At 38.8% G+C, this 55,947-nt stretch overlaps 3 protein-coding genes across 4 annotated transcripts; 2 read left to right on the top strand and 1 right to left on the bottom strand.

Annotated features, from left to right (window-relative positions):
- Nucleotides 1–2,675: 2,675 nt before the first annotated feature.
- Nucleotides 2,676–31,094, top strand: LOC104602815 (COP1-interacting protein-like protein). Of its 2 annotated transcripts, XM_010266646.3 has the most exons (14): nucleotides 2,676–2,815; nucleotides 2,916–3,227; nucleotides 4,289–4,468; nucleotides 8,789–8,909; nucleotides 8,994–9,033; nucleotides 9,621–9,673; nucleotides 9,753–9,808; nucleotides 15,294–15,446; nucleotides 15,587–15,825; nucleotides 23,876–25,467; nucleotides 26,236–27,195; nucleotides 29,178–29,604; nucleotides 30,602–30,664; nucleotides 30,828–31,094. In XM_010266646.3, exons 2-14 carry the CDS (start codon nucleotides 3,169–3,171, stop codon nucleotides 30,893–30,895), a joined length of 4,011 nt encoding a protein of 1,336 aa, XP_010264948.1. In that variant the 5' UTR covers nucleotides 2,676–2,815; nucleotides 2,916–3,168; the 3' UTR covers nucleotides 30,896–31,094. The 2 variants fall into 2 exon arrangements, with proteins under 2 accessions (XP_010264948.1, XP_088751053.1); XM_088894927.1 differs by lacking the exon at nucleotides 2,676–2,815 and having other exon boundaries at nucleotides 2,908–3,227.
- A 5,866-nt stretch (nucleotides 31,095–36,960) lies between these two features.
- LOC148804041 (uncharacterized) lies at nucleotides 36,961–40,257 on the top strand. The gene is made up of 3 exons (XM_088899108.1): nucleotides 36,961–38,055; nucleotides 39,031–39,328; nucleotides 39,431–40,257. The coding sequence occupies exons 1-3, from the start codon at nucleotides 36,961–36,963 to the stop codon at nucleotides 40,255–40,257; spliced, it is 2,220 nt and encodes a 739-aa protein (XP_088755234.1).
- Nucleotides 40,258–45,068: 4,811 nt separating this feature from the next.
- LOC104602816 (Protein phosphatase 2C family protein) lies at nucleotides 45,069–47,752 on the bottom strand. Its single transcript, XM_010266647.3, has 5 exons — nucleotides 47,532–47,752; nucleotides 46,756–47,025; nucleotides 45,989–46,250; nucleotides 45,723–45,871; nucleotides 45,069–45,583 (listed from the first exon to the last, which is right to left on the bottom strand). Exons 1-5 carry the CDS (start codon nucleotides 47,562–47,564, stop codon nucleotides 45,446–45,448), a joined length of 852 nt encoding a protein of 283 aa, XP_010264949.1. The 5' UTR covers nucleotides 47,565–47,752; the 3' UTR covers nucleotides 45,069–45,445.
- Between the last annotated feature and the right edge of the window lie 8,195 nt (nucleotides 47,753–55,947).

The following is a 55,947-nucleotide window of genomic DNA, read 5'->3' on the forward strand; positions in this document are numbered from 1 at the left end:
AGGAGAATGACTAATCAGCCCAGTTCAGAATTCTTTAGCTCCACTTTATATGGGGATAAATCCTAACTGTGGATTGATGCCAATTCTATAATCAGGATGCCGTTTATAGGTGGGTTGTAATTTAGAATTGTGCAATGAGCTGTAGAGTACTTTTCCCATAAGAGATTAATCAATAATGAACTTTTAATCAAATCGTGCACGTAGGGGGCTTAGCTTTTGTAGTCGTGTTGCGGTGAAAATGAGATTTGCACAGGTGTAAATTAATAAGAGTGCAAGTAGGGTGCCTAAATTGTGATATATGTTTTGTTTCACATTGATTTTGTCTGATTTGTTTGTGATAAATAAGTAGGAAGCCAAATGATGTGGTGTCTACCTTATATGAAAAAGAATGAAGGTAGGAAGAGTATTTGTTTAAGATTCGTTTAGGATTGAGTAGAAGAAAGATGATGCGGCCTTCATTTTACATGAGAGATGAGTGATATAAGAGGAAGGTGGTGCAAATTTTGCACCTCAAATGAGTGCAAATGAGGCAAAAGGTACAAATTTTACACCAAATAAGAGTGCAAATTATAAGTACAAATAAATAGATGCAAGAATTTTATTTGGTTGAACTGTCTTGGTGGAACAACTGGGTTAACCCATTGCAACCTGGGTAAGTTCAAATCTTTGAGCCAGCCTCTTTGTATGTGCATGGGTAAGGTTGTATACATCTATCCCTCTTTAAGCCGAGATCAACTTCAGTGCTTACAAGATCATGCTCACACCGTTTGTATAATAACATTTTACAGCTGTGCATTAGGAATATCTACGTATTTGTATGTTTTTTTTTCATGGGAACATATTCCCAATGCAAGGATGCAAAAGACTGGGAATGGTCTTGTGAGGACCACATCTGATTTTCCTTAAATCTAAGGTGTATAATAAAACCCAAATCAATGAATAATTAATATTTGAATATTGAGTAAATGTCAAGATACTACTAGATAGCTTTCCAAAACTTGACTGAGTAATGTTTGCAATCAAGCACTTTGGCACTTTGGAGTCTAAGATACCGATCTAGATTAATTCTTTTAAGATTAAAATGAAAAAAGTTGATTATAACTGATAAGCCTCGTACAAACTTGTCCAAAGAACCATGCATTTGTTTCACTTTTTTTCTCTTTAATTTCAGACTTTTGTTAAGCAACATGTAGCCTCCTATTCTTTCCTTCTTCCTCTTTCTTCATCGAAGAGTTTTGTTTCTTTTTTTTTTAGGCTCAGTTTGGAAGGAGTACAAATACAAATATGCATGTGTAAAGTGCAAAACCTTGTATTTTGTATATACTTGTATTATACATATTTGTATTTATACTCTATCCAAACCAAGCCTTAGAAATCTTCATAGAAGAGTTTGATGATATACCTACAAGCCTCGTTAAACCAAGGAAACTACACTATAAGATTAAAAAAAAAATCACATATGGGGGCATATTGTATTAAATTGGCCCCACCCATATATGTTAAATATAAAAAGATTTTATATTTTTAATATTTGCATGGATAGGCCTTGTTAAGACCAGGCCTCTAAAGGGGAAGCATGTGGTTCAAAATCAGGGTGTATCAATACTTTGAACCATATTACAATATGCCAAGGCTAAAAATACTGACAAGCACACGATACCAAAAAAAAAAAAAAGTAACATCACATATCTTATGTTTTGGTAAGTGGCTAATAAAGATGATTTTTGACATCTGAAACATTCAAACCCTTAAACTCTTAATATGTCGACCATCAACCACCTTTGACATTGATAAGATACACACGATACAATGTGATATGTATTAATATTTAATAACCATTGTTGAATGTTAACTGAATTGTGGGTCTTTTTTTATGAATCAAACCAATATTTTAGTTTTTGGAAAATAAAAACTAGAATAGAATCGAAAACCAATTGATTAACTGATTGAGTGGTTTGATTTTTGACCAATTTGGTTATTTGTTTTTTTATTTTTTGAATTTATAATATATATTATCAATAGATATATAATTATATAATATAAATACTGAAAATATATAGAATGTTATAAATTATAAATAATATTATATATATATATATATAAAATACACGATCAGTTCTGGCTAACTGTCAATTTTTCATATTTGTTAATCGAAACCGAACAATACCTTCAGTTTTTCCAAAAACGTCGAACTGAAATCAAACCAATCAATTCGGTTAACCAATTTTTTGATTCAATTTGATTTTTCCGTTTTTGATGAACATTGAACACCCCTAAGTAGGCCCTAACTATATATATACTTCAAATGGATGTTGCCATATCCACAGCATCTTATTTATTTATTTATTGGAATATCCGGAGCAGCCAAACACATCTCTACAGGGTAGGCTGGGCTTACATTGGCTCAGACTGTTGCGTCAACAATCCTCACGCGCAAGTTAGCGTGTACCACCACTGAAAACAGATTTGGCCAGTTCGTTATTTCCCAGAAAATAGTCATAAGTGCCACAACTTTTTACTCTCTTCTCTTCTGTGCTACTGTGCTGTCCTCGGGGTCTCAACGCAAAATATTCTTGTTCCAGGGCGTTTTTGGGTAATTCGATGAAAACACTATCCACGTTATTATCGTCCAAGGCCCAAGCTTTCTTAGCATATCCCCCTAACTGACCAAACTACCCTTCTTTCATTTCATATGAGTTCAACGACACGATATTTTTTGCGCCATTCCACGGCCTGGTCGGAAATCGGAATCCAACATATCCTACACCCTCTCTCCTCTCTCCTCTCTCTCATACACGCAGACCGTCAGTCAGAGGTCAGACAAACGATAATTTCCATTTTCTATTATTTTATTTATAGAGCAGCTTTTCCAAGCATTTTCTTCAACCTGGCTGGCTCTCTCTCTCTCTCTGCAGGGAACTCTGTAGGCCACTGGAGTAGCTCTTAACGCTCTTTTTTTTTTTCCCGAAAAATACAAAGAAAATACTTAATGTTTCGATCTGTTGAGTTGAAAAAATTGGGGATACGTTGAAAAATTTGTCAATTTTTTGGTCTGCTTTAGATGTTCTCGGATCTTCTTTTTGAGTTTTGAGGTCTTTTGGCTCGCTGCAAATCAAACCCTAGTGTTGAAGAAAAGTAGTGGGAGTTCTTTCTGTCGGTTTTGGAACAATGAAGTCTGGAACCCGGCTTGATTCTGCAGTTTTTCAGCTCACTCCTACTCGAACCAGGTGATTCCTTCGATCAAAGATTTACGGGACTTGTTTGATCTGTTAGTTCGTTGATCGCTCCCTGTCGTATCATGGAATGTTTAAGGCTTAACAGTCATGAGTTGTTTTGGTTCTGTTCTGTCACTTGCATGGAAAATGCCTTTCTTTTTTCATCTTATCGTTTGGACGGGTGATTTGATGTTTTCTTTAGAAACTTGATGTTTCCTGTGTATTAGAATCGCCAGCTTATAAGAATAGTTCTGCTTTTATTTATTTTATGAATTTAAAATTTTAAGATCTTGGATCTTACCTTTCAATATTCTTCTTCCTTGCTTTGTTGATTTCCACCCCTTCAAATTGCAGCACGTATATTGATATTGTAAAGGATGAATTTTCTCTTTAATCCGTCAGTCATTTTTGAGTTTAATTAGTGAGCGATGTATTTTTTGTAAGCTTGAATGTCTTTGCATTGGATGATTGGGTTCAGGTGGTCAGTATTTTCTATGCTTTTCATTTTTGATGTGATTTGTGTGTTCGCAATGCTTCTTGTTCATAAACGTCCTGATCAGGATTTAATTATTTACTTATTAACTTAAAGATAGAAAAAAATTCATTGGGTGTATTGTATTGTTGTGCCACAATTAGCTAGAGAACCAGTTGTCATTAGCATCAGCTAATGTGGGTTTTCGTGCATTTAGAGATCATGACTAAAGGGTTTAAATCTTATGGAGATTTTCAGTTCTAATTTAAATACTTATTATTTTAGTTTATTGACTGATGCATTCAGGTTTGAGGTCCCATCTGGTTGTTACATATTCAGATTCAGATATTTCTTGCAGAAACATTCATTGATCTTTTTGGCTTTCTCATTCTCCTCTTTAGAACTAATTTTGTAGTTAAATATTTGTGCTTTTTTTGCTTTTCCTCTAACCAATATGTTTTAGGATTAACTTGATTCTGCTTTTGCAATTGATGTTTCTCTGTGATGCCAATCTAATTTGAGGAACCGCTGTCAAATTCTGTTTTATTAACTTTGCAATTAAAATATAATGTTTTTCCCTTTTTTCCCCCTTTTTTACCAGGTGCGATTTGGTTATTACTGCAAATGGAAAGACAGAGAAAATTGCTTCAGGCTTGTTGAACCCTTTTCTTGCACACTTGAAAACAGCCCAAGAGCAGATTGCCAAGGGGGGTTATTCAATTATCCTTGAACCAGATCCAGGCAGTGATTTGACGTGGTTTACAAAGGGCACGGTGGAGAGGTTGTAATTTAATGATGTTCCTTTAGTTATTGCCTTTGGTTATGTTTTCTTCTTCCTACTTTTCCCATGGTGGCTTGTAGTTTCACTTGAGGCTTTGGCTCTACAAATTGGTGTAGCTGAGGACTACTTTCCAAATTCCAAGTACTAGGCCACTTTTCTGGGAAACTTGGCCAAGTTAAAGTCAAAACCTATACCTTTATGAATAACTTACTAATCTGGTTATTCATAAAAAAAAACTTACTAATCTGGTTTTCTAAACTATAAGTTTAGATATCAAACTTTAGGAGTTTGATCTTAGTAACCTAATCCATGTATATGGGCCACCCCTCTAGCTCCAATGTGTATTCCATACTTTCACACAATATCTTCTCTTCATGTTTTGGGTAAAAGATCACATTCTTTTTATCACCATCTTTTCTTTCCCTGCCTCAAAGACTGTATAGATGATGTGCGTCCATGTAACTCCTGCCTTCCCTTTAACAAAATGAAACTATTTTATAAATCTCACTTTAGATAAATAGATACTTTGGCAACGGTAATCGTAAGTTACATCCACCACCCAAGAATCGATGATTTTGTTAACTTCTGTTGTTGTCATATTAAAAGATGTGTCCACAAAATTGCTTGAATTTACTATTCACCAGCAATAAATGTGTATTTCCAAGTTCCAAGTCCTGAACTCTTTATTCTTCAACTTATCAAAAAAAAGGTTCTTTATTCTTCAACTTATTAAAATCTCATTTCATGTTTTTAATGGTTTTAATCTGGAAAAGGTTCAATTCCATCTAGAGAATTCCAGTGCTGTCAATAAGACCTGAAAAAAAACCCATGTTGCCATCATTCTTGTCTGTAAATATGATACTGCAGAATATTCTTACTAGTAGAGCTTGTGTTGGTGTTAGTTTGAGAAGCCTAGCTTTTGGTTTTTATACATCTCCTCAATTCCCCCCTCCTGATGTAGGACCAGCTCAGTTCTAGTCCTTAGAGAATGTTGAATGGTCTTCTTGATCAGAGTTTTATGACTGTCAATGGCTGTAATGGCTTCTTGAAGGAATAAGAGAGAAAATAGGGAGAGAAAGAAGAGAGAAAATACCCGGAATCACTCACAGGGTGCCTAGAATCACTCTAGGGCATGGGAATCACTCACCGTAGCTAGCATAAGCTGAAGAAAACTCAATATGATTAATTGCCTTTGTGTAAAACGTTCATACATTTTTATAGACTCTAATAATCGTAGGAGTCAAACTGTTAAACCATAGTTTTCAAGGCGCCAAGGCGAACCTATGCGACAGGGGAGCGCTTAGTCACCACGCCTAGGTGTCACTTAATGTCTAAAAGAAAAATAAAATAAAAATGGGATAAAACCCAATTTTTGCCTTTGAAATAGAAATACAGAAGGGCAGAGCCCCTATCTTTCTTCCAGAAAAAGAAATAGACCCCTATTTTTTGTTCCAGAGAGGAGGAGGAGGAAAGAAGGAAGGGGCGGAGCCCCTGTTTTTGTTCCAAAAAAAGAAAAAGAAGGGGCGGAACCTTTGTTTTTTGTTTCAGCAGCAGCAACAACAGCAGAAGAAGAAGAAGAGGGGGAGGAGGAGGGGCGGAGCCTCTGTTTTTGTTCCAAAACAAGAAAAAGAAGAAGGGGCAAAGCCCTTATTTTTTGTTCCAGAAGAAGAAGAAGAAGAAGGAGAGGAGAGGAGGAGGAAAAAAGAAGGGGCACAGCCCCTGTTTTTGTTCCAAAACAAGAAAATAAGAAGGGGCAAAACCCCTGTTTTTTGTTCCAAAAGAAGAAGAATGAAAACTCAAAAAGCATACCTCCTGTGATCGATTTGCCTTTCTTCTTCAAAGACATACAGTTTGGAACTTGACAAGGATATCTCTTGAGCTCGTCTTCGAATATCATATCTATATCTCTTAGAACTCACATTCGTATATTTTATCTATTATAAACCTTAAAAAGATAAGAAATTAATAAAAGATTATTATAATATTGAAAGAAATAAAAATAATGATTCGGTGCATCATGTCTATATTTATATTATAGACTTAAAATATAAAAAATATTAAATGTGAAAAAATTACAACATGTTATAGATACATCATATGGCGTTTGGGTGAGGTGAGACCCAAAAAGTGCCTACACGCCTAGGCGTCACCTTGACAACTATGTGTTAGACTCATAATAGTCTTAGGAGTCAAACTGTTAGACTCAATAATCCTATTAGGACTCAAACTAAGTTGTCATATCCTATTTCAATTCAAAGAAGACTCAATAACTCTAATCCTACTTATGCAATGACTCTGAAACTTTAAACATAAACAAACTATAACTAGACAATCAAACCCTATTATTGGACCCTAGTGAAAAATTATAAAATGGCAAAAATACCCTTGGTTTTTAATTCAGTCCAAATCCCAAGTACCACCACTATGCCATATCAGGACCTGTTGTAAGGCCTTCTTTCTAGAATAAGTCTTCAAGGGTGCTGATCGATTCCTATCACCTCCCCCATCAAGTATTGAGCACAATATCTCAGAAATTCTTTTGTAGAAACACTGGGTTTGTAGAATTTTTACTTGCATCTATGATGTTGTACAGTAAGTTTGTAACATTGACAAGAACCAATTGACCATAGATCCCTAATTCCCAAACCTTGTTTGGATCTGGGTAATCAAACTGATTAAATTGGCTTTATACTATTGATAAATAAAAGGGGGTTTAATAGTGAGTCTGGATCTGGGTAATCAAGATTCTAGAGTTTGAATCCTCAGCTCTTCTGGTTCCTTCTCTTGTGTCTCCCTTTTTGCTGGTCTCTCTCTCTCTGGTCTGTCCTTAGACCCTTCCTTTAGCTCTAGTTGTCCCGTTGAAGCCATTTGGCAAGGTTTGACACCACCTAGGATATGAGCTTTTTGTTGGGAGGTTTACCACAACAAAATCAATACTATTGGGACCTTGCAATGGAAAAGGCCTTCTTGGTGTCTATCTCTTCATGTTTTCCTGATGTGGAAAGCTAGTTGTGAGGAATCCTTTCACCTGCTATTCTCGTGCAACTTTGTATCTGCTATTTGGGAGCATTTTTCTCATTTTTGGGTGCAGGTGGTTGCCTCCCGATGATCTTAAACATTTGCTTGATGCTTCATTTTTCTTCCCCTCAAAAAAGAGAGGCAGAGTGTTGTGGAGGTGCCTTAGATTTGCCACATTATGGTGTGTGTGGGAGGGAAGGAATGCCCATACCTTCAACAATAAGGAAAATGATTGAAGTGGTGCATTTGGTTAAAACTCTGGAGCTCTTTGATTCCTTTTCGAATGATGACATTACAAGAAATTGGAAAGAAGTTGCTGAATCTGCCCCAAACAGGTTATTATTAGTACAAGTGCAGTGGAGCCCACCACAACCACTACAGTACAAGCCGGACTTTGATGGTTGCAATTTAGGTAACCCAGGTCCATCAGGTATAGGAGGGGTAATCAGAAACCATCTGGGGGATATTATGATTATGTACTTGGAAGATGTAAGTCTTGTATTTTTTTTTTTGTCATGGGGTGATCCCCCATCACCGACTTTGGATGTAATCTGTTTTTTATTAAATAAAATTTTCCTTTTTATTTATTACAAAAAATGATTATGTATTCGCCTATTTGGGTCCTTTCGGTGTTGGGGATTTAATCAGAGCAGAACTGAAGGCTGCTTTGGTGGGGCTGAAAAAGGCTAAAGTGATGAGGTACACACAATCTAATAGTTGAAGGAGACTCTAAGGTCAAACAGTTTGGTTGAAAAACAACGAGGAGGGACCATGGAGACATAGATATGAAATAAGAGAAGCTAAAGAGAGAATAAGGGAATTAGGAGGTGTCATATAGTGAACACCTGGAATGCTAATGGTCTTGCAGATGGGTGGCTAAACAGGGGTAATGTGAAACTCTATGTACTTGGGGATTATAGAACAGGAGGGGTGTTGTACTTGATAATATGTTCTGCTTGGTTGGTTAGAGGCTGACCATCCTATGTACACTCTCTGTCTTTCTAATCAATAAAATTTGTCATTGTTACTGATAAAAAAATGGAATAGGGAAATGGGATAGGCTTTGTTGAGCTTAGGCTATTGTCAGTGGGTCACTGTTGATCCCACCACATAATCTGATGATGTTGTGTGCTGAAACCAGCATTGAACTACCATTTCATCCAAGTTCAATAATAAAAAAGAATCTGCTTATTTTTTAGTTAAAAAGCATGACTTATTCTTGCTTTTGTACTATTAAATGGTAAAGTGTTAGCTTCTGAGCAAAGTGCATGATGTTTCTGGGTGGTGTGTTTTGTCTCTTAGGTTTGTTCGTTTTGTGAGCACTCCAGAGGTCCTGGAACGGGTTCACACCATAGAATCTGAGATTTCACAAATTGAAGAAGCTATTGCTATACAAAGCAATGACAATCTAGGACTCAGCACTGTAAGTGAATAAAAACATGGTATCATAATTGCTTGATAATTGTGTTTCATATTGGCCATTTTGAACTTTTTACTCCTCTGGCAGGTAGAAGACCATCAGATGAGATCCATGGAAAGCATTGAAGGTACTAAGAAGGGGAGAAGGATTAACGAAAATACTCATAATGGGCCATTTGCTGATTTACATTTTAGTTCTTTGTCATCGGCTTTTTTTTTTTTTTGGGGGGGGGGGGGGGGAGTACATGTGGTGTTCTGGCCCCCTAATGGGCAGGGTGCTACGTGTTAGTGGTGTTAGGGATGCATGTGCGGGCTCACTGGCATGGCATTCACTGTGCTTAGATCCTGCCCTTCCATGGGTTTGAACATGCACCTCTTCAAACAGAGGGATGCCAAATGACCAAATTGACTAGTGGGTCATTGGCTTTGTCATTAGGTTGATCCCTTCCCTAGCTTTCGACTTTTGAAATCTCTGAGAGATCAGTTGAAATTTGTTTGTCATCCTCTTACATTGTTATGTCTATATTGCCATTGTTTTGGTTTTACAATTGGAGGAAATTCTGCACTATTGTGTTATGGACTTCAATGACAAGGTCACTATTAAATTATGTTCTTTGGTTTTGGTTTTCTTTTTATTGACAGCCAAACATAACGTTCTCTGTAAATATTGATCATTACATTGTTGTTACTGGTCATGTATTATGGTTTTGGACAGGTCCCAAGCCTGTAGCTGATGCTGATTCAGAGAAGGCTATTATCCTTTACAAGGTAGTTCCACACTGTTTGATGCCATTGGATAAAAATTTTTGTTAACATTTTCTAAAGTTGAATGGTTTCCTTATGGCAGCCTGGGCAGCATCCACCTGAATCAAATGGATCCACCACACAGGAGGAAAATTCAAAGTAAATGCTGGTTCTACTATGAGTAACAAAATCATTTTTGCAAACTTTGTTTTTACTTGTATGTTTAGGGCTTATATAAGGGTGATTGCAGTCTTTCATCTTCTGATGGCTTCAGACCCTAGCATGATGAAATCTTTCATCTTTTTCCTGTAGCCCTAAACTATGAAAAGTGGAACTTTATTCAGATAATAACATGAAGTCAATAATGCAACTCTCTCTTGCTCTCCCTCCCTCCCCCTCATGTTGGAAAAAATGCCCTTAGTCTATGTCTATTCTCAGTCTTACTTCATATTCCATTCAATTGTAAATATGTGACTATTTATTGGGTTCATCAGGATTCTACCGTGTCTGGAACTGCATATCCATTTCTTTAAGTGGTTATCTCCATGCATTATATGTTTATAATTGTATAGCTAGATCCTGAGGATTTTGCATATAAAAAAGACTTATGTGATCATACTCTGGATTAGAAGAAACAGTACCATAGAAGCTTGGAAGAACACACTGTAAGGGAGATAAACAAGTTTGCATCAAAGTTGGGCACAACTTAGAAATGGATACCATTTTCAGCCAACAATTTAGTTGATGGATTGGCAAAAGCTGGAGAGAATAGAAATCAGTTGTACTGGGGTTTAACCCCTTAAAGGGAACTTGTAATATTGCTGTGGTGGCTAGCTGATGCTAACTGACTAACTGCTTTCTGTTCTTAATGGAGTTTTCTTCCACATGGGGGGCGAGGTAGATAATGTATGCCATCTCAATGGCAAATGATTCTCCGTGGACCATGATGGCCAAAGGGATGGTTATCTTATGCTCATTAACCCCATGTTAATGCACATTTTGTAGAACAGGAAAGAGAAAGCGCAGTCCTTTCTGCACCCTTTGTCAAAATGTGGCTGTCTTACATGAAGTGAGATTGTAGAAAAAATGGATCATTTTGGGGATAAATGGTGTAATTGGATAAGAGGATGCTTAAACTCTTGTCGTTATTCAGTGTTGGTGAATGGGGTGGTTAAGGACTTTTTTTCCAGCCAATAGAGGCTTAAGACAAGGGGATCCACTCTCCCCTTACCTCTTTACACTTGTTTCTGATGTCTTTAGTAGGATGATCTCTAAAGCAAATGAGGAGGGCCAAATAAAGGGATGGAGAATAGGGAGCAGAGGCATTCCAATAACTCACCTTTAGTTTGCCGATGATATTGTTATTTTCTGTGAAGGGAATGAGTTGAGCAAAGTGGAGAACCTTAAGATTTTAACAAGTACTTTTGAGAGGGTCTCCAACTTGAAGGTAAATTTTGATAAAAGTTGTGTGGCTGGAGTAAACATGGAGAATAGGGAGATTGAATCCATTGCAAAATGCTTAGGTTGCAATATTTTTTCTTGGCCTTTGACATACTTAGGGCTACCCTTAGGAGCCAACCCTAAAGAAAGTAGTTTCTGGGCCCCTATTGTGGAGAAATTTGATAAGTGCTTGGCGGCTTGGAAAAAGAATTACATTTCAATAGGGGATAGGCTGACTTTAATTAAGGCTACACTTGCCAACCTTCCAACTTACTTCCTTTCAGTGTTCAGGATTCCTCCAAGGGAGGCTAAGAAACTAGAGAAGAGAATGAGGGACTTTCTATGGGAACCAGGAGAGGTGAAAAAGGATCACTTGATCAGATGGGAGATAGTTAACAAACCAAAGGAAGAAGGGGGTTTAGGGATAGGGAGCATAGTGCTGAAGAATGTAGCCCTTCTAGGGAAGTGGCTATGGAGATGGCCCTGAGAGAGAGAGAGAGATTATGGCATGAGGTGGTGGCAAGCATTCATGGTTGGGATTCTGGGATATCTCACCGAGCTACCCTTACTACACCTTGGAAGGCTATACATGGTATTCTCCCTCGCTTCCTCAGATTCATCAGGTATGATGCTTGTTCTGGTAATGCTATTCTGTTCTGGGAGGATATTTGGGTGGGTACTCAACCCCTCAAAGATTGTTTCCCCTCGCTCTATTCCCTTTCCCTTCACAAACATGAGCCAATTGCAACTTTTCTCCCGAGCCCGTTAAACCCCTTATCTTTAAACTGGGACTTTGGGTTTCGTAGAGTGTCAAGGGATGGTGAGTCAAGTTGTGTTATTGAGCTAATTCATTTACTAGAATTCGTTTGCTTGGACCCATTTCTTCTGATCAAAGGGTTTGGACTCCTCTTCCAAAAGGTACTTTTACTTGCTCTTCTTTTCTAAAATCCTTCAGTTCTAACCCCATTTCCCAAGGATTCCCTGTCAAAGATGTTTGGGCGCGACCTATTCCCCCAAAAATTGTTGTATTCTACTAGGAAGTCTTCTATGGGAAAATCAATACTTTGTAAAACTTACAGAAAAAGAGACCCTCTCTTTGTCTTTCCCCAAATTGGTGTTCCTTGTGTAAGGCCGAGAATGAGGACTGTTTCCATTTGCTGATTTCTTGTTCCTTTGCTACAGTTATATGGAGGTGGAGCCTTTGTTTATTTGGAAGTAGGTAGTCTATGCCTTCTAATTTAAGCTCGTTATTCAACCCATCTGTCTTTGTTTGGCACACTAGAAGAGGTAAGGTCATGTGGAAATGTGTCAGGGCAGTCACTCTGTGGATTCTTTGGGAGGAAAGGAATGCAATAATTTTCTTAGAGAAGGAAAGAGGGTTAGATGAAATGAAGGATTGTATCCTAACAAGAGCAATCCATTGGCTGAAAACTATGGATATTTTTGATGACTTCTCCTTTGATGACTTGTGGAGGAATTGGCTAGTAATAGCTAACACTTCAACAAAGAAGGATAGAATTCTGTCAGAATGGGTTCCGCCTTTGGAAGGTGTCATCAAGCTGAACTTTGATGGAAGCAGCCAAGGCAACCCCGGGCCTTCAGGTATTGGGGGTACCTTGAGAAATAAGGACAGCAACATAATTTCCCTATTCTCAGGACCAGCGGGAGTGGGGGATTCCACAGGGGCAGAAATCCTTGCTGCAGTACAAAGAATTCAGATCGCCAACCAGCTTGGGGTGGAGCATCTCCTAGTTGAAGGGTACTCTCAGGTGGTAACAAGGTGGCTCCTAAACTTGGATACCACCATTTGGGGCTACAAAGATCTCATAAAAAAGGTAAAGTGGTTAACCAACAATATGAGAGTTGAGGTAAAATGGGTTGGTAGGTCTGCTAATTCTTTGACTGATGCTTTAGCCAAACAGGGGGTTTCTAGGGAAGATCTTTTTTGTGCTTCTTTGTAAGTTGTTATTAATTTGGAAATCTATACTTAACTAGCCCGAAGAGGTTGCAACTTGTGCCTTTCCTTGGGGACTTTGTACTATTGTCTATGGCTGATTAATAAAATTATTTCAATTATAAAAAAAAGGATCATTTTGGTCTGCCATTTGTGAGCTGCCATGCCATTACTTGGTAAAATGGTAAAATCTCAGGCTGGCAAGTGTGAAAATGTGGACTTGAGTCTTAGAGTGACCACTTCATGCAAAAAATGCCAAAGGTTAGGACTGTATGCAAGGTCCAAAGTATCAATACGTATTGGCCCATATCGACCGATACGTATTGAATCAGGAGCTTCCCGATACGCTCCTACAGAGGGTGTATCGGGGTTTTGGCCGGTTCAGGGGGTGGATGAACCTTAAATCGGCCCATCAGAACCAGATTTAAAAAAAAAAAAACTACCGATACAGCCCTATACACCTCTACTAGCATATCGGGTGTATCGATATTTTGAACCTTGACTGTATCCAGTTTACCCCTCCCAAGAACCTGGATAACTGGGACCAACATTGGGTTTTTTATCTTAGCTGCCATGCGTAAAATAGGTATAGTAACAACATTTGAATACCTGAGCCACTTTTTTAAGGTACTAGTAAATGACTTGGACAAGTATGTGGCAATTATAATTTATACCTGTGTGTTTTGTTTGGGATCCACTATCCATGTGGTAAGTTCAGAAGCATTTAGGCTGTATTTTTAACTAGTGCTATGCATCTTCATTCTTCTTAATATAAAAGATTTTTATTAAAAATAAAGAAAAATGAGATTCTTCTTAATATAAAAGATTTCGTGTTTGGGAGGCTTACGCCTCTTACTTCTAGGTAGTGGAATGCTTTGTGTCACACCTCTGCGTTTTAAAACATCGGTTTACATAAAAAATTCCATTTTTAGTATTAAATGCTAGTACCATTGTCACTTCTTCATGAAGCGCCAAATTTGATGTTTCTATTATAAATGCATACACCAATCCAATGCATGCATTTTTTAGTGGAAGTAGTTATTTGATGTGATGTTACAAGATAATTTCTCAAAAATTTGTATTGATAAACCCCAAACGTTTCTAGTAGAAACAGAAATGATACCAAAGACAACCTAAATTATCTTTGGTTTGTGTTTAAACAACACATTCTATCTAGAAAAATGGGACCCACACCAAGTTAATTGTATTTTGTTTAGGCTTTTTTTTTAATCTTTTTTGGGTTGGGTTTTTTATTTGAGATAGGAAAGTAAAATAGATTTGATCTATGATTGAATTTTATGAGATTTTTTATTTTTTTGATAAGTAGCTAATTTTTTAATTTGAACTTAGAAACAACACTGTTTGCTAGAGTGGTACCAATGCCAGTCTGTGTATTTTTATTTTGAATTAATTAAAACTTATTTAGCTCCTTTTGTGAGTGGGAGGCATAGCCACGTGTTTGAAGGAGAAGATTCCTGAGGGTTTTGCTTTAAAAATAGGCATAGTTAATGACCCTGCCTACAAGGGGCGATTATATGCTTTGTTGTTTTTTTTTTGGAATCCAGTATCCACATGGTAAGTCTTGATCCAAGACTGGTGCTTTTTTTTTCTTTTATTTAGGAGACTAATTTGGGCTTGATTTGTAATTATAGAACATGCTTTATCTAAAAGAATAGGACCTGCATCAATGTAACCTTTTCAAAGCCTTTGTTTTGGGTTCTTTATCTGAGTTAGGAAACTAAATTAGATTTGATTTGTGATTAAGGGATATGTACTTACTTTCTAATCCAAATTAGGCAATACATGATTCTAAAGTTAGAGTGGAATCATGCTACTCTACATATATTTTTGTTTTGATTGTTCTTTTTTTTTTGTTTTTGATCAGTAAAAGAGAATTTCATTAAGATGAGAAAAGAATACAGGTTATGAATTACAGATTATGAGTAGCCTCGGATACCCCACTAAAACTTAAGATGCCACCTATCACTTTTGTTTTTTCATCCTTCCGGCCGAGCCCAAAAACACTTATCCCTGTTTTCCCCTTGTTTTGAACTGAAATTTATTTAGCCACTTTTTCTGACTGTTTCTGGGTGAGAGGACTAGCCATGTCTTTTCCATCAGGCTTTGATATGCTACTCCTGAACTCTGTCTGCTATGTATATGAATTTGTTTGCTCATTATAATGACTCAACAACATTCAACATTCAACATTCTGAGGAGGTTTATCCTATTTGATTTATATTTCATCAGAGTTCAGCTCCTAAGAGTGCTGGAGACACGCAAATCTGTGCTGCAGAAAGAACAAGGAATGGCCTTTGCTCGAGCTGTTGCTGCAGGTTTTGACATGGATCACATGGCACCTTTGATATCATTTGCTGAACTCTTTGGGGCTTCACGCTTGATGTGAGCATTATTTGATTACATTAGCCCTTTCTTTGGGATATTTGTAATGTAGGCTTCATTTGTTTAGCTGACTGGCAACTGGTGGCAATCTTTTTTTAGGAAATTTGTTATTATTGATATTTTTAATTTTTCTTGTGCAGGGAGGCATGCATAAGGTTTATGGACTTGTGGAAGGCAAAGCATGAAACTGGGCAATGGCTTGAAATTGAAGCAACTGAAGCAATGTCTAGCCGATCAGACCTCTCTTGCATGAATGCTTCAGGCATTATGCTTTCCAGTGAGATTCATAAACAAAAGGAGCCCAAGGATGCATGGTCTGAATCCCATGGTGAAGCAAGCATAGAAAATAATGCAAAAGCAAGTAATGGAAGCACTGCAGGTACAAACTTGGTTAATAACATAGTTAAATTTCAGATAAAGGTAGTAAAAATATTATTTTCTTCCTCCCAAAGGGAAACAAATGCTACACTTCACAGTTGGTATTTGATAAGAAGATCAACAACTTTTCTGAGGTAGTGAACAGTAATTTAGCAACCTTAGTTATCATGTTCAAATTTCAAAAAGGAAACTATCAATCAGAGAAAAAAGGGTGAAGTTGGAACAGTGTGCATAAGGTTTTAACTCACAACTTCATACATGAAGAGTATCTCTATTTCAATAGAGATACTGAAATAGAAATAGATTGAAAAGAGTATCTCTATTTCAATCAATTATAAAAAAAAAAGAGTATCTCTATTTCAATGAGAGTCCATTTGAGTAAAAAAAAATTGTAGCCTTACCCTAAACCAGTTTCTGGAAAAGAATGTTGAAGGAAACTGGGGTTGCTATTTTGTTCTCATTTTCTTGGTAATTATTAACTCTATTGGTGAAAAAGAAGACAATATTGATTACCAGCAGCAGCTTATCTTCTCAAAAATCATAATAGAAGACAAGATTAGATGTAGAATATGCTAAAAGTAGAAGGATAGAACATAAGTACAAGCTACCTAAAAAAGGGAGAAATCCCCTCCCCCTCCCAGAAAAGAACACTCTGATCTCCCAACTCCTCTTGCTAATGAGTTTTCTCATCTATGCATCCAATTGATCAAGAATATCTCTCTGGATGCTGAAGATCTAGCCTCTCTAATGTGATGGTGGATGTGGTATGGCCCCTTGATGCACTCTTCCAACCATCTGACAGCAACAACATTTCAACCACCCTCCACTTCTACACGAGACAAACACAAGGAAGATATTCATCAAAGCCCCTGAAGCAATGGTAATGATTCCATGAATCAAGACTCCATTGCACTGGGTCGAGAAAATATCAATATAATCTCTCTTGCTCACCAAAAGTTCCTCTTATCCTATATGCTTCTGGGTTATTGTTTTGTTTTCTAGAATATATTTGTTTTAATGGTTCAGACCAGTCCTGTTTTGAGAGAGAGAGAGAGAGTACAAGGTCAAATATGCCCCTACTTAAGTATGGGACAAGTGAACTAAAAAAGTTAAAACAGAATTGCCACATAAAAGTCAACTCTAACACTCCCCCTCAAGTTGGAGAATATATGCCATATAATCTCAGCTTGTTACATATATAGTTCACTCTCCCTGAAATCAAACATTTTGTAAACAAATCTGCCCATTGATCACCTAAACTCACGTGTTCTGTGCTTCTCTCCAGTAAGGACTTTCTCCCTCACAAAATGGCAATCAACCTCTATGTGTTTTGTTCTTTCATGGAAAACTGAATTAGATGAGATGTGGATTGCAGCTTGGTTGTCACAGTACAATCTCATAGGTTTGCATTGAGAATCCAACATCTTGTAGAAGATTTTTCAGCCATACTAACTCACATGTAGTGTGTGCCATGGTCTTGTATTCAGCTTCAGCACTGCTCCTTGCCACAATAGTCTGCTTCTTACTCTTCCATGTCACTAGATTTCCTCCAAGAAAAGTGCAATAACCTTTAGTAGATTTCTTGTCAAACACCGAGCCTGTCCAATTTGCATCTGTATACCCAACTATCTCAAATCTTCCTTCTGGTTTCTACAATAACCCACGACCTGGAGCTCCCTTCAGGTACCGTACAATTCTAAGAATTGCATCCCATTGAGGTACTCAGGGATTTTGCATAAATTGGCTCACCACACTAACAACACAGGAGATGTCTGGTCTTGTAATGGTTAAGTAGTTCAACTTCCCCACTAACCGTTTATATCTTCCAGGGTCATCAAATATTTCACTTGCATCACTGTTCAACTTAGCATTTGGTTCCATGGGTGTTTTAGCTGGTTTCGCACCTAACAGTCTCGTTTCATCCAACAGATTAAGAACATATTTTCTTTGGCACAAGTTTACACCTTGTTTTGACCTGACAACTTCTATACCCAAGAAATGCTTCAATCTCCCAAGATCTCTTGTTTGAAAATGGTCTTGCAGAAAAGCCTTTAGTTTGTCAATCCCTAATCTGTCATTGCCAGTTATGACTATATCATCCACATAAACTACTAATAAAATCTTTCTGGCTTTAGAATCATAGCTGAACACCGAGTGGTCAACTTGACATTATTTTATTCGAAATTTTTTCACTACTTCACTAAATTTCCCAAACCAAGCACGAGGAGATTGTTTCAGCCCATAAGTTGCCTTTTTTAGTTTACACACCTTACCTTCCTCTCCTTGAGCAACAAACTCTGGTGGTTGCTCCATATATACCTCCTCCACAAGGTCACCATGGAGGAAGGAATTTTTAATGTCAAGCTGAAGCAAAGCTCCTCCTCCATTGCTTGACGCCACCCGGGTGAAGTAAGGGCCTCCTGGACATCCTTGGGTATAGATATAGAGGACAACAGAGAAACAAACTGGTGATGTGAAGTGGAAAGGTGAGAGGCAGAAATATAATTGGAAATGGGATGTAGGGTACAACTACGTTTACCTTTTCGTAAAACAATGAGAAGATAAAGTTCAGAAGGTTCTGGGACAGAAGCAACAACATGATCCACGGACAAGGTAGAAGCCGGAGGAGGTGTCGATGTCTGTTGATGAGTATTCACGTGCCGGATCGGTGGTCGTTCAGTAGGAACTTGCACTAGAGGAGGTGAAGGTTAAGACATAACAGGGACAACCAGAACGGGATCACCAACTGGAAGAGGAAGAGGGATCAATGGTGGAGAGGACGGTACATAAGGCCCCAAGAAGAACAGTACGCACCCAAAGAAGGTGATATCAGGGCAGACAAATGACTTCCAAGTGATAAGATTGTAAAACTTATACCCTTTTTGGGTCCAAGAATAGCCAAGAAAGACACTTAATAGAGCGTGCATCCAACTTGTCTAAACCGGGACTCAAATTGTGAACAAAGCACACACACCCAAAGACCCAGGGAGTTAATGAGAAGGGAGACAAAGTGGGGAACAAAATAGAAAAGGGAAACCGACCGTGAAAGATGAAGGAGGGCATCCAATTAATAAGGAAACAAGCAGTAAGCACAACGTCACTCCAAAAATGTTTGGGAACATTCATATGATGAAGAATAGATCGAGCAATTTCAAGAAGATGATGATTCTTTCGTTCAGCCACCCCATTTTGTTGAGGGGTGGATGCACACGAAGTCTGATGAATGATGCCATGTTGTTCCAAATATTGTTGAAAGGAAGTAAGAAAGTATTCACGACCATTATCTGAATGAAGAACTTTTATTGGAACACCAAATTTTATACGTATTTCAGCATGAAATTTTTGAAAAATAGAAAATAATTCACTCATTTCTTTCATTAAATAAATCCATGTCATCCTTGAACAATCATCAATAAAAATGACAAAATACTTGTAACCATTATTGGACTCAATTTTAATCGGACCCCAAACATATGAATGGATTAAAGCAAAATGACTCAACATACGACTATCAACCTTAGGACTGAAGGAAACTTGACGATATTTCCCATACTGACACAACTCCCACTATAAAGAAGACAAATGACTCAAAGAAGGAACCAGTAGCTTGAGTGCCTTGAGAGATGGATGTCCCAACTGACAATGCCATTGGAGAGGAGTTAAGGGAGCTTGAAGTGCAACTGAAGTCTGAAGATCCACCACCATCAAGACAATACAATCCACTGGCCTCATGCCCTCCGCCAATCTTCTTCCTCATCTTGAGATCCTGAAAAACACAAGATGAAGGGTAAAATGTAATAGAGTAATTAAGGGCCTTAGTTAATTTACTAACTGACATGAGGTTGAATGGAAGTTTAGGCACATATAGAATAGATGATAAAGAAAGAGATGCAGTGTCAACATTACCAACACCACAAATAGGGGAAGAAGAACCATTGGTCAAGGTAACAGTTTGTGACGTGGAAGTTTCAGAGAGGGAAGAAAATACACCTGGAGTCCCAGTCATGTGATCAGAGGCTCCAGAATCAATAATCCAGTGAGAAGGTTTGGATGCTAGATAGGCCATATCTGAGTGTGCAAGAGTGGCAGTGGTATGTTGTGAAGGGGGCCTAAAGGAACCTCTCATACTCATCTCGTGGTATACTCATCATCTCCTTCCTGGAAGCAGATGTAGACATGGAAGGTGTTTGATCTGTCTGTTGGTTATCACTCACATCACCCCCACTAGCAACCACATGATTAGCCCATGTAGATCATAACAGAAATTAACTGGATGTTCTTCCCTACCACAATGTGTACACTTCCTAGTAGTGTTGCCTCTTCCTTTACCAAGACCTCCCCTTGAGTCACGACCTCCACTTCCACCACCACGACCTCCTCGAAATCCATGCCCTCCCCCTCTATTACCATGTCCACCTCCTCTCGCTACAACGAATACTGATCTGTTAGATGTGGTATTCTTTGTGGGTCCCAATAAAATCCCATGAAGTCGAGCAAATACTTCCTCGAGTGTAAAAAGGGCAAAACTTCCTAATATTTGTGCTCTAACTGGTTCATACTCTGATATCAGCACCTCTAATAACCTAGTTACATCCAGTTGCTCCCTTTGTTGTTGCTGAATTTTAACATCTGGAGTTAGGGGATGATAAACATTGAGTTCATTTCTGAGGTTTCTCATACTGGCATAATACTCTTCTAGGGTTTGATTTCCTTGTTGCAAATTGAAATACTCTTGATAGAGCTGATATACTCTCGTAGTATTATCCTGTCCAGAATAAAGTTTCTTGGCATGTTCCCATATTTCCTTGGTTGTATCTAAGGACATAAAGTTGACACTTATCTTGGGTTCCATACTGTTCCACAACCATGTCATGATTTGGGTATCTTCTTGTTCCTAATCATCAAACCTTGGAGATTCAGCTAATGGTTTATCTTCCTTCACATGTTTCACTTTCCTCTTCGCCTTGAGAAAAACTTCCACTGACTTGGCCCATGGCACATAATTTTCACTATTAAGCTTAATTGATGTCATCTGCACACCTAGATAGTCTGAGGGGATCATCACACCAGATTTCTGATCACTACCACCATCTCCAGTTGCTGCCATCGTGTTCCCCAATACAATTTCTAATTCTGAATCATCAACCACTAAAAGAATTCTGCTGTCAAGTCAACACTACAGCAGTCTCCACATCACTTACAGCAATCTCTCAACCAGTCAACAAAAAAGAGCTTGATGTAAACCACCACACATTCGGCCACTCTTTCAGGCCCTAATTTTTTTTTTCTTCACACCACTACTGATAACCTACCACCATGACTGTTACTCAAACAACCACCAAGAATCCTCTTGAAACTGCTCAACAGAGAGTCTGGAGCACCACAAACACCACCACACAACCACTAGGGCTGTCACTTATGGTGACAGCAGTGTTAGAACTATTAACCTAGGGCTGCTGCACCTTTCTAATACCTGTAATGAAGATTGCGGCAGTCCTGGATTAACAAAAAAAACTTGCTGTAGCCACCTACCTGTACACCTTAGATCGTGCAGCCCAAAAAATAAGAAAAGAAGAACAAGATTAGATCGCAGATCCAGATACTTGAAGCCACGGCCTTCTCCTTTATTTAGTGCTCTGATACCATGTTTTAATGATTCAGACCAGTCCTGTTCTGAGAGAGAGAGAAAGGAGAAGAAGAAGAAGAAGCTGTCGAACTAGAGAGATTAACCCTACTAGTCGACCATAATCTCTATTATAATATAATTAGAGTAAAAGGTCAAGAAGAAGAAGAAGTTGTCGAACTAGAGAGATTATCCCTACTAGTCAACCATAATCTCTTACAATATAATTAGAGTAAAAGGTCAAATATGCCCCTACTTAAGTATGGGACAAGTGAACTAAAAAAGTTAAAACAGAATTGCCACATCATCACATAACTTAAAACATAATGAAAAGACTAATCTACCCTTACTCGACCAACTAACAATGTTAATATGTCCTATGCATTTCTTTGCTTGTTGGAAGGAAAACAAAAAACTGTATTGACCATTTTTACCAAATTAGAAATGATCAAGAAATTCTTCACTGTACTTTGTAGTTTCTCAAGATCTCAGAGCTTTGCTAGTTGCCTACCTGCCTGGTGTAGAGGTCTTGCAGTAGTTCAAAGGGGGGGGGGGGGAGTTTCCAATTAGCATAGGCCAAAAAAACCAGTTTATAATTTCCTTTATGTTAGAGTTCTCAAATATATACAATTTTTTTGCCAGTTTTATCAGTAACAATCATACACAAAGTAATTGTGCCAAACACCAGTTTTGCTAGGCCCACCCTTGCAAATGAACTCATTTCAATAGGCTAGTTCCTGTCGCAGGTCTGTGTATCCAATAGAAGGTTTCTCTTAGTTCCATTGCCAGTTGTGTGACCTCCCTCATGATATAGCTATATGTTCGGGCACCGATTGCTTATTTTTTTATACCAGCCTGCTGCTTGCCACTATCTTTTGAGTCCTAGACTGCTATATTTCTGTAGTTTAGGGATGATTACACAACTTCTGTCCTTGCAATTGACCTAGTTCAACCCATTTAGAGTCACCATGTCATATGGGTCAACAGAATAATGTCATGATTTTTTTTTCTCCTTTTTGGTCAGTAACAAACTAACGGTCAAAACTTTTATTAAGTGTTGTAAAAGAATGATGTGCAAGAGTTGGTTTCATGCTTAATACCCCTTTGATAGGCTAGCCCCTGCTACATATCATCCTTATTCCATTTCAAATGGTGTTTATTACATTCTTCTTTCCTCAGAGGCAATCCCCCAATATAAGCATGGTTCTGTTTACTCCCTCTTTTGCGAAAGTATCAGTGATGCTATTAGTTGGTTTGTGTTTCTACTTACATTGCAGCTCTTATCTCCTCAAAACTCTGATAGATTTTTTGCTTCCCTCAAGATATATCTGTATTTCTTTGTTTTCTTTACAGTGAAATAAAGTATTTAAAGAAAAGAAAAATACAAGCAATGTACAAGGCTTTATGGTTCAAGCATCCAATATAAAACACCATAAAACCCACTAATAATATAAATAAGACACTAAACAGACCTCAAATGCCAATGATCATATCCATCTGGCTTCCACCTAATTACTGGAATTACCACTCCAAGATGCAGTGCTGTTTTTAAGCCATCCCAGTCCAGCATTAAGTTTGTGAAGTTCAGTGATTTAGACAATCTTAAGCGTTGTGATACTGCTAGTAGTTCAGTTCTTGTAGAATCCCCATATCCTACAGCTTAAGAGAATAATCTGTAATTATACCATGACAAATTCCTAAATGCTCCTCTAATTCCTTACATCCTTGGATTCCCTCAACCTAACATCAAAGTTTATGAGATTCTAGGCTAGTCGCTTGGTGGGGACCAACTTGGCAGTATTTGTGTGCTATCCAATGAGGAGGATGCAACAACCTACCATCCTCTTACAATATCATCTGTAGTATAAGGATCAAAGATGGGCATAGATTTCACCCAATGTGCTACCCTTATAAAAATGGCTTCTACGAGGTCCTGGGTCTTATCTTTTAACATTCTTGTATATCTCTCTTCTTAATCTGTCCCCAGAACCAGAATTGCTTCCCTTACTTTTCTCCATAAGATGTTGCCCCTTTTCTTAGGAGGGGAAAAGAAAAGAGGCTTGAAAGAGGTTTCTCATTTCTGATGGAGTTCACCTGCATCCAAATAATGAGAATTAAAAATCCCAAATTCCAAATATGTACAGGAGATTAGCAAATGAAATGCAGTTTCACAACTTACCATGCATAAGAAACACATGAAGCAAGAGGTGCTAAGTTGCCAATATTGCATCATAAGCATTTCTGAAAACTCCTATTCCTGAATTCCTGGGATTGCCCAAACAGTTTTGAGAATAGTATTTTTATCATTCTTAAAATTCCTGTCATATTTATTTTAAAATTTCCTTACACCATAAGTTCATTTTTATTGTATTATTCATCTACTGTCATGTCCTTGACATTTACTTAGTTGAAATTTCATCTTTACCAGATAAGAGGCTCTCCATGGATCCTCAAGTACCACCAGGTCATCATGAATATTTTCAAGGTCAATTTCAGCATCCCATGTTTCCTCAGTGGCCTATTCATTCTCCACCTGGTGCACCACCAGTCTTTCAACCGTATCCTGTGCAAGGTATGCCTTACTATCATCCAGGAAGTGGCCCATTTTTTCAGCCATATCCTCCATTAGAAGATCCTAGATTCAATGCTGCACAAAGGATCCAGAAAAGGCATTCCATGGATAGTAAAGATAGCAACACTGAGTCGGAGAATTTAGAGACGGGTGCCTCCAATACAAGATTACAGGATGATTTGGAGAAAGAAGTTTCACTAGGTCGGGAACCACGGAAAAAGACTGGTCGATCAGGTAAAAAGAAATCGGGCATGGTTGTCATCCGGAACATCAATTATATCACTTCAAAAAGACAAAACACATCAGGCAGCGAATCAGAGTCAGCTTCTGACCCTGAAACTGATGAAGAAGGTGAGGGTTTGAATGCTGATGCTCTAGAAATGAAGCATAAGAACTCTGTAAGATCTTCAACATGTAAAGGAAGCCATGCAAAGTCTGGTGATACCTGGAATTCATATCACAAGGATGACGCAATTTATGGACAGGAGATAGATGGAGGAAACTGGCAAGCATTTCAGAATTGTTTGTTGAGAGAAGATGAAAATGCACATAGGGTTGATAGGGGCATGTTTGCTATGGAAAAAGAAACTCAAGTGAAGAGACGAAAAAGTACAGGAGGTGGAGATCCTATAGTTCCTCATGGACGAGATCTTGGTGAATTACAGGGGCGACTCACTGAATTCGACACAATTAATGGCAAGTTAAGACGCATGTTAAAGGCATCAAATGATGAATCAGTGATTTCTCAAGGAGGTTTTCATTCTGGTGCTGGTAGAGAATCCAGTGAAGGTCAGGCAGACATACAGTTAACGGAAATAGAAGGTGGAAGGGGAAGATATAGAAGGTCCACGAATGATGATTTTATGATTTATGGACGAGAAAATCATTCTGGTGCTGCAAGTTCTCTTTCAGATCCTCTTGTGGGAAATGGGTTTGAGCGTGCTGCCATCAAGAATATGGACAATGGTTCATCACATGATATAACTGATGAATCCTTTATAATTCCTGTGAGGGCAATCTCACAGGAACAGGTCGGAACTGATAGCAGAGAGGCTATTGATATGGATTCTGAGCTCCCATCAGGACTTCAGAAGACAGAAAATACATCCACTAGGACTAGAAGCCAGCTCAGCTATGAGCCAGATGATTTGAGTTTGATGCCAGAGCGTGCAACAGAGAGGCAATCCATTGGTTATGACCCTGCAGTAGACTATGAAATCCAGGCTCGTGCTGAAGATGGTATTACTGTCGAGACTCAGGACAAGGAAGACGTTAAGGGAGGGTTGAAGAAGTCGAAAGTTGTTAAAGATAGTTTGCAGAAGAGAAAGAATGAGACAGCAGTAAGGAAAGGGAAGCCTACGAAATCAAGTCCTTTAACTGAAGCACAAGCACGAGCTGAGAGGCTAAGGGCCTATAAAACCGATCTTCAGAAATTGAAGAAGGAGAAGGTACTTCCTAATTCCTATTAGTTCCCCTAACACTTTGTTCCACCTTGTAAACAACTATTTGTGCAAGAGTACTCAACTAAATCTTGGTATAACATATATATTTTATGACCTGGACTGCCTAAGTTTGATCATAAGTTCATAACAGGAATCCCTCTTGGGTTAGTCTTAGCCTTTGACTTGAGTTGCATAAAAGCCAGCAGAACTATTCCATTCAAGTGATTTGTCATTAAACTGCATCATCTGAGTAGGTGGCTTCATTAACATAACAGCAAGGGATTAGATTGTTAGTTTTCTTAAGAATTTAGTAGAATAGGAGTTTCTGTGTAAAACTAGAAATGGAAAAAAGGAAGATAGCTTATGCATGGTAATATTAGGAGTGCAACTTGGGCAGACATGGGTTTGCATTTGTTAAATTTTGAAAGGGTCTGGCCTGAGCGCCCAGGTCATGCAATGGGATATTTCTCGAATCAGGTACCCAATTTTCACCCTTAAGTAATGTAGTATGCTCAGATGAAAAATCTAGCTGTGAAATTTTAATGCAATATTTATTACCACATTTATTAATATATTTTTATCATGGTTTGTCTCTCTAATGACAAAACAAAGTTGGAGTGGGACAATCTCCTAACTGGGTCAATCTCCAGTTAAGGTTTTAAAAATTTGGATTTACCAGTTTGAATTGCTTGTTTTTTACTTTTTCTCATTCACGGTCATTATTGTCAGCTAGTTTGATTCCATGACTTATATATTCTGCAATTTTGTTGTCAGGAAGAGGAAGAGATAAAGCGACTGGAAGCTTTGAAAAGAGAACGGCAAAAGAGAATTGCAGCAAGAAACAATTCTGGTCCTACACAATCTCCATTGTCCTCCCAGCAAACCAGATCACGGTTGCCAACAAAACTTTCCCCCAGTTCTCGTAAGGGATCAAAGTTCAGTGATTCGGAACCTGGACAATTGTCACCTCTACAAAGGTTTCCTATTAGAACTGCTTCTTTGGGATCCAGTGACTCTCTTAAAACTACTAAAACCAGACTGAGCGGTGGTGGTGGCCATCTAGGGGGAAATGGTTTAAGCCGGTCAGTTTCATCATTACCTGAGTTAAAGAAAGAGAATGGCAGCACACCTGAACCGAAGGCAACCTCAACACGAATCAGAAGATTATCTGAACCCAAAACAAGTAGCAGCGCTCGTGTTTCTTCAGTAAAGTCGCAAAGTGCTGAACCAGTGTTAAAGCGAAAATTATTTGATGAGCCAGAGATTAAAAAGATTTCTGCAATTATGAACCATGACAGAACTAAAGCTGCAACTCTTCCAGGGCTGAAAATAAGAACACCAAGAAGGCCTGCAGCGATGGTACAGAACAAAGCAGTGACAAAAGATATGGAGCAGAAAGCAAATGGAAGCAAGATTATGGGATCTTCGGAAAGTGTCAAACTGAAAAGGAGTAATGATAAAGCTGTAGATAATATCAATGGTGATGACAACCCAATTATTGAGAAAACTGTTGTGATGCTTGAGCCTGAGATGCCCCCAGATCCTACTGGACAGGTACCTGAGGAAAAGATGGAGATGAAAAAGGGATCATATGGTGAAAATATAGCTACAGAGAAGACTGAGGTGGTTTCAGAATATGCAGCTATTCGAGCACCGCCTTCACCGCGTACCATGGATGAAGCTGATTGTAGTTATAGTCAATGCCGATTAAATGAACAACCCAGTTCTGATGAGGTAAGGTCATAAGTTCTTTATTTGTTCATTAAATAAACTTGATTTCTCTAGTGGGAAAAAGTAAACTTTTCTTTATAACTTTGAAGGGCTTTCCTCTTTGGTTCATATCCTAGGATTGAAATCATAACCTTAAAGAATGCTAAGTTCCATTAATTATCAAAAAAAAAAAGAATGTTAAGTTTCATTTATGAGTCTTATTATTATTTCCAAGTTGGAACAAGAATTGTTCTTTCACTGATATTATAATGTTCATAATAGCAAAGGAGATGATTTCCAGCATCCTGGCATTAACTCAACTATTTGGGTTGGCTAAATGAAACCTCATCCAATCTAGAATTCTTTCTGCTTTTATGTGTTTCACATACATAATAAAAAAATATAAGTTGCACTTTTCAAATGTGTATCAAAGCAAAAAAAAAAGTTCCATCTTACAAAAGTTGGTGGAATTTCACATACAGGCTCTGTTGAGTTTTGGCATGCAAGGTAGTAGCAAAGATGTGATTTATGCCCTTTATATCATTATCATCATATGGTAGACACAGTATGGACCACACTTCTAGTTTAGGTTAAAGAAGGTTAGCATTATAGGACTTTCTGCACTTGTTTTCTTGGTTATATTTTGACTTCTTGATGTTATTATAGGCTAGGATTTGATATATTTAATATAGATTTATTGTAGTAATAGGCTGCATAAATTAGGTTTCTGTTTGGAGTAATTGTGAACAAAATAGGCCTAGAGTTGGGGCTCATCTAATTGGTTATGGGTACTGAGAAGTTTGAGCCAGTAAGATGCAAGAGTTGAAGATTGAAACCCAGAATTTTTATCTGGAGAATAGAGAAACTATTAAGAAAAGCTAGAGGTTATAACAAGATATAATAGTTACAGGATCCTTAAGTATTTGCTTCAGCTGGAACTGGAGTCTCAGCAGTCCTTAATTTTCTTTCTGAAGTAGAACTAAGAGTATTACTTCTCTTAAACTTAGGCATGTGGTCCCACCACATATGAAAGCCTTGGGAGGTTTTTTCTTTCATTCATAGTGTGCCGACTGTCAGCTGCAAGAGATCAGAAACTACAGTTATAAAAAGGACATAGCCCAATGTGGGTCCCAGTATTTGGGATCTTGGGAGGGGTGGACCGAAATTGGAACTAACCTTTGGCATTTTTTATCACAAAGTGGCCGCTCTTAGACTCAAACCTACATGCTACATCCTCATGCTTGTCAACCTGAGAATTTACCATTATACTAAGCAATTGATATTAGGTCCCAAATAGCCCAAAATAGTTTGTTTTGGCTAGCCTAAAAATGGATTGGCGAAACAGGATTCATGTAGCTGACCCCATATAGTTGGGATAAGCCATGGATGATGATGATGAGAGAATTAAATCACCAAATACCCAATTTAATAACTAAAAAAAATCTTAGAACTACACATAAAAATTGGATTTCTAAATTGGAATTGGGTTGAAGCAGTCCTAGGAATCTTGGCAAAACATTCCAAGATCTGAATCTTGTATGGGAAGTGCATCGCCGCATTTACCCTGGTTAAAACCTTCCTAAGGGTGATGCACTATTTAGGGATCATAAACAGGCTTTGTGGGCTCATTAAGAGTGATGAAGGTTGACTTCCTATCATTTGTACACATAATAAAATAATTCTAGCAAGTTGTGACATATGCAACCATCTAAGTGCTGTTGAACCTCAATTTTCTAATAAATCCTTATCAATGCATTTGCATTAAGCACATGTTCATCTGTCAACATGCCAGTCTCAACCCAAAAGTCTTTTGGATTTAATTTTTATCTTCTGATAACCATAGGAGATGTCCTATCTGTAAGTGGAAGGATATTTCTATAGTTTTCTTTGTTTGAGAACTGCTAAACCTAGTAATCAACACAAATTTCTAATTCCCTTGGCAGACATGATTAGCTTGAGATGGGATGAAACCATTATCTGATTCTTATACTTGTTTTTGAGGCCAGGTGACAACAGGTAATGCAATGGAGGCAAAGGAGGAATTGTTGAAGTTTTCAAGTCTGACAATTTCTGAGAAACCATATCAAGCCCCACATGCTCGGGCGTCATCCATGTCATCCATGGATGGTTCTTATACAAGAAATTTAGAATATACCAATACAACCCCAACAAATTCAGAAGTAGCAGTAACAGGCACAGAGACTGTCAAGGTACATGTACGTGATTTTACAAACCCAGATTCTTCAGACCAAATTTCAGAAGCCTTAGAGAAGCCTCAGGTAAAGGAATCCTCAAAAGGGTTTAGAAGGCTGTTGAAGTTTGGCAGGAAGCACCATAGTTCCACTACTGCTGAGTGTAACAATGAATCAGATAAGTTGAGCATTGATGGCTCAGTTGCTGATGGTCATGCCGCAGGCAATGTTTCTAATGAGGGTATGTGCATCTGACATTCTCTGTAATAGTTCATTAGTCCCTAAAGTATTAAAAGTTGATATCTGTTATTTTGTGCTTTAGGGTTTTAGTTTCTACTGTTTTATGTCTTCATTACTAGTCAAAGAAGAAAGTCACTCTGATATGGTCAAATGACAAGCATAGATGATTTTAACTTGAGCCATAAAGCCCATCCATATAAACCATTAATTTAGATGGCGTTTCAGCACTGTTCCAGTGGAGATTTTGACATTACATATGACCATTGAATGTGGACCCTTAACCCATCAAAATCAATGTGCAAAGTAGTTTACTTGTGAATCATTCTTTCTGTTTATGTATAAAAAAAATCCATCTTTCTGTTTTCTACTTAGCTAGGCCAATATGGTGGAAGACTAAATTAAAATGGAGGTCAGTGAAAGTTTTAATTGAAAAATCTTGCTAAATTGGCCTGCAGTAGCCAGGTTGGTTAATAAGATATTAATATTAGCCTTTATTCTATCATCTTCACTGTTGAGGCATTGACAGCTTTTGAAGACCAACAAACTCCATTATGTGGAAAGATTTTATATAGAAAGAGGTTTTGCATTATAATTAAACATCTGATGGAATTATCTTCTATATGTAAAAGCCTTTATGTTCTAACCCATAACCATATTTCAACATTCTGGAGTTGAACTTTGAGTAATTCCTATATCTTTGCTATGTGTTAAAGTTTTAAAGCTGATTTTGACAGCTGGCTTGTAAACGTCGAGTAAAGTTCTTAACTTCATGTAAGAATTTGAATTTAAAACCATCATAGTCTATCATTGATTGACGGACTCGTTTTGTGAAGAAAACAAGTTACTAAAACTGTATCAGCAAAAATTGTATTGCCCTGCAAGGATGATTTCAAAGCTTGACTTAGGACCAAGACTAGCATTCTGAAAGTTGCTAACTTTAAGTCACCGCTATAGTCACAAGCTAATAAGCTGTTTCTTTTATTTGTTGATATCATCAGTTCATACATTGAAGAATCTAATCTCTCAAGACGAGACCCCTACAGCAAGTACTCCACAGAAGGGTGAGAACTCTTTAGCAAACTTATATGCACATTAATTCTCTGATTTTTTTTCCATTTATCATTTTTTATTCATTTATTTTTGCGTTTATGTGCTATCATGCTATGCCATTCCAAGTTGAAACGAATATAGGAATAGGCTCAAGGACTTTGTTTCTTTGTACAGCTTCTCGTTCTTTTTCTTTGTTGTCACCTTTCCGCAAGACCAGTGAAAAGAAACTGACAGCAGCATGACAATGAGGGTGCCTTGAAGTATCATCGTCAGGGGGCAATCATGTGTGTTTATTTTGGCCTTTTTTTTTTACAATTACAAATATTGTGATTTGATTGATTTTGCATGTGTCTAAATGTTACAGAAAAAAGCTCTTCTTGTTTGCCAAATTGCTGTAAAAGTTGTGCATTGTTCATTCAGTTCCATGCTTAGTGCTTAAAATGTGTGTTCCTTTATTTGTTTCTTTTTTAACCCAAAACAGCAGCACTCTGCATTCACAGTCGTTTTCATGATCTCTACCTACGTTATCAATTACAATAGCAGTTCATTCTATTAATTGATGAGCACCATTTTTAATTTGGCATTTTAAAACCATAGACATGTGATGGGTTTGTGTCATGGTCATAATAAAGTGTAAAATATCGGTAGTGCGGAGCATATCAAAGGTAAATGGATGTGTATCACAAATTTGCAATAGCTTTGATATGCATAGACATGGTTGAAAGATTAGGTGAACGGTGAACTCACAAAAATCCTTTGATTTCATAGCAACATTGAATTTAAGGCCCAAATTATTATAAATAAGGTACAAGCACAAATATGATGTTTAAGTGTGAATTATCAGGAATATATTTGGGATTCTGAGAAATGGTACAAGTTAAGAATTGAGATATGAATGTATATTTTATGAAATCAAAATAAATATTGTTAAGATTTAAAATACTAATTTTTAATGGTTTATTAATTATTTTTAACTTTTAAAAATCTAGTTGGTGGTTTGGTATTAAGAAATACTACTTTCAGTGATTAATAAACTCTTTTTCTCATAATTTTATGATTGGTATGGTGCTAACAAAATAAATTGAGAACTGATTGAAAAAGTCATAATTTAAAACCATTGTTTTAACATTTTAAATTAGAGGCGTGTTGGGAAACCATGCAGATCATTGGAAGATTGTAATTAGAAATCAAATTACTTGGGTTATAATTTGTTATTCAAGAAGTGAAAGACAGAGTTTTAGGGGGAATTCACCAATGCGATGCAAAATGATGATGATTATAAAAAGTCCTTGAATTTTCTTTTTGTTTTGAGAGGCAAAAATAAGTTGGTATTGCTTCAAAAAAAAAAGCAAATTTTGTGGCATAGAAAATGTATGGTTTGTGGAAAATGATATTAAATAACTTGATTAAAATATGCCTTTGAAATCAGAAATTCATGAACCTGTTGTTTTTTTAACTCCAAAATTTATTCCCAGAGGAGGGGTGGCCACCGAAATTTCATTAATGTTGAAATAAAGAGCCTATGAGGGGAGAACATAAAAACCTTACCCCTCTAAAAATCTATACAAGATAGGACCCAGTTCATAAAGTTTGTAAAAAAGAAGTGTATGGGACATATGAGAAGGCAAAACAAAAATACATAGACAATTATCAACATGTTTTTTTGTGTTTTTGTTTTGAGGAACAATCTGTTTTCAAAGCAAATGGTTTTGATTTTTTTTTTAGAACCAGCAACAAAAAAAAAAAAAAACAAACCATGTTATATATCCGATTAGCCCCCCTATTTGTTTTTTAAGAAAATTCTAAAACAAGATTTTGGCTTGAGAAATTGGGTGCAATTTACAATTGGGTTCTCAATGGTAATAATTTTTGGGGTGATGTGCACATATCTATATCTATATTTATATACTACTATTAAAAGTATAGATGGGGTCTAAGATTTTCAAACTTTTTCTTTACCCCTATCTTTGAAATTAGCCTCACAAAAATAAATGTGATAAAAAGAATTATTTTATTAATGATGAAAATAGAATGTAAAATTTAAAATTGATTTAGCATTTCAAGTCAAATAGGTCAACCTATGGTCTCAATTAAATAATAAAATTTAAAAAATATACAAATACAAAATAATATATAAAAATTTTGTAGAAAACTTTGACGCATCTCTATATAGCTATTGTATTAAACAAAATAAGCGTGATAAATATATAACTACAGAAATTTAATAATTTTGAGAATAGATAGAAATAAAAATAGAAAAAAAATATAAAAACTATGTAGAAAAATTTAGGCACATCTCTAATATTATCTATTCATTATATTAAAGAAAAATATGTATGATAAATAAGAAGTATTTATCAATGGTAGAAATGTAGTGCAAAATTTAAGACTAACCCAAAAATGAAGCCATTTTCCATCTAGGTGGTGGATTATCAAATTCGACTATCTAGATCAAATGGAGTAAAATATATATTAATACAAAATATAGAAGCATATTGAAAATTTTATAGAAAATTTGTTCATGCCTCTAATATTATAAACAAAATAGTGTGATAAAGAAATATTTTTATTAATGATGAAAATGGAATACAAAATTTTAAAATTTAAAAGATATAGAAAAATGAAACCATTTTTCCATTTAGGTGGTAAATCATTGGTTCAACCATCTTGGTCAAATGGGTCAACCTAGGATGCCATAATTAAAAAATAAAAATTAAAAGCAAATAAAATACAACAATTGTAAAAAACTTAGACACATATTCGATATTATACATTCATCACATTAAAAAAAAATGTGATAAATAGGAATTGTTTTTATTAGTGATAAAATTGGAATACAAAATTTAAAACTTTCTGGAACCAAAAGCAACTTTTCCAAGTGGTAAGTCAATGGTTCAACCTTTTAGTTAAACAGGTTGTGTGATGTCATAATTTTTTAAAAAATTAAAAAATTAAAAATACAAAAATGTTAGAAAGAAATATAGAAAATTTGTTGAAAAAGTTTAGCACAATTCTAATTTTATGTATTCATAATTAAAAAAAAAGTGTAATAAATGAGAATTGTTGTTATTAACGATGAAATGGCTAAAAATACAAAAAAATAAAGAATGCATACAAAAATGGACCAAGCAAAGAAGCTTCCGAAGATCCAAATCCAAAGAAGAAGAAGAAGATCCGCATCGAAAGAGATTCCGGGACAGTCAAAAGAGGCAAATCGTATTCAAAAGCAACCAAGAGGATAATAGAAAATGTATGCAAAATAGTTTTTAGTGAATTTGAAGAGGTCGAGCATTCATTAAAGGAAGAAAACATGGCGGTTAATCACAGAAGGCCACATGTACTTGGGGGGCAATTATCTGATGGCCCACCTCACCAAAGTCTTTAGCTAAGATCTTGTTTGGTGATGCTCTGGGCAGGCTTTGGAAATTTAACAGCACGTACCCTCCACTGTCTTTTAGTTATTCAAACATGGAAGACGTTAAAACTTTCACCCTGATACGATAACCCGGCTATATCATATCAGTATTTTAAACCTTGTCAAATTGTGTTTGGTTCTTCTGCCAATAAAATACACTCCAACACCCTATTAACATCATCTGACACCACACATCTTACCATGAAATTGGTGGGACCTGTGATATGTGATGTCAGATGATGTTGATAGCGTGTTAGAACGTATTTTATTGGCCAGTGATCCGGACTCTGTCAAATTATGATTATTATAATAATAAAGAAGCAATGAAGTCAATTCGAATTTCCTATTAATCTTTTCCCCCTTTCCTCTCTACTAGTCCACTCAAATAATGCCACCTGTCCCTATCTGTCCAACCTCACAATTCTCCAACAAAGATTAACCCTCTCCTCTTAACCCTCCGTATTTAAGGCGGTCTTCTCTCTCTCTCTCCAACTTTGGACATTCGAATTCCAAAAGAGAAAACGTAATTCTCGGCAGAATCTCGTCGCAAAAAGAAATTCTTCCTCTTTCTTTCCTAAACTCATTTATTACTTCGCAGACCGAAACAGAGAAAGTCTGAGAAAACAAGGAGAGCCCCGGTGACAGAAACTCGCTGGCTTTCCTACACGCGCTGCCGGATAAAACAAAACCCACCCACTCTCCTGGTTGTCTTGTTAGCTTATGTTTTTCCGTTGAGATCATTTGCAGGCATATAGAAATACATCGCCGACCACTTAGAAGTTTTAGTGTTTATAATACATCGCCGACCACCGGCAATCATTTTTGCCCGGCCGCTAGTGGCCGGGAGGTTCGGAGCGTACTGGCCGCTTATTGCCGCTCAAGAGCATTCACAGGTGGTTGTTAATCACCACCGTAATCTGTTTTCATTTTTTTCTTACTCCATTGTTTTTTTCTTTTGTTTTTTCAAATATTTAATACATTTATTTGTTGAAATGGGTGATAAGCCACCCTTATTTGGTCTCTCGAAGGCTCCCTGCATCTTTAGTTTTCGTCGCTCTGTCGAGCGAATGATTTTTTGAGGCGGGTAAAGAAGGTGATGAAATGCGGGTTGGGTCGGGTCCATTTACATACATGGCATGCCATAATTCTGCCCCAAAGTCAAACAAGGATTCATTCGTTGAAACGGAATTGGACCTCTGGAAAGAAGCAGAAGAGTAGATGAATTCGATGCAATCTTCTATGGCTTCCGACCGGTGAGAATCAAACGATGTAGCCAACGGCCTTGACGTTGAGTTGGACGAGGAGACCTTGGAGGACGACCTCCTCCCCCTCGTAAATATCCTTTGAAAAACTCTTGCCAACTTATCTCCAAGACTCCTCAGAAATATCACCGGTGAAAATCCTGAGCTCTTGGGTAGTCGAAAACTGTAAGTTCCAGCGTTGTCCCTATTTCCGGCAACTCTTTTACTGCTGCTCTGCTTTAACAATACCGTCGGTCTCCCCTTGATATCTGTATGAGCAAAGTTACCTAAACCACTTGCTTTCCTAGACATCCTCGGATGTAGAAACAATACACAAGTGGAGAGAGAGAGAGAGAGAGAGAGAGGTTTGAGAGGGGAGAGGAGAAGAGATGGGTTACGTTTTCTCTTTTGGAATTCGAATGTCCAATGTTGGAGAGAAAGAGAAGACTGCCTTATCTTGTTTAGTTAACGAGGGTTAATGGAGGGTTCACATTGGTTTTACCGTCTATTGTATATCCAAATCCAACTATTTTTTTTTTTGAAGGAAGCCCTTGGGCAAATCATTCATTGCACCAGCTGGAGTGATTGACTTGGTCAGCTAGCTATTTGTTGAAGTTCTGTTTGAAATTGTCATTAGGAAAGTTGTTACATTCTGTTTCCTAAAATTCGGGTCAGTTAGTTAGTAATTAGGAAAGTTGTTACATGGATTTTTTGTTTCCTAGAGTTCAGGTCAGTTAACAATTAGGAGTAATTGTTACAGCTGGAATGGGAAGCTGAATTATTCTCTCTCAATTGGTCCATCTGGTTGCCTTGAATCTGATTAGGACCTAACAATTGGTATCAGAGCTACAATGGCATCCAACAAAGAGCGAATTAAAATACTAGAACAAGGGTTGGGAGGCTTACAGGATGAAGTACAGCAGCTTGGGCTTGGAATATGCGATCGAATGCAGCGGATTGAGGAGTCTTTGAGGGCTCTTTCTGATGCGGTTCTCTTCTCAAAGGCATCTCCAACTTCGCACTCAGTAGAGCGGGGTCAGTCGCACCGGCACCAACAGGATGAAGTAGACATCTACCGACTGAACGTTCTTCCCCCTCGAGCCAAAATTGAGTTCCCACGGTTTTCAGGGGGATGATCCAACAGAATGGTTCAATCGTGTAGCTCAGTACTTTGAATTTCAGAGAACTCCGGAAGAGCAGAAGGTGAGCTTGGCGGCTTTTCACTTGGAAGGTGAAGCAAACCAGTGGTGGCAATGGCTGAACCGGACATACAAAGAGGAAAACCAGTCGGTGACGTGGTCCATGTTTTCTGAAGAGCTTTGGGCTCGATTCGGACCAACAGATGGAGATGACTTTGATGAGGCTCTCTCTCGTGTAAGGCAGACTGGGTCACTTCGGGACTATCAACGGGAATTTGAGAAATTGGGCAATCGGGTACAAGGCTGGACTCAAAAAGCTTTCGTTGGAATGTTCATGGGAGGCCTGAAATCAGAAATCGCCGATGGTATTTGCATGTTCAGACCAAAGACTTTAAAGGAGGCAATCGGATTGGCACAGATGAAGGATGAACAACTCGCACGACAGCGGAGGTTTGCCCGACCAATTCCCCAGTACTTCGCCGGTGACCCCTAAACGCTTGAGTTGGGAAGAAATGCAAAAGAGACGAGCTCAAGGTCTCTGTTTCGGTTGCAACGAGAGGTTCACTGCTGGCCATAAATGTCAAGGCCCGCAACTCCTCGAATGCCACACCTACAATCAAACTCATGATGATAGCTGTGGGGGTGACGGATCACTGCTAACCGGGGAAGAGGAGCCAGAAATATCCATGTATGCGATAACGGGGTGGACGTCACCACGGACTATGCGGATCACAGCTACAATTGGGACGCAAGAGGTAACAGTATTAATTAACAGTGGCTCCATGCACAACTTTGTGAGTGATAGGATAGCTGATTCCTTACGACTGCCAGTAGTCCCAACCAAGGCATTTACAGTCCATGTAGCTAATGGAGAGCGACTCCTCTGCCAGGGGCGGTTTGATAAGGTACCAGTAGTCTTACAAGGAATTCCATTTTCACTTACATTTTATTCACTACCATTGGCTGGATTGGATATGGTTTTAGGAATTCAATGGTTGGAAATGTTGGGATCCGTAGTTTGTAACTGGAAGCAATTGACTATGGATTTCAAATGGAAAAATCAAGCACACAGGCTACAAGGAATTCAAAGCGGGCTTCAAGCCACTTTCTTAAAGACTACTACAAAGGAACACCGTCAAGGTCAGATGGTTTTTGCAATTTATGCTCAAGCCTTAGAAGAGTTTCAGTGGGATGACATTCCAACAGATATGTTGCAACTATTAAGAGAGTATGAAGACATCTTCCAAGAGCCCACCAAGCTACCGCCCTTAAGGGAAATCAACCATCACATTCCTTTGAAAGAAGGGACACAGCCCATCAATGTTTGCCCATACCGGTATGCTTATTTTCAAAAGGCAGAGATCGAGAGGCAAGTGCAAGCAATGTTGGATATGGGAATCATTCGACCAAGTACCAGTCTATTCTCCTCTCCCGTTCTGCTGGTGAAGAAAAAAGATGGGTCCTGGAGGTTTTGCACAGATTACAGGGCACTCAACGCAGCCACTGTCAAGGATCGGTTTCCAATTCCATCCGTAGACGACATGCTGGATGAATTACATGGAGCAACTTACTTCACAAAATTGGACCTTCGAGCGGGTTATCACCAGGTAAGAGTCCACGCCCCTGATATTCCGAAGACTGCTTTTAGAACTCATAATGGGCATTTTGAGTATCTAGTTATGCCTTTCGGCTTATGTAATGCCCCTTCCACTTTCCAAGCTGTTATGAACTCTATATTTCGACCACACCTCCGCAAATTCATATTGGTTTTCTTCGATGATATATTGATCTATAGTCCTACTTGGGACTTACATTTGAGTCATGTTCGCACCACCTTAGACATTTTGAAACATCATAGTTTTTTTGTCAAAGCAAGCAAATGTAACCTTGGCAAGTAGGAGCTGGAGTCTTTGGGCCACGTGGTGACATCCTAAGGAGTAAAAGTTGATAACAAGAAAATAGAGGCCATGATAGCTTGGCTGCAACCCACTAATGTGACTGAGCTGCATGGATTCTTGGGTTTGACAGGCTACTACAGGAAGTTTGTTCGAAATTATGGGTTGATAGCGCGCCCTCTCACTAACCTTCTCAAAAAAGGCTGTTTCAAGTGGAATGAAGAGGCGGAGGCATTCACACGGCTCAAGCAAGCCATGACGACCACGCCTATCCTTGCCATGCCAAATTTCTCCGAGCCATTCATCATTGAAACCGATGCTTCAGGAGATGGAATCGGGGTCGTTTTAACTCAACAAGGAAGGTCGATAGCATTCCTAAGTAGAGCATTGGGGGTTTCCAAGCGGTCGTGGTCTATTTATGCTAAAGAAATGTTAGCCATAGTAGAGGCAATTCGAACTTGGAGACCATACATCCAAGGCCGGAAGTTCTTTATTCAAACAGATCAAAGAAGCCTCAAATACTTTTTGGATCAACATGTGGCCACCCCCGAATAGCAAAAATGGGTTGCCAAACTTCTTGGGTATGATTATGAGATTATCTACTGGCCCGGACGTGAGAACTCAGCGGCTGATGCCTTATCTCACCGAGCTGACAGTCCTCTTCTGAATCCATTAGTTGTTTCACAGGTGTCTCTATGGGATGATATACAAAAGGCAGCAAAAGATGACGCGTATTTGCAGAAATTATTCCTGCAGGCATCGAGCGATCTTCCGGGAAATTTCTCTGTGAAAAATGGATTATGCTTTTACAAAAACAGAGTGGTCGTTCCTAATGCACTACGAGGACAACTTCTACAGGAATTCCATGATAGCAAGATGGCAGGCCATTCGGGAGTGTTAAGAACTTACAAGCGGTTGGCTCAACAGTTCTACTGGCCATCAATGTACAAATCTGTCCAGGATTATATTGCGCAGTGTACAACCTGTCAGAAAATTAAATCTGACACACTGGCACCCGCGGGGTTGCTCTAACCGCTTCCAATGCCTTACCAGGTATGGGATGATATTTCCTTACATTTTATTGAAGGCTTGCCGACTTCATGGGGGAAAGATAGCATAATGGTGGTTGTGGATAGGCTAAGTAAATATGCCCATTTTATTGCCTTGTCCCATCCCTTTTCGGCAAAAGTTATTGCTGAAAAGTTTGTGGAGAATGTCATCAAACTCCATGGAATGCCAAAGTCTATAATCAACGATAGAGACCCTATTTTTCTTAGCAAGTTTTGGCACGAATTTTTCACCATGTCAGGTACTAAATTGAAGTTGAGCTCATCCTATCACCCACAGACGGATGGCCAAACGGAGGTGGTAAACCGTTGTATTGAGCAATACTTACGCTGCTATGTCCATCAATGGCCTCGTAGATGGTACAACTATCTATCATGGGCTGAGTATTGGTACAACACCACCTTCCATTGTTCTACAGGAATGACTCCATTTCAGGCTTTATATGGTCGACTTCCCCCTTCAATTTCGTTGTACACAGACGGTTTGTCACGTGTCAATGAGGTAGATAAGATTCTTCTTCATCAGGACGAAGTGCTCCAACAATTAAAGAAGAATCTAGAAAGGGTAGCCACAAGAATGAAGCTTATTGCTGATCGTAAAAGGAGAGATGTGGACTTCGAGGTAGGTGACTTTGTGCTATTAAAATTACATCCCTACCGCCAACACACAGTATTTAAGCGTGCTCATCACAAGCTTGCTAGTCGGTTCTATGGCCCTTTTCAGATTGAACAAAAACTGGGCAAAGTGGCTTATAAACTATCTTTACCTTCGGAATCCAAAATACGCCCTGTTTTTCATGTTTCACTCTTAAAGAAATTTGTTGGGACCCCCTCACTGAAGGGATGAGAGATCCATCGAATGGACGCCCAAAGATTGTGGAATAAGGGGGCGAATTTCAAAAATTTTTCTCTCCCTTCAACTGGGAATCGCATTCCCTATTTAGAAAATCATATTTTCAATGATCATTCTTGAACCATAAACTGAACCAGATCTGAACCAAAAGAAGTAGGAGAGGATTATACCTGATACGGAGAAACAGTATCTCCCAACGAAGGTGTTCACGCCCAAGGAAGGATCCAAAGACTGCTCCCACTGAAGATGAAGCAGTACAGGATGGAGAGAATCAGTAGTGTTCTTCTCCAAGAACTCTATCTTTCGCAAGAAACAGCAGGATGGCACGTGAGAACAGCTTTCTATCAATTCTTCCTCCAAGAACTGATGTCAAGATCGAATCTTGACTTCTCCCACAACTGGAGATCGAACTAGCAAACATGGCGGCAAGAACAGGGAGGCGGCAAGAAAGAATTCTGCAGGGTTGCTTAATTCTTTCTTCTGTGATTTCAGCACTGAAGAGGATCTGATTATGTGTCTTCCAAAGGCTGCCGCCCCCTCCTTCTTTGGTTAACCTAAAAGATCAGCTCCTAATCCAATTAGGAGCTGCTTATCCAAATCATATTTAGATCAGCCCTCTCTTTAGGTGATAAGGATAAACCCTTATCTTATCTGCAGATTAGATTAGTTTTCTCCTAATCTCATTAGGAGATTTCTAGATCTGAATCACATTCAGATCTGGACTCTCTGAGTGGATAGGGTCAAGACTCTACCCTATCTGCTAATCCATCTCAGAATTTGCCCCATAATTAACTAATTAAATAGCCCAGTTCGAAATGGGCTTTAGGCCCATTAAGCTTATGTGCTCACTTAGCCTTCCTAACTGCTGCCCAGTTGGGCTTCCTTGTATGGCGTGGGACCCAAGCATTGATCTACACATCAGCCACATGGGTTCGGCCCAGCCTTTGTTACAAGGCCTGGCCGAATACACTGTTATGGACAGTGCACCCCCTGAAACCCATCAAATGGGCTCTATGGGCCCAACACTTACCCTAAGTGGTCCCTGGGCCAAGCCACCTTGTAACACCTAGGGACTGTGGGCAGATGCAAGATTAGTCCATCAGGTATTATCCTCAATAGTCTTACACTTAACCTCTTAGCCCATAATGATCATACACTGCCCGACAAGAGATGACCTCTCCCTCGGCTGCAAGGAACAGTGTTGCACTCTCTACTTATATGGATCCCGAGAATTAAAACCTTCTTGCAAACATTTTGGAAACCATAATATATATATACTTTTATATCTCATATAAAATATACTTTGCAAAACAAATCTCAACGGTTGAAATCGGCTGCCGGCAGTCTTGGTTTCCATCAGTGAGAGTGCATCCCCGATCATTACCTTTGTCCGACAAAGGGGCTGATCCTGTCACTATGATCACCCACTCAGATGAATTCTCAGACTGTCCCAACATACCCAGGTTTTGACCCCCGCTAAGGATCTCACTGATTGGTACATCAAAGATAGCCTAATCCGACACCTAGTGCAATATCATAATCGAGTCTAGGGGTCGGGTGTAACTTTTCAGTTTTGCCCATCAATCTCCAAGGTCCAGGGCAATACTGAAAATCTGGTCCAGTTCAAAGATTCAATCAATCCTACACTGTATGTGCCTAGAGTCTCACCCTGGCAGCTGAGACAGGCCACCCCAACCGACTTGGTGGCACCACAGTGTCAACCTTATCAGGATAGGTCTCCCCAGGCCGACCCACTGGCTGTGAACATTCTAAACTAACACGAGTCTCATTAAGTGTCTAGTTTAAGGGTATTACACAGAAACATATCAAGGGAACATGAATCAAATATGCACTTTTATTCATTTACAATAAACTCATAAAGTACATCATACTGATTGAAGGTAAGGGCTTACAAAACTGTCTAACAGCTCCCACTTGCACTTAGGTCCAATCAGGTACAAGCCGGAGTCCCATGCTTTCCACGTGTTTCTCAAACACTCTAGTATTTATGTAACCACTCTAGCTAGAATGGAAAGCTGAATTATTCTATCTCAATTGGTCCATCTTTCACCAAAAGAAAGTATTATTTTCTAGTTGCCTTGAATCTGATTGGGACCTAACAGATATGTCCAAATCCAGCTATTAAATGTTGATCATGATTAGGGGTAGCAATTTTAAGCCAAATCCGCTGAACCCACCCAACCCACATAGTATCTAACCCGCCCATTTACTTGACAGGTTGTGTGATCAACCCATCATCCAATCCATCCATTTAAATGGGTTGGGTTGTGGATAACCATTGGGTTAATCATTATAACATAAGTATTAATTCGTTAGCTTTTTTTTAATTTTCTTCACTTGAATTAAATAATTTATAATTAATGTATTAATTTTCTATTAATTATTGACTAAATTTAGTTTTGTCTTGAATCAATACAGTTCACCCAACATAAACCCAAATGAATTTGACCCGAGTTCGGACCACTTCAACATGGTCTGACCCGATCCAACATATACTGATCTGGGTCGACTCGAATCCGAAATAGACCCCGGGGGGATGGTTCGGTGCCGCTTGCTCTGGTCGATTTGGGTCGTCTGGCCCAACCAATATTCACACTGTCTGATCGATCTGGGTCGACCCGAATCCAAACAGTTTGGGCTGGATGATTCGGCCTTTGTGTGCTTTGCCCAATCTGGACAGTCTGCCCAACCAATACACCGCACAACCCAACCCGAATGCAGACCAATCCGAGTTAGTTACATTAACCCGTTTCGTGTAAGCTGGTCCAATCCCGAGCCCGTGCACAAACCTGATATGGTCTGGTCCAAGTCAATCCACCATTGACTAAACTGGTCTGGTCCGGTCCGACTGGACTAATCCATATCTAAATGGTTCAACCGCCCTTAAACCTAAGTGGTTTAAGTTGGTCTGACCAGTTTGAACCTAAGTGGTTCGATCAAACCCGGAATCCGAACATAATCAAATGGCTTCACTGCTTATGTAAAAATAACATGCATGTAATGTGATTTGAACCTTCACCACTTATGTAAATAGTAAGTACCACCAAGCTACAACCAACTTATATGTTACGAGAGAGAAAATTTATTTTTTAAGTCCATAAATATAAGATTAATGGGTTTGAACGAATTAAATTGGGTTAAAACGAATTTGGGTTAAACCCAACCCATTTAATTTTATATAACTGGATTCACAGGTTTGATGACCATCCCTAATCATGACCATCCATTTAATGGCACCAACATCTAATATTGATGTGCCCCCATGCTCAACCATTACTCACTTCAATGGGTTCGATCAATGAATTTGGTTCATTTGTAGAATAGAAGTTATTCACGGATACTTTTGGGTATTTATTAAAATATACATCTGAATAATGCACTATGTACAATGTGGGTAGAGTGGTAATTTAATACTTTTCACTTGCCATTAAAAATGCAGAATGGGGATTCCTTGGGGGCATCTAAAAGAGAGGTTTTAGATAATTTTCCAAATATAAAAGAAATTATTTGTATTGACAAAGGCAAAGTCAGAAAAGGAGCATTTTCTGTATTTTTTTATTGTATTTCTATCTGCTGTCTTCATTAGGGTGTGCAGCATGCACACTTTTCCAAAATGAGATGTGCCTAAATCAGACTTATTCTTTCCCTTGAAAAAACTATTTGAAAAGGCCAAAAACAAAGTGAATACATAGTGCAAAATAGGTGGATGCCTTAATCTGACTGCTACCTTTTTAAAATCTAGTTCTCAAGAAAAACGCCTTTTTAAGAAAATAAAGACTTTCCTTTATTTGCACTTGTACAAAAGCATGGGAGTACAGATGAGATGAGCTAAATGCAAATTCTGATTTCTTTTTGTTTTAAATTTTACTTTGTAGTGTAAATGAAGTAATATGAATCCCGAAGCTAAGCATGAGAAAATTCAAAGCAAAAGTCAACAAATTAAATTGTATTGCATGCAAACGGAGCGTTGACTTTCTTATTTTCTTAGCAACCAAGGGCCTTCAAAAACGATTAGGGGTTAAGTACTGCTTATGAAAAATCTAAAGAATAAAAAATTGCAAAAGATCAACGTTATGAGCAATCTAGGGCTGCTTTTGTATGAAGCTAAGTTATCAGGTGTGAGCACCGTCTTCATGGTCTATCTTGATATCTGGACCAGTAAAAGAAGATGAAAAAGCAACCTTCTTTTTTCTTTTCTTCTCTTTAACAGAAAGTGTAGTTAGATCAAATAATTACCTGACCGTCAATATTTTCTTTCTTTACCAGAAGAAAGATGTCGTGTTCATTTTCTCTGGTGTTAACATGTTCTGCAAGGGAGTGTTTAGATTCAGTTTCTTAATATAACAGAAATGAATTGATTGTGGGTAAATTTAAATAGCTTCTTGTAGGTTTTTTTTATTTTTATAAATTAAAAAACACAATATTTTGAGAAGGTTGAGAAGTAAAGGAGTTGACAGGAGAGAGAGAGAGAGAGAGAGAGAGAATAAAGATGAGACCCAAAATCAGTTCATTATCTTTATGGGTCCAGTCCACTATGGATTTGTTTTTGGTCTTGACAAGCTACCCATTAAGAAAAGGTTGCCATATAAAGTCAAGACTGGGGAAGGAAAAGAAGATGCTATTGCTGGGCATTATTGACAAAAAAGGTCAAGATATTAAAAATTCCATGAATATGTCAACTTTACCCTGTTTCATTTTTCCTTTTTTTTTTTTTTTGGGTGGGGGGGTAAGTTGTTTCGTTCTTGAATTTGTGCTCGTATCTCCTAAGACTTCATCTCCACAAGGGGGAAAAGAATAAATAGATAAATAAAATGGAAAAAAAATAGAATGGTTCACATTAGGAATGTAAGCTGCCAAACATTTTCTAGGTTCTATTAATTCATTCACCAAGTAAAAACTTAGCCGGGCTGGATTATAGTGCCGGAGACAAACCAAACTTCCACATACCCTTGGTGGAATGAATATGACAGATAGGCTTAATGGGTCATATCTCTTCATCAACTGCAGACAGATAAATCTGACGAGGCTTTCTTTTGTATGCAGATCCTGGGTTGTATTTAACAACTTAAGAAGCTAGTTTCTCTTCTCTTTAAGGGTAATATTCAGTGCATTGTTTATGAGAATACTTCTAAGCTCAAATAAAGGAACTCTGGTGTTTAGATCAATCAAAACGAATAACTATACATGAAATTTGGCTTTTGCTCATTCTCATTAAAGCCTCTTTTGCCAACCATTCAGCAGCTTGTTGTGCATTTTCTATGTGCCTGATGAGATCTACAGCTTCCTGATTCCTCATTACCTACAAATATACCATGGAGAAATAGACCTTGAACAATGCTTCTATATGTTGAAAGAAAAGGAGATATTATGTCACACTAAGAACTTAATGAACTTCTGTTTTACTATAATCTGGGATGAAGTATGAGGATGTTATGTACCTCCCATATGCCATTGCTTCCCAGGATGATGAACTCTGTATCAGAGTCAATCCTCACAACACCAACAGCTGGTTCAGAGCTTTTAGAAGGCTTACTACTTCCAATTCCCAATTCGCATGCCAATATGCGCACCTTTGGCATAAGGGCACCTGTTCAAATATCAGGACGGCAGCAGCAGCAACATTTGTCAATGTCTGTGGGCTTATCTAAAGTCGAGCGAAAACTGGGTAAAGACCCAGGGTATTAAAGCATACATAAGGGCATACCCGTAATGAGACTCAGGGACCAATGTCTCCAATACCCACGTTGGTGCTTTTTGTTTATTTGATTAGCCAAACCATCTCTACATACAACAGCTCTGTAGTCACCCATGTTTCCTATCACAACCTTCTCTCCATTTATCACAATGGCAGATGCTGAACCATCTTTCCTCAATCTCCTATTTCCTTTGTCTCCTCCATGCATCTTCAATCTTGTATAAAGATGTGCCTTCCTCATTGTCTCTTTACTCTTCCTTCTAATATGAGACTGGAAAATACCAAAGTCATAAAAATATTTAAAGCTAAGCTAATAGTCATATACATAAGCACGAAGTACCATCTGGATCTTATTTGTTTTTGTGATTTGTAGTCCTATAGCTAAATCATGTGAAAAGTAACAAAAGGCTATCAATGGTGAGAAATGAACACCATAGAGTGATGTCAATGTAAAAGGGATGCCTCATCTCCTGAATTTGAGCTTCATATCTTGACTATGTAAACATCAACAATGGTTGTATGACAAGTACTGTTTTAAATTCAGAATGAATCGAGGATTTTGAGGATTGTAGACCCACTTGGATGGGAAAGATACTGAACAGCATGACTTTACAGTGAAATATAAATTCCTAGTTTAGTGCCAAGTGCCAACACTATCTAATCATTTTAATTTTAGGACATGGAGTCCTAAATTGAAGCACATCTGCATGTGGGGGGGATTAGAATCCATTTATATTAGTTATGAGAGGAATGATAATTTACTTGACAGGGATTACCTCTTTGAGCTTCTTATCAAACAGCTGAGATTGCAAATATTTAGTGACCCCATCTCCCACTTCAGCATCAAAGACTCCAAACACCCACACTTCTAGATTATTCACTTGCTCTCTCCTGACCACAACTCTGTCCAATCCCGAGTTGTCTGATCCAAGTTTCTCCGACCTATCATCATTGATAACATGAATCCCATGCGAGACAGGATTCATCCATGAGGCTCGTTTGCTGCCCTCAGAATTTCCTTTGAGAAATCGTCTAAGCCGGAATGCCTAGCCAATAAAACAAGCATAGTCTATCACAATCCAGTTATGTATACATAATTCAAAGCTACCCATTTTGGGATACTTAGGTCCATTCCTGCAACTAAGTCTAACTCTTTACCCTTCATGGACCGTACAGAAGCATACAGACATGAATACCTGCATGAGTTTGAGCTTTTATAAAGAATCTGCAAGCATCCATGCATGTAATAGAGGAAACAACTATCACATAAGTCATGGAGAAGGTCTACCAACAAGATAACCTAGCAGGGCATTCCTGTCCTCTGCAGGAATATAAAATAAAGTAATTTTGGATTGATCACTGATCAGTTCTGGTATTTCTCTTCCATTTAATAATGAATTTGAAGATGATAGAGCTTTCCGTACAATAGAGAACTAGTACATCAGAATTTTCAGAGAGATCAATTAATTAATCAAAGTTCATTCGTAGAGAAATATAGGAGATTGACAGAGAGAACAATCAATAGTTTTATCATGAAGGAAAACACCATTACCTTGAGCTTTCGAGTAAAATCCTTCAATCCCATCACTAAGGGCGTTGCAGAGCTTCAAGTCTGTCAGGAAGATTGATCCGAACTGGCGTAAAACTTTATGGGGTTCTGACGTTGAAGGTAAAAAAGGGTTCGGAAGGAGTAAAACTATGGAAAAGCCTAGAGATTTGAAACACTTTTGCTTTTTCTCAATTCTCATAGCTGTTCAAGTCAAGATGAACTCTGAAGAATGAAAAACCGTCTCCGCCCTTCCGTTATTAATGGGTCACTTATTAATGGTGGTGGCAGTGATTTATTAGCCATAACCCATAAATAACCTCCATTAGCGATAAAATTCGGAAAACAAACACAAAACGGTCGACTTTTGGTCTGTGTAAACAAATCACGAATTAAGCATGATACTAGTCCATCTGCACGGATTCTCAGAATTTTTAGGCGTTTGGTTGGTGCAACTGTGCTACCGTGGCCTTTGCTTTATTTTAGGTTCATTTGCTAAACACCTCTATAGTTTCGTAGGTTTACTAAAACATCCCCTATACTTTCCAATCGATTTACTTGGAGTTTAGATCTGTGCCCCACAATGTCACACAGCACATCCATGCCATGTACTGGGAACATCGCCTGATAATAGTATCAAAATCGATGATATCATTATCGGAAGATATTTCCAATACATAGCGCGGATGTATTATGGGACGTTGTGGGGCACAGATCTAAATTCATTTACTTAATCAACATTCCATTCAGAACCATTTGTATTTACATGATGATCATGTGGCTGTAGTATTCCTACCACTTCATATCAAGCTTTTAGAAAGAAATAATATTTGGTTTGGGATATCTACAAACAATATTTGAAAAAAAAAGTATTTGGGTTCTTTGTCTCCAACAATGTATATCCTTTCTTTAAAATTTTAAACAAAACTGATTGGAGTAGTTGCCCACGTTTTGTCCGGGGCAAGAATGATATTTTCATTTTTAACTTAGTTTGTTTGAATGGAAGTATAAAGACCGTGTAATTTGCACCCATGGCTGCATTGGATGCGTGAACCCACCAATAAAAATGTTACACGCAACATTTAAAATTGATCCTAAAGTTAACGTGATTTCATCCGTTAGCGCCTCGAACCCAATCGAACCGGAAACAAAAGGAATAACTTCTTTCAGGGAATTTCATTTGAACTCCCTTTCATTTCCTCTTTTCCTTTGAGCCCTAATAATGTGAAATTCACCGGCCGGAAAGAAATCCAGCGGTAAGCAAAAAAAGGGTACTCTCATTCTGACTTACGAACATCCTCTTATTTCAATCTTCTTCTTTTGACCTCTATAATAAGTTTCTGCATCACAATTTCTACAATAAGTTTTAGAGTCAACTTGTGTTGGTTGTGATAATGGATCAACTGAAATTTTATTTGCTTCAGGTTGTGGTGGGTCAGATTTCAATGGTTTTATAAGCTCAGGGGTATTTTTCTGGCGGTGGTCCTGTAGGTTCTACAACTGGGGCTAGTTCATCTTGTGATGGAATCATTGTTTTGTCGGGCTTTACAGCCTCGGGTGGAGGATCTGCTAGCAAGTGGGTCAGTCTTAGCTGGCTTCTCGGTCACTATTTCGACCTTGACAGCATCTTCTATTGTTGCCTCTGTAGAGACAGGTGCTTCAACCTCTAGTAGCGGTTTCGGTCTTTCAGAGATGCTACAGACAACTGGAACTCAGAGAAACATCCCATTTTCCTAATTCACGTTTTCTGTGGTTGATTTTACAACTATATTTAAATGTGCAACACTAAAATGGACCCACTTCCTTGCCTTGTATATTTCTCCTCATGCAGGGTAAGAAGAAAAAGAAGAAGATGAATTCTTATTGTTGTGGGTGGCTACCGCATTCATGGATGCCAGTGGGTGGTGAATGGCCAATGGGATGCTTCTTTATAGTAGGGCTCGGAGGAGAGGAGGAAATGGGAGGGAATTTGAATGGAATTCTTTGAAAGAAATCATTCTATGATTTTTTTTTGTCTTTTTGTGAGTGATTCAACCAAGTTTCTTCAACTACGTTGAACACCCGTTGTGTTATCAGAGTTTCAAAATGTTTATATATAATAACATTTTTATTGGTGGGTTCAAGCGTCCAGGGCAACCATGGGTGCACAGGAACGTGGAGTCGGAAGTACATCATTTGGAAACGGTAGGGGAAAATGTTTTAATAAAATGCAAATTATAGGGTAGGTTTTAATAAAATGATGCTTTTGAAATGGTCAAACCATCCTCAACTTTCAAATTTGACTCTAATATCATTGGTCCACGTTACCTTTACACGTAAAGAATATTTGATTGTAATCGTACGAAGAAGACCATGTATGGTCAAACTTCCCAGTGGTGGGTTGGTAGAATAATGAAGACTATCAATGGACGTGTAGGACATATGCACTGCTTGGAAGCGTTTAAGGGCCCAAATCCCAATTCACTGAGGGGTTTGGTTTTTCGGTCTCGAGCGACGAAAAGAACTCTTGATCACACACTACCCACCAACGACTAGGAAGTCAGCTATTGGTAGTTAGATTTTGAGTAATCAAAATTTACTTTCTACTTTTTTTTCACCTCCCAATTTGACTGAATAATTTGAATACCAAAATGTCAAACACTTGAAAATAATCCGTTTTACAAATCTACTCATCTAGAATTGGTGAAAACATTTTTAGCAAAAGAAATTGAGAAGTCAAATCTGTATGACAAAAAAAGGAATGGAAGTGAAGTTCAATGCTCATTGTCGTTCTCGACTCTCCAAATTCCAAATGCAAAGGGAAATGTTTGGTTTTGGGTAAGAAGATACATAAAATAGTAGCATTTGTGGGGTTGGTTAATTTTAGGTTGTTTCTGAAGGAAAAATCTAATGGTGCAGGGAAAAGACATGATACGGGAAAGGCTTTGACCAATTAAGCCCTCCCTCAATGAATTTTGATGAAAACCCACCCACCTGGTTGATTGATTATAAGTTTTTCTGGTATGATCATGTTTTTCCACATCATAGTTGAACCTATGTTTGAATAATAGTTTCTTTTTATACTTTTTTAAAGTACAAAAATATCAAGTATTATAAGCTTTTACTTTGTGCTCTATGCTATGAAAATTGTTTGGTAAATGACCAAATATTGCTGTCTTTATAATAATAAATATCATTATGCTATGTAAAAGCCTTTACTCATATGATTGCACTAGGTTGAAGTTGAATTGAGGGTAAACCTAGGCCTAACCCTAAGGCTATGTTTGCTTTGAAGGAAAAAGTAGGGAAAGAAAAGGAAAGGAAAGGAAGGAAAACCTTTACAAATCTTGTATAACTTTTCTTACATTTCTCTTCTTTTCCCTACCTTTTCCTTCAAACCAAACATAGCGTAAAGGTTCAAACCTCATGTTTGGACCTAACCCAACTCAAGGTCAAAACTCAAGTTTGTTAACTCAGGGCCAATTAGAGCTTACCCGAACACAACTCGGGGCTTAGGTTGGATCGGGCTAGTCTTAGTTAAGTTTGGGTAGGTTTGTCTGGTTTCAAATAATTTATGAACATAAATTTGTATGGCTATTTTTTTCTTTGTCTTTACGGGCTAATACATATAAGTAGAACTAATCAAACCCGTATGATGCATGATATTTGTTTAGTAAATTTGAAGCAAAAAGGAGTTATTGGACATTTAGACTAGGTAGAGCAATTCTTAGTCCAATTGAAGCCTTAATAAGGGCATTATGGTGATAAGCTAATTAAATTGATTTAGTAATTAATATAGGCATTATAGTAATTTTACACCAAATGTCAAATAGAAGTTTTTGTAGAGGTCAAATTATAGGGGATGTTTAAGTAGTTTATCCATTTCTTAATAGAATCTATTAATTTTTATTGGTAATAATTTTCGTTAATAATTAACAGTGATTACTAAATACCCTTAACAGTAATTATCTAAAATGTCTAGCAATTAGGCAAGGCACTCCCTCCCTGTCCCTACCCCATAGCTAAGATACCCTACCCCCACATCATCCTTAGTGGTAGGGTGGGTTTGGGGCAGAGCACCCACTCCCTAGTGGGGATGTGGAATCCCTAAATTTTCCTTTCCCTGGAGTAGCCCACCAAAAATACATCTAATTGGGCCTATTTTAGAAATAGGATTATGGGAATGTAGGGGTATTTTAGAAATTAGATATGGCAATTTGGAAGTATTTTAGAAATAGAATTATGGGATCCTAGGGTTTTAGGAGTTTGGGAGAAACTTAGGTATACTTTAGAAATCAATATTAAATATAAGGATACTAACTTACCATCGAGTTTGGGGTAGGGATGGAAATTTTCCCTATCCCTGTCAAGTACTTGCCTTCCTCGACTGATGGGATTAGAGATGGAGATAACCTTGACAAGGACGGGGACGGGGATGGGGAGTGAATCCCTATCAACAATCCCAGAGAAGAATTCAGAATTTGGGGGTGAAGAAATGGATGCTTCGACCTTACCCCAACAATCCTTTATGTGGATAATGAAATTAGAGAATTTATAGAGCGACCCTTATAGGGTAACAGATAAAATATTTATAGAAAGGCCCTTGTAGGGATGAAGAGAAAATAATAAAATAAGAGATACAATACAATAGGAACTATAGTAATATGATACATCAATAAGTTTCTTCACACTCCCCTTCAAACTGATGTAGAGGCATGAGCACCAGTTTGCTTACTAGGAAAAAGTGTCTGGACCTCGTCATGGCCTTTGTGAAGATGTCAACAACTTGAGGGAGAGAGATAGAATTCGCAAGAAACATGTTGCAGATAAAGTGGCAGTCCACCTCAATATGCTTTGTCCTTTCACGGAAGACAGAATTAGAGGCAATTTTAATAGCAGTAGTGTTGTTCGCATACAGAAGGGTGGGTGTAGGAGAGGAATGACCCAACTCCTAAAATAAAGATTGAAGTCAATCAACTTCACTACAAACAGATGGCATTGCCCTATACTCTGCTTCCGTAGAGGACATGGAAACAGTCTATTGTTTATTGCATTTCCATGATATTAGAGAGTCACCCATGAAGACACACCACCTAGTAGTGGAGTGGCATGTGTTGGGGCATCCAGCCCAATCTACATTAGCATAGGTCCTCAGTTGGATAAAAGAAAATGAAGAGAAGAAAAGACTTTGGGATAAAGAGCCCTGAACATAGCGGATGATCCGATGCACCGTAGTTAAATGAGGTTGACAAGGGGCAAAGACAAATTGACTAACAACTTGAACTGCATGTGAGATGTCCAGACGAGTCATAGTGAGATAGATGAGAAACCCTGCAAGTTGCCGATAAAGGGAAGCATCAGGAAGCAGGGAGCCTTCTGATGGACAATTTGACATTTAGCTCAAAGAGAGTATCAACTTGTTTATCATCAGTAAGGTTGGCCAACTTAACAAGATCAAAGGCATACTTGTGTTGCCAAATAAAATATCCATAAAGGCTCCATTGAACTTAAGTCCCAAGAAATAGTTAAGAGGGGCCAAATCTTTCATGTGAAAGGAACTATGGAGAAGAAACTTGAAGTCCTGAAGTCCTTCTATATCATCTCCAGTCAACAATATGTCATCCACATATAGTAAGAGAATGGTAAGGCCTTGGGGTATTTTCCAGACAAAGAGAGAGTTGTCCAACGCACTTTGGCTATACCCAACTTGCATGACAACATCTTTAAAATTTTCAAACCAAAATTGAGGGGTTTGCTTTAGCCCAAAGAGGGGTTTTTTTAGCCAATAGACAAGGAAGGAATCACTATAGTACCCGGGAGGAGGTTTCATATATATATATATATATATATATATATATATATATATATATATATATATATATATTTGTTTCCTTTAGATGCCCATGTAGAAAAGCATTTTTCACGTCTAGTTGAAAGATAGCCTATGAGTGTTGATGTAACCGTTTCTAGTCACGTACCAATTTTTTGTGATGTATCAATTTTTTGTGGCTAAGTACCTCGTCAATTGACCTGCTCCCAAGAGAGGATGGTGGAGCTCCGTAATGGTGAAGTGCCTGGTGGTGAGCTACTTGGTGACGAGCTCCCTGGTGGTGAGCTACCTGGTGATGAGCTCCTTGGTGGTGAGCAACCTGGTGACGAGCTCCCTGGTGGTGAGCTACTTGGTGACGAGCTCCCTGATGGTGAGCTACCTAGATGGACTCGTCATTTGACCTACTCCTAGGCAGCCTATAACTCAGAGGGTGGTGGAGCTCCCTGGTGTAGTGCAACCCGACTGCCCTCTGCATGAGGTGATCTCCTCTCCTTTGTAGGCGGCGGGAGCTGAGAGACCTGCGAGAACTCCATCTTTTCCTCCTCTTTGTAAGCGGCGGGAACTGATGAACCTGCCAGAACTGAATCAGAGGACCCAGGGGTATTTACCCGGCGAGGACTCTCCGATGCCTAAGTTAGCATTCCGATTGCAGAGAGCTCGGAGAGAAATGAGAGAGCTAGAGAGCAGGGATTACCTCCATTTCTCCATTCTCTCCCCCCTTTGTCTTTGGGAGTCGGAGTCCTTATATAGCGGTGTCCAGTCAAATCAGGTGTAACCGCCTCTGTCAAGTCAGGCATAACCGCCTTTGTCCCTCTGCTATAGTCGTTATTGACAGAGTTGAGATGGCGGGTGTAGGCAACTGTTGCAGGGTACGGCTCTGCCAGGCAAGGGATAGGTCTCAGGGCTAGTGGGCATGGCGCCGCCTAGCGAGAGACGTGGGCGCCGGTGTTATGTACAGTTGTCAGGCAGGAGATCTTCCTGCGATACGCCGAGCTGCCCCTAAGTGGCGAGCTACCTATGCCGAGCTCTTCGTAAGACGCCAGGCTGCCTATGGAGTGGCCGGCTGCCTGTGGCGAGCTGCCCCTAAGTGGCGAGCTACCTATGCCAAGCTGCCTGTAGGTGCCGAGCTGCCCCTAAGTGGTGAGCTCTTCGTAAGACGCCAGGCTGCTTGTAAGTGCCGAGCTGCCCCTAACTGGCGAGCTCTTTGTAAGACGCTAGGCTGCCTGTAAGTGTCGAGCTACCTGTGAGGTGCCGAGCTACCCCTAAGTGGCGAGCTCTTCGTAAGACGCTAGGCTGCCTGTAAGTGTCGAGCTGCCTATGAGGTGCCGAGCTGACCAGGTGCGGAGTTAGTTGTCAAGAGGCTGCACTTAATTGGCATGAGGTGCCAGGTGTCATATTTTCACTAGAGGGCCAAATCCGCCCTCATCATTTGCCCCCCACTCCCTAGCTGAGAGTAACTCGGCAAAGGGAGTAGATTTCTCATTTTGGCCCGTAAGTCAACAAGCTAGTAAGCGCTAATCCAATTTCTTAGGCTCTAAGAGTTGCCTGTAAGTGGCGAGTTGCCTGTAATGTGAGGAGGTCTCCGCAAATTCAGTATTGTAGCCCTTACGCTCCGAGGGCAACTTATAGTCCACTTTTGCTGATTTTGCCCATGCTGAAGAAGCGATTGGGTCTTAAGCAGTAATGTGGCCTGTAGGCTTTGGGAGCGACTCGTAGTCCACTCTTCTTGATTTTGCCCATGCCAAAGAGGCGACTAGGTCTTAAGCAGTTGTGTTGCCCATGCCATAGAGGCGACTGGGTTTTTTAGCAGTAATGTGGCCCGTAGGCTTTGAGAGCGACTCGTAGTCCACTCTTCTTGACTTTGCCCATGCCAAAGAGGCGACTAGGACTTATGTGGTGTCGAGCTGACCAGGTGCCGAGCTACCTGTGAGGTGTCGGGCTGACTGGGTGTCGAGCTGCCTGTGAGGTGCCGAGCTGACCAGGTGTCGAGCTACCTGTGAGGTGTCGAGCTGACTGGGTGCCGAGCTGCCTATGAGGTGCCGAGCTGACTAGGTGTCGAGCTGCCTGTAAGGTGCCGAGCTGACCAGGTGCCGAGCTACCTGTGAGGTGCCGAGCTACCTGTGAGGTGTCTGGCTGACCGGGTGCCGAACTACCTGTGAGGTGCCTTAGAGCTATGATTGCGATGTGTCAGCCTCATAATTCCGGTCACCTACTCCTACAAGAAGCTACTAGGAGCTCGACCTTCGGGGGCAACACTACTAACTTTAGGTCGTCAGCTCACACGGGGGCCTTGGAACGCTCGACCAGCAAGGGCGCTCGTGCAGTCTGTTGGCCGCCAACTCCCACGGAAGCCACGAAGAGCTCATCTTTGTAGGGAGGACCTCACGAAGAGAATTAACGAGGTTTTATGTGAATTGAAAGTAAGTTGGTAGAGCTACTTAGCCTGTTAGCTCCCTGCATAGTCTTTGAGTTCATACAAAATGGAAACTATAAACCGAGAGCTTTAGTTTCTAAAAAGTGAGGACTTAGCTTTTTGGGTGGAGAGGACTTAGCTTTTGTAGGATGATAACTTAGCCTTTTGTTGCGTGTTCCCACAGGCAGTGCCAATTGATG

This window comes from Nelumbo nucifera, chromosome 1, assembly GCF_055504915.1.
Source record: "Nelumbo nucifera cultivar China Antique chromosome 1, China Antique-T2T, whole genome shotgun sequence".
Taxonomy (NCBI): Eukaryota; Viridiplantae; Streptophyta; class Magnoliopsida; order Proteales; family Nelumbonaceae; genus Nelumbo; species Nelumbo nucifera.

Bases quoted from the DNA above. Each gene is read 5' to 3' on its own strand.
- LOC104602816 (XM_010266647.3), bottom strand. From the start codon at position 47,564: ATGGGATTGAAGGATTTTACTCGAAAGCTCAAG. The intron at 46,251-46,755 runs GTAATCCCTGTC...GGTATTTTCCAG, and splicing joins TTGATAAGAAGCTCAAAGAG to TCTCATATTAGAAGGAAGAG. The intron at 45,872-45,988 runs GTATGCCCTTAT...ATATTTGAACAG, and splicing joins GTCCCTGAGTCTCATTACGG to GTGCCCTTATGCCAAAGGTG.
- LOC148804041 (XM_088899108.1), top strand. From the start codon at position 36,961: ATGCAAAAGAGACGAGCTCAAGGTCTCTGTTTCGGTTGCAACGAGAGG. The intron at 38,056-39,030 runs GTAAGAGTCCAC...GTTGTTTCACAG, and splicing joins TTCGAGCGGGTTATCACCAG to GTGTCTCTATGGGATGATAT. The intron at 39,329-39,430 runs GTCAGAAAATTA...ATTTTATTGAAG, and splicing joins TATTGCGCAGTGTACAACCT to GCTTGCCGACTTCATGGGGG.
- LOC104602815 (XM_010266646.3), top strand. From the start codon at position 3,169: ATGAAGTCTGGAACCCGGCTTGATTCTGCAGTTTTTCAGCTCACTCCT. The intron at 9,674-9,752 runs GTAGTTCCACAC...TCCTTATGGCAG, and splicing joins AGGCTATTATCCTTTACAAG to CCTGGGCAGCATCCACCTGA. The intron at 27,196-29,177 runs GTAAGGTCATAA...TTTTGAGGCCAG, and splicing joins AACAACCCAGTTCTGATGAG to GTGACAACAGGTAATGCAAT.